Source organism: Pyrus communis, chromosome 8 (assembly GCF_963583255.1).
Source record: "Pyrus communis chromosome 8, drPyrComm1.1, whole genome shotgun sequence".
Taxonomy (NCBI): domain Eukaryota; kingdom Viridiplantae; phylum Streptophyta; class Magnoliopsida; order Rosales; family Rosaceae; genus Pyrus; species Pyrus communis.
The window spans coordinates 4,136,881-4,208,969 of NC_084810.1; the positions used below are offsets into that span (position 1 = coordinate 4,136,881).

Here is a 72,089-nt window from a genome sequence, read left to right on the forward strand (position 1 = left end):
ATGGAATGAATCAGTGACATTTTTCACGGTTTTGTTTCATCAATGGGCAAATAGCGTACGTTCTGCAAATATAAGTATATTTACATAATTTTTTTTTTTACTCAAAAGAAGAAATGTTTGTCTAATATATGTCTGTATATAAATGGTGGATTGTCTTGGTACATATGGTCGTCCTCTTCATCGGTCATTGGACACAGGTAACAACGTCGTTTTCATTTGCTGATTTGGTTTGAATGTTTTCGTGGATTAATTCTTAGTTCAATTTCTATCTAACATTTGGTTACAACTGTATGAAATTTGATTTGGGCTTTGTCTTAGTTTAGTGTGCTTGTGTATTGAAGGTGTGTTATAAGGAATTATTTTCTCATGTCATTTCTCAGCTTCAATTAGTCTTAACTTTTTCTTTTGGTATTACTTTTATTTTAATAGATATTTATTCTATCAAGCAGAGGAAATAGTTAATGTATTTCAAAAGAATAACTAGCCGGACGATAACCTCAAGGAATGCAATTGCATGTGATTATGGAAGAGCTCAAAAAATGACGACCAAGTGAAGAACTTTTGTAGAAGATTATGAACACTTGCCAACAAGTCATTTTAGTGATTGCTTTTTTTTTCCTTCATGTTTTACATTATTGCAAGTGTTGGGAAAAAATGTAAATGGTATGTTTGTTTCTAATTAAATTTTGAATGCTTTTCCCTTTTAGATGGAAAAAAAATACTGGTCATTTGGGAGCATGAGTGGGTTCAGTTTCCTCAGTTAAAGGCTATAGCGAGAAATATTTATCTCGGCAAATGTCTCTTATGCCAAGGAAATTGTAAATTCCTCGCAGACGTTGTGAGTTTTTTTAGTTTTTGCTATAATCTATAGCAACAAAAGAACTATTTGCGCAACAAAATATGGACCCATCAAGGATTGTTCCTTGCAATAGGGCTCAACAGCGGGAAATATTTTTCTTCGCGTAGTCTTTCCCCCAAGGAGCCTACTACGAGGACCTAGCAAGGATAAAATTATTTCCTCACTAAAACTCTATTACGATGAAATTATGACTTTTAGCACATAAATAATTTCTCAGCAAACAACTATTTTATTGTAGTGTCAAACTCATTCTCAATTTTTTAAGGATGCGTTATTTTCATACACCCCATTTTACCTTTCATGCACCTTTTAATTTTAATTTTTTAATATTTTTTAGAGTGTGTGTGATGTAAATTGTCGTGCCAACCATGACATACTGATTTTGTGCCAATCGGTAATGGTACGGTATTGAACCATACTGAAATTTCATGGTACGGTATTGGTAATGGATACCATTATCACGATATTACCGTACCGTACCGAAAATATAATATAATATATAATTATATTAACACATATTTATAATATTCCATTGCTTGCTTGATTTGTATAATGAGTATGAGAGATTAAAAAAAATGCTTGCTTGATTTGTATAATGAGTATTGGAGGGGTAGTTCTTCTACTACCATTGGGGCTCTATTGGAAGATGTGGAACTAAATGAGGAGTTCATAATTCATGCTTGTGGGGGCGATGTGAACAAAATTGAAATGATGATGGAGCTTATACAAAAAAGAAGGAAGCAACGCCTTTTGGAGATATCCAATGAAGTTGATAAGTACTTCGCCGCTCCTTATATTAGCATTGTTATTGGTGGCTTTGATCTCTTGAGTTTGTGGAAATTAAACACAAAAGAGTTCCCAATTCTTTCACAAATAGCCAAGGATATCTTTGCAATCCTCACTGTAGTGAAAATGCATTTAGCCTAGGGAGGAGGGTTGTGGACCCTTTTAGGGTATCTTTGACTCCTGAAATGGTAGAGGCACTAGTGTGTACTAGTGATTAGTTTAGGGCGTATGAAGTAAACTTCTACAAGGAACTAATGGAAGATATGCTTCAATTTTACAAGGAAATGGAAGAAGTGGAAACAAGTAAGATATGCTTAATTTTTTTAGTAAATATGTTGTTAAATGGTTTTCAACTTTAATTCTTCTAGCTACTAATGTATTTTCTTTGTTTGTAATGTAGGCTTGACACAAGCTCAATCTTCTACAAGTTCAATGCCTCCACCAAAAGCTTTGACATCTCAAACTTGAAGAATTGATCAATGAATTTACTTTTTGAAGTTTAGTTCCAATTTTCATTTGGTTTGAAACTTTAACTTCTATTTAGATTGTTAACTACTATTTGTTTTGGTTCATAATTTCTATTTGGATTGTAAGCTTAATTTTCATCAAGATCTTGATGCATCATTTGAATTATTGTGTGTGTGAATTGTGAATGGTGAATAATAGATGAATTTAGACTATAATGTATGAGATAAAGGTACAAAAAAAAGTTTTGCCCTTGCATTGGGTAAAAAAAACAAAAATAGATTTTGTCCCAAAACAAAGTGGCAATTACCATTGCCATACCATGTCAACCAAACTTCGGTATACCGAAAGTTTGGTACAGTAATGGTAATAGTTTTTGCCAAACCGAAAGTTTGGTACAGTAATTGGTACGAGAGTTTTGATACGGTAACTGTACCGAACCTACCCCTACATTAAATACTGAGTAATGTGTTTATTTAGTCGCCAAAGTTATTACACGATTGAATATTAGGTCCCTAAATTGTTTTTTTTTCTCAGTAATATAAGTCCTTAAACTCATTAAAAATTGTCAATTTCATCCCCTACTTATATAGATCTTAAACTATTTTATTCTTTTCATCGATTCAAGTCACGTGACTTTCATATGATACACATTGGAGAATATATTGGCAGTTTTCATTGAGTTTAAGTACTTATCTTAGTGTATGAAGTTAACTTTAGGGATAAATTGGTTAGATTTGCAATGCTAAGGGCTTATGGTGAGGAAATGACGATATTATCCTCTAAATAGTGTCATGTGCAAGTCAGATGACTTAAATCAACAAAATATTGAATGTAATAGCTTCAAATATAAAAGTAGGGATGAAATTGATAATTTTTATCCATTTAAGGACTTATTTTACCATAAAAATAATCTAGAGAACTAATTTTTCACTTTTGTTTTTGTACTGGTTGCCTCATAGCTTTATATATAGAGTAAACTGTAACAATGGTTCCTTAACTTTAACTCAACTGGAGAATGGTCCCTCAACTAAAAATTCATTGTCATTGGTCCCTCAACTTTAATCCAACTGGAGAAACAGTCTCTCAACTTTAACCCAATTTGAGCAATAGTCTCTCAACTTTAACCCAATTGTAGCAATGGTCATTCCAACATAACTCATTTTGACAAAATTCTAACGAAGTTGATGAAAAGGACCATAACTACACGTTTTGATGAGTTGACGAATACCAATTGTAGCAATGATCCTACCAACATAACTTATTTTGACAAAATTCTAGCGAAGTTGATAAAAAGGATCATCGCTACACATTTTGATGAGTTGAGGGACCAATGGTACTTGATTTTTAGTTGAGGGACCATTACTCCAATTTAATTAAAGTTGAAGGATTATTGCTACAATTTACGCTTATATCTATATTGAGGTGAGACGAAAGTGGTATTTAGATGTTAAGAAAATGTACAAACCTTCAAATAGGGTTCTCTGGACTAAATCAATAGGGTTTTCAAGCCAAAAAGAGTGGTGTCATGGAGGCTCCACTGTCCTTTTCTATGGCATATATGGATGGTGGGTGGCTGGTTTTTCTTGAAAGGCACCATTTTTGTTTTGTTATAAAAAACTTGGGATAGTTTGTTGTGTCCAAAGTAGGGTCCCTCAAGAAAGTAAGAGATTAGCTTTGCTCAGTGGTATGTCACAAGGCAAGATCGGAGGATTCAAATTATAGTGACCTCTCATCTTGTGTTATCTATTTTCTATTTCATATTATTAAATTTATAATTAGATTATGACTACCTTAATTAATTGACTCAAATCCTGAATTGGCTGAGAATATGAGATTGCTGTCAAATTCTTATTGGATGGGATTTAAATTTAAGTAGCTAACCTATGAGCTTATGGCTCATAAACCAAATGAAAATGAAATAAAATAGGATCTAGTGTGTCCAATTTTGATAGATTTTTATTTTTCATGATACATGTTAGATATCGCTTAAAACCTAAATCCAACTTCTGATCACCAATAAGTTTGAGAAATCTCATATTCTAATCCTTTTAATTATTCACTTAATTTATAAAGCTGAACCATGCGGAGCTGTATGTCTTGGTTCATAAACATTTGGTGATCTAAGTGATCCGACTAGATTAACTAAAAATGAAAACTAATGAAAATGGTTTGAAAACTTTGAGTTTTAATGACAAGGACGAAATAAAGGGTAAAGTGAATAGTACTAGGATTGACTTTTTAATATAAAAATATGATTTTTCGTTAAAGTGAACAATACTGCGCGTTTTTCGTTAAAATTCACTAACTAAAATCAACTGCGTGATAGTCACTTGAAAGCAAACATCATTTGTACCAAAAGCAAGCACTTTATACTTTTCAGTGTAGATTTTTATATTATTTGTAAATGTGTACATAAATATATATATATATATATATATATATGTGTATATATATATATATATATATATATATTTTTTTTTTTTTACTATTTTTTTTATGAGAGGTACCTTACCGAAGAGCCTAATATATAGCACGAAAGCTTTTGATCAAAGTATGTTCAATCGAAGGGAAAAACATATAAAAAATTGATTCATGTTGTATCTCTTCAACTATGTTCTTGCTATCAGAGCCGGCCCTAAGGGTGTAAAATGTACCACTGCACAGGGCCCTCGATTTAGAAGGGCTCCCAAAATTTCATTACATGTATGCAGATACATATAAAATAAATTAGATGCAAAAGACGATCATATATGTGGTTCTAAGTGTAGCGGTTTAGCTTTTTTACCTTATAGCCCATGTGCTGGGTTCAAATTCATGTGCTATTGCTTTGCTATTTTTCAATCTTTTGCAAATTTGTAAACTTAAAAAGCAGATAACAAAAATGCATCCAGCATGTATCGAACTCAAGACCCTTGAAGGTAAGGAAAAAAACCTGGACGATCAAACAACTTATTTTTGTTGTAGTAATCTATAATATTTTAGTTTTATAGATGAAAAGATTGAAAGAAAAAAAAACAATATAACATCAAAAAAATGAAAGGCCTCCATCTAAGTTTTGCATAAGGCCCCTAAATACTCAAGGCCGGTCCTGCTTGCTATATTTCGTAGGTAGATATGAAGCGCAGAACATCTTTTCTTATAAAGCATAACTTTGAAAAAAGTTAACTTTATAAGTAAACTTCCTAATCAATTTCAATATGTCACATCCCGGCCCGGGGCAGATCAATTCCCGGGCCCGCTCCACCACCGTAGCACGATATTGTCCGCTTTGGGCTTACCATTCCCTCACGGTTTTTGTTTTTGGGAACTCACGAGCAACTTCCCAGTGGGTCACCCATCATGGGATTGCTCTAGCCCCCCTCTCGCTTAACTTCGGAGTTCCTACGGAACCCGAAGCCAGTGAGCTCCCAAAAGGCCTCGTGCTAGGTAGGGATGAGAATATATATTTAAGGATCACTCCCCTGGGCGATGTGGGATGTTACAATCCACCCCCCTTAAGGGCCCGACGTCCTTGTCGGCACACTCGCGGTCAGGGTTAGGCTCTGATACCAATTGTCACATCCCAGCCCAAAGCGGACAATATCGTGCTACGGTAGTGGAGTCGGGCCCGGGAAGTAATCCGCCCCGGGCGGGGATGTGACACAATAAATATCATTTATAATTGTTACCACTAACTTTTCATAAATAGGAAATAGAAACTAACAAGTTGAAATTAAAGTGCAAAAAGGAAATTAAAATGGGAAACTTGAAACAAGTCCAATTTTGTGAACAATTACTGGGTATAGTCCAATTTTATTTAATTATTGGATTAGGTCCGATGACTCATTGTCCGCATTAGTTTATTGTTATATTTTTGCCAAAATTACCCCTTAATGATAAGTAAAATAATTAATATTATTCCTTAATTTTAGGGGGTGTATTCAATTGGAAATTTGAGAGATTTTAATAGATTTATAAATCCATGATTTTTATGGAGTTGAACTAATTTGTAGAGATTTCATGTAAAATTTTGATTCAATTCACTCGAAATCTCATGGGAAGATGTGAGATTAGTGGATGCTTAAAATATACTACAAAATCTCTCCAATTCCCTATAATTCCTTAATTTTTCCAAATTCTTTAAATTCTAATTCTAATTGAATACACTTTGTCACATCCCGGCCCAGGGTTCACCGCATCTTGGAACCGCTCCATCACTGTAGCACGATATTGTCCACTTTGGGCCCCGACCATGCCCTCACGGTTTTGTTTCTGGGAACTCACACGAGAACTTCCCAATAGGTCACCCATCTTGGGATTGCTCTTGCACACTACTCGCTTAACTTCAGAGTTCCCATGGAACCCGAAGCCAGTGAGCTCCTAAAAGGCCTCGTGCTAGGTAGGGATGAGAATATACATATAAGGATCACTCTGCTGGGCAATGTGAGATCTTACAATCCACCCCCCTTAGAGGCCCGACGTCCTCGTCGGCACACCACGACTAAGGTTAGGCTCTAATACCAAATTGTCACATCCCAGCCCGGGGTCCACCACATCCCAAGCCCGCTCCACCACTATAGCATGATATTGTCCGCTTTGGGCCCCGACCAAGCCCTCACGGTTTTGTTTCTGGGAACTCACACGAGCACTTCCCAGTGGGTCACCCATCATGGGATTGCTCTAGCGCTACTCGCTTAACTTCGGAGTTCCGATGGAACTCGAAGCCAGTGAGCTCCTAAAAGACCTCTTGCTAGGTAGGGATGAGAATATACATATAAGGATCACTCCCCTGAGCGATGTGGGATCTTACACACTTGGAATGTTATAAACTATTTTAAAATTATAATTGAATACACCTGCATTTCTAAGAATTTTAATAACCTGATTGAATACACATTGAATTTCAGAGAATAACTTAAAATCCTGATTGAATAGCCCTGGATTCATTAATAAAATTAAAATTTCTCAAAATCCCAATTGAATACACCTCCCTTAGACTTACTCATACTGTGAAATTAATTATAATCGATTATTTATTTTTAAAATAAAGGAAAACTAATAAAAATGGCTTCAAATCTTTGCATTTTAAAGAAAAACCATACACTGACTTTATTTAATGATAAGGACAAAAAAAAATAAATATAAAAACATAAAAAGTAAAAATCGCGATCAATGACGTCTGTAAAGAAGCAGTTGTCATTCGTTGCTTCCTCGGCTAGACCAAGGAGGCACTTCAGTCCTCTTAGGTATGATTCTAGCTCCATTAAAGGCACTCCAGTGGCAGCAGGTAGCTAGTAATCAATCTAGTGAGAGAGTGTGAGTGTGCATGTAAAATAGAAGCGAGCATGTAACTAAGGTAGATTTTGTTGAGTTGAAGAAGATTGAATAAAAGATTGGTCAGGCTTTGTTAGAGGGTGGAGGAGGAAGCAAAGAGACAAGAAAGATCGATCGGTTTGTGATTTTTGTGTCTGTTTCAATTGTTGACATAACTAAAATCAACTTCTGTTTTCTTCTTCTTCTCAATATCCTTTGTGTAGCGTCCCCTATCCACCCACCCAAAACTCCATCAGACCTAGATTTCAAACCCAAATTTGATCCAAGATGCTAGAAGACAATACTAGCAACAGATTACAACAAAACCAAGCTAATTTTACCTCATATTTTCAAAGGTTGTAGCTTGATTCCATTAGAGCAACTCTCACCGAGAACCCCTGCTTGGATTATCCTACTTCCCATTATAGAATTTAACATGCAATGGTACCATAGGGATCCCCAACTTGCGAAGGTCTTGTATTTGGTTGTTTGAGGTCACAATTAAATTGGAATTTGTGATGATGGTGTTTGGAGTTCTTTTTGGCTATGGTGGTTTAGAGAGAAGGTAGAGAGTTCGAGAAGAGAGAGAGAGTTCTGGAGTGTTCAAAAGGAAAAGAAGAAAGAAAAAGGGAAGAAAAGAGAGTGGGCCGAATTACAAACACAGCACAGTAGTGTAGTACCGTTAAGTTTCATAAACAACGTAGTAAATTTCGTAAACAATGTCGTAAGTTTTCATAAACAGTGCAGTAAGTTTCATAAACAATGTCGTAAGTTTCATAAACAGTGTTGAAGTTTCATAAACAGTGTGAGGACACATAAGTCCGTGCATCAATTTTTTTTTTAATTTTTTTAATATTAAAATTATGTCATTTTCATTAAAATTTAAGTTCATTTGTCTTTTTTTATTAAAATTTAAGGGTTTTTCATTAAAATTTAAGTCTTTTTAATTAAATAAAGTTATAGCATGGTTTTTTATTAAAATAAACTTAGTCTAAGTCCTTTTCATGAAAGTTCCCTTAAAATAATCCCCTACTTGTAGAATTAGTTTTGTGCCGTGTTCTCCTCCCCTTTCTTCTTTTGAATCTTTTTCTTTCTTCTTTCAAGCTCTTATGATTTATTCCTCTTTTTTGAAATACAAGATCAGTAGATCACAATTTCTACTTTCTTTTCAGTGGTATGGAGCTTTGAAGTATTGCCATGAAAATATGAGTTTCATGCATGCACTATTAATTTCTACCTAAGTTTTAGTTTGAACTTTGATTATACATATTTTTCTTTTTTTTTTAGTGAAAACTTTATAGGAAATTAATTCACTTTTTGTTTGCTTTGTTTATCTACCTGTATTATATATTTTTTTATGAATCTATCTCTATATATTTATTTTATTCTACTTATATTATAGATTAATTGTATGTTATCTACCTATATATCACAAATTTTTCCATCTCAAATTAATTGTGTTATCTACCTATACGATATGTTCTTGTTCATAGTTTATCTGTATCACAAATTATTTTGTATTATCTATCTATACGATAGGTTTTTTGTTCATAGTCTACCTCTATCATAGATTAATTAATATTATCTACCTACACCACAAAATTTTTATTGTATTTTTTTATCTACCTCTGACAATGTTTCTTTTAATTTTTGATAAACTTATAAGATTTGTAATAATGTGTTTTTAAAATGTTTTTAATTAGAAAATGGATAGACAAACGTATTTGAAGATTCAAAATTTAAAAATTCAAATTTAAAGAATTAAAAAAAAATGTTTTCAAGGGGAAAAATAGGTCTAATAGAAAATCAAATAAAATTGGACCCAATTCAAAAATAGCTAAATTTTTTGGACCTGGATCAAACTACCCCAATTAAAATTAGGGTGACAATGGAGATGGGGTCGAATTTGTCATTTGGTCCTCACAATTGTTTTAACTATTTTTTTACCTTGAAAGATGAACAATGTCACATTAAATATAGAATATACCACGTATGATATAGAAACGATCATAACCTCAAAGACTTATAACAACATGTCATTCAAATCACCAATATATTCATTGGCGTTTTGAAATGACAATAATAGGGAACGAGCTTTGCTTTAACAACATGTCATTCAAATCATCAATATATATTCATTTAAAATTTAAACTTACATCAATAACGTGTACAAGATACAAATTTTAACAAAATTGTATATGAAACAAATTGACAAAGGTAAAACTAAGGGACACTTAAACAACTGAAAAACTCACGTCACAAAAACAATTTCAAGTTTTGAACATCATTGCAGAAAACAACAAGCATTTATCTTAATTCGTATAAGAAGAGTTTGCATATGGTATTCGTTTATTTTTCTAGCTTTCCTATCAAAGAAACGAGTATGTAATACTCAAATATAGTGCCAACCAACGTGTGAAAGGAATTTTGCCATACGAACACGAAATCGATTTTTAAATTAAAATGCAGTCCAAATAAGAATGTGAAAACTCCCATATACACCACATTATACTTTTCAAATCCCAAGAACATGCTAGTAAAAATATATGTTACCACATCTGGTAAATTTAATGGTGGTGAAATCCATGCAAGTGTCGGTGTTAGGATGAGAAATTTACAGTGTATCGGGAACACCATTGGATATATCAATTGTCATAATATAATTGAGTGAATTTTTTATTTAAGTTTCTAACCAATTCTATTACAACACGATGTACCAATCATGTTCCCGATACACTAAAAAATCTCTTGATAATTTAAAAGGGCCTCTGTACGTGGGAGTTGAGGTGGTAGGCCCTACGCTAAAGCTACAAAACCAAGCCATGCATGGTTGCCCAAAAATGAAACAAACAAGCAAAGCAATTGTGACACTGTAGCTTCGCAGCTCAATTTGGTAACTCGTAAACAAACGCAATTGGAATTTGGAGAGCAAAAATCTGGCTTTTTGGCTTTCGGCTTTAGGCTTTCGACTTTCGGCTTTTGACTTTTGGCTTTTGGCTCTCACTTCTCTTCTCAGGGAGAGAAAGTAGTGAGTGAGTGAGAGAAAACAGAGCTCATAAGAGTCGGTCTAGGAAGCAAATGAGGAGTGGAGCGAGAATGTGGGCGACAAATTTGAGAAAAATATTATTCATAGTGCTCTAGATTTGCACGGTTTGAATTTCAAAAAAAACCCTACAAAAGATACAGATTTTTTGGTCATAAATTTGCAAATATAAACTCACTCTCTCTCCGGTGTCATCTGATCTGTCTCAGACAAGCAACTGCATGTGAGTAAAATCTGAACCTCTCAGATAATCTCTCTTCCTCTTCACTCACTCTCTCTCTCTCTCTCTCTCTCTCTTTCTCTCCCCCTCTCCCTCTCTCTCCTTTGCCTTTTTAATTTTTGTACTTTTTTTTTGCTAAAAACTCGGCTAGGCTTTTGGGTTTTTTCCTCGCCAAACGAGATTTTGGGCAATCTTAAATTCCTCTCGAGTTTGTTTTCATATCATGGTTTCTTGAAAATCAAAGGTTTGGATCTCTCTCTCTCTCTTCAATCTTTGTTTCTTTGTTTCTTTAAACTTCAAAAAAAGAAAAGAACCAGAGCAAGCACTACAAAAGCCACAAGAACATGTTCCTCCTCCAACTAAAATCATCATCAAGATCGAGCTTTTCTCCCATAAATTCCCTTTTCAATTTCTGGGTTTGATCCAAAAGTCCCATAATTGTTTTGTCAACTGTTGTAAAAGTAGATGGAATTATTAACATAGCAAAAGAAATGGCTCATGAGGAAGAACAAACCCAAAACACTAGCAATGGAATTATTGGATTGGGAAGCAATAACATCATCAGTAGCAGATCTTCATCCAAAAAAACAAAGCAGAAAAAAATGCCACAGAGAGGACTTGGTGTTGCACAGCTTGAGAAAATCAGGCTTGAAGAACAGCAGAAAAAAGCAGCCGCTGCTGCAATTTTGTCCACCACCCCACCATCTTCTCTCTCATCACCAACTAAATCTACTTCATCTTCATGTCCTAGTTCGGTTCCGATCAGGCATTTTTATCAGCCTCCCTCTTCAATCCCATTCCCATCACTGGATCTGCCTTCTCCAAACTCAATTTTCCAGCCGCCGTTGATTCCACCGGCCCACAGCGGCGTTGATGGTAGAAAGTTAATGATCAGCAGTGGCACTGTTCCATTTGGAAAGAGAAATAGTTACAAAAATAATAATACTAATGGTTGTGGGAATGGGAATCATGTTCCCAACTTGTGGAATCCGTGTGAGTTCAATGTTCTTGATCATCAAGAGAGTTCTAATCCTGGGTTGGATCCTGGATTGGCATTCAGGTCTAATTTGAATGTGCCTTTTGAGTCCAACAACAACAACCCCATTTGGGCTATCTCCAATTTTCCAACAAGAACACAGCAATTTCATCAACAGCACCCTCCTCCACCGCTACCACCACCACCATCACCTCCCCCTCCTTCAATGGTAACACATTTTTCTACTCTATTTTGTTCATTATTTGTTTCATAAATTTTGTAATTATGTGAAGAAATGATACATGCGAGTTAGGCATATTAAATCAGGGTAGTGTGCCCTCCTCTCTATAGATTAAAATAGTTTAAAATATCGTCATATCAAAAATTAAAATTTAGTTACATGAAGAAATCACTTTTGATGATGCACTTTTCTAATTCTATTTGCTAATGAATTGTTGGGATGTGGAAAATCTTGCAGGTGAATATGTCAACAGCAACTTCAACATCATCTGTACTAAATTTTCAGATAGAGCCCCCTTCAAACCAAAGCTATTACAGCAACTATGCTCCTATGTGGCCGGATGAAGAAAAGGTTCGTTCTGTTCACCTCTATAATCAGCCTAGATGATTGCTTCTTTTTCCTGAAATATATATATATATCTAATTTTCGCATCTCAAAAATTAAATTTCTCAGTACTTTATTCGCAAATCCTTCTTCCTAGTGGGAAATAGTCCAACAATTGGGATCTCATTAGAGTTGGAAATCCTATTTCTTATATTGGAATTCAGAAAGAATTTGTATATTTTATTTCAGTTTGTTTTATTTTGTTGGAATTGAATTTGAATTTGAGTACAGTCGGTTCGGTAATTTTATGAGGCACCTAAGAGATTGGTGTTTCTGCAAACTTAGGCGTAGCAAGCCAAGTTGCCAATAGCAGTGTCATCTTCCATCTAAGCCTAAACTCTAAATTTCCTCCTCGTAGTTTAGATAAGAAAGAATATCGCTATAATACTTCCATTAATTCTTGCTATCTTTAATATGTAGTAGATGGTTGGCATGAAGAGGCCCTATCCATTTTCTCTAGAGAATCCATCTGTCCCCTCCATCAACTTCAAGTTCCCTACCTTTGTTGCTCCACCTATAAGAACAGATGAAGGAACTTCATGTGGGAACAGCTCCCCCTTCAATTTTGATCCAGCAATCAACCCAAATTTCAGGTCACTTTATCTCTAATTATCTTCCACTTATTTATAACAAGCACATTATTTTGCTGACTTGGTTTTCCTTTCTTTTGCCCCATATTCAGAGAAGGCCCTTCATGCTCAAATTCAATTTCAGAGTCGAATTCGAGAAGCAGCATCAAAGAAAATGGGAGTGTCAATGGAGATTTTCTCACCCTAGCCCCTCCTTCAACTAGTTGGACATGTCCTAGCCCAAAACTCAAACTCCCCCCATCTTATCTTGCTTTTCATAACCGCGAAGTTCCAGATTTCGAATCATTCCCCTATCAAGTGAGATAAATGAACACTTCCCACTTCTCATTTCACTAACTTTGTATTGCATTTTCATTTCATTTTCTAATTTTTTTCATTCATCCGAATCGTTATAGGGGAATAACGCAGATGACACATATTACCAGCCTGGACCAAGTATTCCAAATCCACAACAAGCTTTCTACAGCTTCTTCCCACCAGCAAAGTCACAAAATGGTAGGGCAGCAACCACTCTAAACAACAATTGTAATGGTGAAGTAGGAGAAAGTGTTGATCTCAATTTGAGGTTATAAAATCCGTTTCTATTTATTGATTAGGCCCTTTCTTGTAGTACTTGTTTTCTCTGGAAACCATATTAGAAAGTTCCTTTTTTTTCATGATTCAAATTTAGACTTAGATGGGTCTAAATTTGCATATGTAAGCTTGAGCCTTGTGAAGGGTGAAAGGTTTGAAAAAAAAAGGGAGATGCAGATTTGTCAGTATGAGTGGTTACAATTGTATTTTTATGAAGCCGACGTGCTTGTGTGCCTTGGGGTTTTGGGGACTTGTGAGTTATGTTTTGAGTTTGTTTTTGGTTGGGGGATGATAGATGACCGAGGCACTGCAGTTGCTAACAAACTTTTGCATTTGGATTGTGGAGGATCTGAACTGATTGTGCTTTGTCCTATCGTCTTTTATGTGGGGTAGGCACATACACTTTCACTATAAATTGTAAGGCTTATTTTTAGCTCCATTCCTAGGACTCGATTTTAATTTCATTTTGCTCTCTGTTATTCAAAAGTCGTTACTTTTCTCTTCAAAACTCAAAGTTCGTTTTACTTTACCTCCTGAAACCCAAAAGTCGTTCCTATAAAACTAAATTTTCGCTCCACGTTGCTTTAGATCTGTTAATTTCTTATGTGGGTTTGATTTGAGTGTGTCAAGCTAATCAATTTTTTTCTTTTTCATCTATTCAACTTCTTTTAAACTTAATATTCTTTAATTGTTAAATGTTAACGTATAATGGAGAATTATAATCAAATTTATTGCACATGTGACATAGTCTTATTGAGTGTTAGGTCCCACGTATGTTTCCAAAAGCGACCTGAAAGTCCACAAGTCAAAGTGAGATTAATTTTGAGTTTTAAAGAGTAAACTGATGACTTTTGAGTTATTATGAAGGATAAAATAAGATCAAAATAAAACTCCATAAAACGTAACTAAAAATAAGCCTAAAATATATTACTAACGTGTGATGTGAGACTCTGGGCCCATATAGTCTTATATATAAGAAAGGGATGTGATATCCACACATCCCATTTTACTTCTCACACACTTTTTTAAATTTTTGCCGTCGGATCAGATGAATTGAAGAAGATCAACGGACAAAAATTATCAAGAGGTGTGTGAAAAGTAAAATGGGATGTATGGATAGCACACCCCTGTTAGCATCAGTCTCACGCAACTAATTTTGACCGTTGATATTTGTATGTTCCATTCATGCATATACAATTGTAATGGCATTTTTAGAAAACTAATACGATCAAATTACTCAGCCATCACAAAGACTCTCTTGCACTCTTCATACACTTAGCGACGAGGGTTTCGAACGCGTAATGATTGATTCTCTTGTCTGAACCGCGTCATTATTCTCTGTCTAAGTAATTTCCTTCTACCTACTTTTATTCGTTTCAAATCTCAACCATCTTGTTGGATTCACACCTCCCACTTTATATACGCGACTAAAATTGGCGTATTTGGTGGGATGGTGACTAAGCTACATATAGACGATGGTAAGATGAGGTTTGTGAATCTAGAGAGTTGCAAGTTTTTTTTAGTACAACGATATATTTTACATTAAAGGGAGGGTAGAGTTCGGCTAAGCCACACAATGGACAACCTAATTTGGTATCGAATTCGCTATTCACGAGATTCGAACCTAAAACCTTTTACTTGAAAATAAAAGGGAATACCACTAGACCGTAGTATTGAGTGGCAGGGTGTTGTAAGTTTTAAGAATTACAGTTTAGTGCTTTTTTTATTAATAAATTGCGGGAAACTTTAGTTTGAGTTTGTTGTTAGTTTTGTAGTATCTCTGTAGGAGAGTTGATTAGTCACTAAAGAAGGTTTTGATTCCATTCATGCTCATCATCATTGTCTCTTGCAAAATATTGTATTCCTTGAGCTTCATAACTTTTTGGACTGAAGGCAGGGCGCTCAGTCGATTATTGCAGAAAGGGGCGTCCTGATCCGGACAATCGGCTTGTTTAGAGTTCATGGCTGGATGAGACCTGCATGGTATTCTCCGTTCGAGAAATGTCGCTGTTCTTGGTCTTCAGGAGCTTAGGGTTCGTCAAACCTCAATCGGCGGGGCTTCGTTCTTAGTACCCCAGGGGTATTTTAATGGAGACTTTACGGATTGTGGGATCCTTCTCCAGCATCTAGCCCTAGGATTCGTACATCACCAGCAGGATTTCTTCTGGGGTTTACGACGTTTGCCGAGGCCTGAATGATTAGGGATGCTCTGGGGTCCCTTTTTGGAGTCATGGTACTTATGGTTCCAATTCCAAAGATAGAGATTTGGGTAGAGGGCATTGTCCCGCTTGAGCTTTCTTGGTTCTTCATCTGTCTTTCTATATCTACAAAGTTGGAATGGCTCGCAGCATAAGTAGCAGTCTGATTCTTTGTAGTTTTTCGACAGAAGTATTGATCTTGATCAGAGTTTCCCATATTTGGTCCATGGAAGGGGGAGGTCTTCTGACTAGGCCTCCTCCATCTCTAGGAGCATCCGCCATCCCTAAGGGGTCGTTGTTGGCTCCGAGTTTTGCTGCTGTAGTCGAAGGTAATGGGTTTGTTACCCTAAGGATAACTGATGCATCAAAGGGAGGGTCTTCTTCGCCATACGGGTTGACATGGTCATTAACTGAACTTTTTTTCGGCTGACATGTTCACTGGTGGAGTGGTCTAATCGAGAGGAATAGAGGTTTTTTTTCAATGAAAGCACCAATTGTTGGAAACAAATCTGCGCACCTCCGTAAGCAACGGTTGAGCACAAATTCATGTACTCCTGAGCAACCTGCAAAACAATAAACAACTCGTAAGCAAACCTTAGGCCGAGGGAGGGGTGTGCCAGCCAAAGGCTCTCCGACAGTCAAGTTAGCGAATGGATTTTTAGACTCAAGTAGTGGACAAAAGAATTCAAGTGTATAGGTTGCTTTACCGTAGATCTATTCAAGATAGAATCCTCATTCTAAGTTGAAAGAATCCTAGAGGATATCTAGTAAGCAGATGTTGCATCATCTTAGGAGTGTGATTACTTGTAATGCACACCTATCCCTAGATTGTAAGGAATCCAAGACTTATAGGATTGATTGTGTCCATATCTGGATCAAATCGTGTGTCTTGCGGAATAAGTGGTTATTTAGCGGAGTCAATTGAACTCCACCTATTGCCTTGGATTTGCGTCAAATATTCGGATTATCATTGTCCAAGGACTATCATCTATTGGATGGATGAAAGAATTACTGCAAAGATATTATTACTTAAATAATATCTTGGGATTATCTCATAATATCCTTGATTTGATATGATTGTATTTCCTTGCTTGATTGTGTTAGTCTTCAATAATGAAGATGTTAAAGATAAGATTTAGTTATTAACCCTATCTTTAATACCTTTGACTTTTCTCCTTGCCATGAGCATGAGAGTTTGAAGAGATTATAGTCAGCAGCTTAGGTCTTCAAGAGGATTGAACTGGGCATGGAATAAATGTGAGTCTTACCAATTTAATAATGGCATTCTTGTCATCTCCAGAATTTGCTGAATTATTTTTAGCTCCACATTTATCGATCAAACTTTGAACATAACAGAGAAAGATAGAGAGGAAGAATAGGGGGTGGCTTGGGAAAACTTAAAAAAATTGAATTGTTTAACGAGAAGAAATTGAAAAAAAATGAATAAAAAAAACCAAAACAAGCTGAAATCTATTGGTTTAGTTCAGTTTTGGTGGTTAAGAAACCGAACCGAAATAAGTGAACCGACGTCGTTTTACACATGATGAGTCGATATTATACTATATATTTTACCCTATTCTTAATTATAATTTATTGATTATTTTGTGAGAATTTTGATACTTTAAACTATATTTCCAATGTAGGACATTCGACTTTCTCCTGGGAAAAAAATGAACAAACAGAATAATTTTGGAGTGATTCTATTGGAGGATCTTCGTGTGTCTCTCAACTTGTTCATGTCAAAGTTTTAGATTTTTCTATCCATCAGTTTATTTATAGCGATTAAATAAAGGAACAACGCTAGTGTTGTCAAAGTGACGTTTTGAGCTTAATTGGGCTTTTTGGCGTCCAAGATGATGCCTTTTGGGTTTGAGACCTTCTGCATTTGTGTTGGAGACATCTCAAGCTTTAATTTAAGTCGTTTTGGGCTTGTTTGAAGCCCCGAAGATCCATAAATGTGGGATTCTTTATGACTGGGCATATTTCTCAAAGTTAGAATAGTAATGTATGCTTTAGTTATTTTATTTTGTTGTGTTTCCTACTTTTTAGAACACCTTTTTAGCAAGGATTTTATTTTGTAGTAGTATAAATAAGGCGTTTTAGCCATTAGGGTTTTTTTTGGAGAAAAGAACGCATTACTTTAGAGAATTCGACTTAGAGAGCTTTTGGTTATTTACAAGGTATTTTTTATCCTTGTTTTTAATAATATTTTGTTTTATGATTGTTCGTAACTAATTCTTTTTGTTAGGGTAAGGCCACGAGCCTTAGCAAGAATATGTAGTTTTTTTCAATTTTCTTATGATATTATGCATGCAGGTTTGAATTATTAATTACCGTGTTTAAGCTATATATTTATCTTGATACTTGATCACCATTAGGATATTTACAAAAGTAATTTGATGCAATTTTGGTCGGAGGTTGGTCCCTGAACTTGACGATAGCTTCTTGTGGTTAATATGTGCAAGTTCACTTAGGATGAATATCACGTCTTAAGAGTTGCATGATTTTTAAGTCATGAATGTTTAGATTTGATCTGAATACCGCACAAGTTGCATGTTTGACATACACTCTATGTTGGGGGTCCAAGTAGGCATACTTTAGGAAAACCTAACCTTCAAAATATGCATGTGTAAGTCATAAGTAGATGGAAAAACTACGAAGGATTGTTAAGGTGACGGCGGAACCCTAATGGAGAACGACATTGCTAGAGTTATTTAATTATTTCTATTAGATTACGTTTATAATATTTTAGGTCATAAAATCACCTTTTTCTCAATCTTTGTTTTAAATAATTAATTAAGATTTAGTTTGACATAAATTATTCAACCAATACCTATGGAAAACGACCTTGCTAGAGTTGTTATACTACGATTATCTTGTACTCTTACAAGTATTTTAAGTGTTTTTATCCCTACTTTTATAGGTGGTAAAAATCCTATCAACACACTTAAGGCTATTCCCCCTAAGTATAAGCAAACTCTCATTTGAGCTTCAAATGGTTAGAAGTTGAACTTTTGGAACCTGAAACTCGATTTGTAATAGATTCCTGCTTTAAAGACTTGTTTGTTTGTTTAGTGGAATACTTATTTTATGATTGTAATGTTAAATTGTGGTTTATCTTTTGGAAGTTTTAACAAAACATTCCTGGTATTGTTCACTTTTAACGAAAAATCACATTTTTACTTTTTCCTAGTATTATTCACTACACCTTTATTTGTCATTTTTCATTAAAACTAAAGTTTTTTTTTTTTTTTTTTTTACTTTTCGTTAGTTTCACTTTATTTTTTTCATAGTTCATTGAACATGTAAACTCCTAATATGTAAAGTGATTGATTGCTATTCGTCAAACTTGAAATCGGATTATCTTTCCCAAATATCTAGATTTTTTTTTTCATTTCTCTCCAACTTTCAAGTGAAAAAAAAAAAAAAAAAAAATCAAAACCAAACAGAAATAGGCCAAACCGAATTACTTCTGTTTACTCTTTAAGAAATTAAAAAAACTGAACCAAATAATAACTTCGGTTTTGGCAAAAACTAAACCGTATTAAACGGAGCCCACCTGTAAAGAAAGAAAGAAAATGAAGAAATAAGAGAAAGGGGCCAAAGGCCCAAAGACGTTTCCCTACGCGTAGAAAATAAATGAAAAAAGTTATAAATTATTACGGCCGGCACGACTTGTTCTCAACACCTGATATTTTCCGCACAGGACAAGTTGGAGACTAAATTGTCAGTCTGTCATTAATCTTGAGTTTTCTTTGAAAGTTCATCTGAGCATAAACAGGTCATGTTTATAGACATATTACTTATTAAAGGGCTCTGCTCTACCCTTCGAAATTTGGACTCACTTGGATGGTTGAACAAAAGGGGCAAAGGCAATGCACTCTTGCATTTATATCTGAGGGGTGCTGTCTGCTGTGTTGCTTGTATTGTCGTGCAAGCTTCATATCTTCATTACAACTTGTGTGATTAATTGTGTTTCTGGCTCTTGATCCTGATTGTTATTGTTTTTTAAGATGGGGGGAATTATGGTGCTTTTGCTATTAGTCATCATCCTACTTGTGAACCTTGGCCACGGGGATGCGAACATGACGATGCGTTGCAGAGAGAACGAAGGGGAAGCGCTCCTTGCTTTCAAAAAAGGCCTCATCATGGACGAGGACAACCAAGTAATATTCTCTTCGTGGGGAACAGAAGCCGCAAAACAAGACTGTTGCAGATGGAAAGGAGTCCCATGTGACAACCAAACTGGCCATGTTGTTCAGCTTGATCTCGGAGACGATTTTTTGCAAGGTACGATGATCAGTCCTAAACTGATTGAGTTGAAGCATTTGAGGTATTTAGACCTTAAGGGAATTTTCTTCAACGGGAGCACAGTTCCAGATTTCATTGGTTCTCTAACCAACTTAACACACCTGGATCTTTCTTGGTGTTATTTTGGTGGAAAATTTCCAATTCAGGTTGGAAACCTTACCAACTTGCAATATCTTGATCTCAGTGCTAATCGCTTCTATAAGGTAGAAAATCTCAATTGGCTGACTCGTCTTTCTTCGTTGACATATTTGGACTTGAGTTTTGCCAATCTCAGGAATGCTTTTGATTGGCCGGAAGCAGTTAATAAACTCCCCACACTAACAAACTTGACATTACTGGACTGTAGTCTTCCTTCTCCTCCAGTTCGTTCCACTCTTTCAAGCATAAATTCCTCTAAATCTCTTTCTAGCATCGCTCTTCCCATGAACCATCTCTCAACTTCTTCAATATTTCTATGGATGTCCAACTACAATACCAGCCTTGTTGATCTTGATCTCTCTTTCGGCAACTTGACCGGTTCGATTCCTGATGTGTTCGGAAACATGAGCTCTCTTGCACATGTTGATCTCTCTTTCAACTATCTTGAAGGAGCAGAGCCTCATTCTTTCACTAGGCTATGTAGTTTGCAATCATTGATGCTTGACGGCAACAATTTGAGTGGACAGTTTTCCAAATTTGTTCAAATATTGCCTACATGTGCTCAAAACTCCTTGGAGCGTTTGAGGCTCTCAGAAAATCAACTTGCAGGATCATTACCTAATCTTACCAACTTTTTATCATTGAAAGAGTTGTATATTCGTTACAATCAATTAAGTGGAAGAATACCTGAAAGTATCGGGCAAATGTCAAAGCTCGAGTTTATTGACCTTGGTATGAATGCTTTGGAAGGGGAGATTGTAGATTCCCATTTCTCTCTCCTCTCCAAATTAAGGCGTTTAGATTTATCATCTAACTCACTAGTTTTAAACTTCCATTCTAATTGGTCTCCTCCTTTTCAACTGGACTATATAAGTTTGGGGTCATGCAAGATGGGTCCGTATTTTCCGAAGTGGCTTCAATCTCAGAATGGGTACTCATACCTCAATATTTCTAATGCTGGAATTGTGGATATCCTTCCAAGTTGGTTTTGGGGTACGACTCATAACGTGACATTTATCAGTCTTTCCCATAATCAAATTGGAGAAATGTTAAAAACTTTGACAGTGGATTTTGCAAATTACCCTGAAGTGCATTTGAGTTCAAATGGAATTGAAGGTCCAATTCCCGCAACTCTGTCACAGGCGTCATATTTGGATCTCTCTAATAATAACTTTTCAGGGTCAATTTCTTTCTTGTGTGCAAGTGCAGCTATGGGCTTAACTTTTCTTAACATCTCAAACAACAATCTCTCTGGAGAACTTCCAGAATGCTTGACACATTTGGACAATCTAGTCATGCTTGATTTGAGTTACAATGCTCTTTCTGGAAAAATTCATATGACAATAGGCTCCTTATTTGGGATCGAAACATTGAAATTAAGAAGCAATGAGTTTGTGGGAGAGCTGCCTTTATCCTTGAAGAATTGCACAAGTTTAATGGTTCTTGATCTTGCAGATAACCAATTATCGGGATCAATACCCAAATGGTTGGGGGCTAGCCTTCAGAAATTGGTTATCCTAATGCTTTCCTCTAACCACTTCAATGGAAGTTTGCCCTCGCAACTATGTGATCTAATACATATTCAAATTCTGGACATCTCTGTGAACAGCATCTCTGGAGGCATACCGAATTGCCTAAAAAATTTTACTGCACTGGCTCAGAAAGGAAATGAAAATCTAACCGTCGAACATTCTTATATGAGAAATACTGATCAACATTCATCCGAGGGGACTGATTATGATGATGATGCAATCTTCATATGGAAAGGAAGCATGCGAGTTTTCAGGAATACTTTGGGGCTTGTGAGAAGCATTGATTTCTCAAGCAATAGATTGACTGGGGAGATTCCGAGCGAAATCAGTCATCTCGTTGGTTTGGTTTCTTTAAACCTTTCTAGAAACCAATTAACAGGTCAAATTACTCCAGACATTGGAAAATTGGAGTCGCTGGATTCACTTGATTTGTCAAGAAATCATATAGATGGAAGAATTCCAACAAGCCTTTCTCGGATATATCGTCTTGGTGTCTTGGACCTGTCACACAACAACTTGATTGGAAAGATTCCAACTGGCACCCAGCTCCAAAGTTTTGATCCCTCTGTTTATGCTGGAAATCAGCTCTGTGGACCTCCACTTCAAAATCTGTGTGATGGTGTAGAAATAGTTCCAGATCAAGTCAGCAACGAAGAAGATAAGGATGATCAGCTTATACGCTACGGATTTTACATCAGCATGGGGCTCGGATTTTTTGTTGGGTTCTGGGGAGTTTGTGGAAGTCTGATATTCATCAGGGAATGGAGGTACACATACTTCAAGTTCTTGAATTATGTGACGGTAATGTTGATCAAACGGAAATTAACGGATGCTTGATAGATAAGCTGTAATGTGTGGTATGTACTTTCTCTCTCTGTCTCTCTCTCTCATCGATTCATCACAATTAATTTGGTTTTTATGATCAATTGTCTTCTTCTAACTTACCGGTGCTTGTTTATTTTCATCTGTAGCTCCAGTCATCTTCTTCAGTCCAATTGCGTGGTTTCGGCATTTGCATAAGCTTTCAAGTATTGGATGCTGCTTAGATGAATTTGTTTTTTAACTTTATGTTCTCTCTAGTAAGTATGGCTGATGTCAGGTTCTCCTGCCGTATCACTTGCTCTGTTTTTTCCTTAACGAGGTTTGGTTTATGTCCCCCTCGACTGTCTTTCGCTTTTTATTTTAATAAGATTAAGAGGATGAACAGTGAGCTCTCTCACCTCATCATTTTGAATTATTTTTTAAAAATCTGCAGTAAATCGTAATTCATATTTTGATTTGTTGTGTTTTCTAAACTAGTTAAGAATTCAAATATTAACTTAACAAGTAATTCAAGCCAATACCTTGCCTTTTGCAGCACATAAATTTTTTAATCTCATTAGAAGATGGTTCCCAACTAGACCTAACAATTTCTTATATGATCCGTTAACACGACACGTAAACGAAACGAAAATAATGGATTTCAGATCAACACGATAACTAATCGAGTTGTTTTCGAATCACACGATAAGAGCCCATTAATAATAGATCTTTAGCAAGTTTACATGAAAGTGATATGCAGGTAATCCGTTAAGAAAAATATTATTTTGATGATTTTAATTTTTTAAACTACTAAAAAACTTACTATAAAATAAAATAGTCATAGTGTATATGTATATATTGTATATTAAATATGTATTATTGTATTACTATTCTATATAAATTTAAAATTTTAAGTTTTTTATTTATTTATTTATTTATTTTTTTGTAGTATACTATAGGTCAAGAGTGAGATTAAAAAATTATAACACACATTAAACATAAAAATATAAAGTAATTTAAAAAGACCAAACACATTAAAAAAATTATAATAATTAATTTACAAGTACGAAAAATGTGAAAAAAAAAAATGTAAACGCTCATGATCGCATCATTAACACTTTGAGTATGGATGCATCATTGTTTGAATTTTCAAAACCATACAAACCATCATGAATAGTTTTTTTAAGGGAGTTCAAAATAAATAAAATTCATAATCATTAATGTACAAGTCTGAAAAATATGAAAGCATATAAAAACATGCAAAGTTCCTCAACCTTCAAACACAACTCTTTTCATTTTGCATATCTTTAAACATTTGGTATTTTGTAGTAATGTACTACTGTATTTTCATTAGGCTCTTATTTTGGATTATGTAATACTTGAAAGACAAATGTTTTTTTTTATGTTTTGAAGTAATATTTATGTTTTTTTTTTTTATGTTTTGAAGTAATATTTATGTTTCGACAAAAAAAAAGGTAATATTTATGTGACAATGATGTATGCATATACTAATTTTTTTTCATTTTATTTTATTTTTTTGTCAAAGTATGCATATACTAATTTAGTATTGTGTTTTTCATTTTTTTTTTTTTGGTTAAATTATGTTTTTCATTTTCATTATTTATTGATTTAAAATATATTTACATAACGGGTAACGTGTCGAATCATATTACCTGATAATATTAATAGGTTGATTTCGGATCAGATTATATTATCCGTTTACTTTAAGAGGTGTTACACGACACGACCCGTTAAGGTATTGGGAAAGTTACGAAAATGAGACAAATACGGAAAACCCGACACGAATGCCAGATCTATTCCGAACTTAATTTCGAGGAATAGGAAATCATCCACATCCCCTTTCCCATTTTGTATTTGTGTTTACTAATATGTAGCTCTGATTTGTAACTTGTAAACCTACTTCTCTTTTGTACCGTATTTGAGACGAAAGGACTACGTACCCAAAAGAAATTCGTCATCCTATAAAATAGACATGATTGTGACGCTAATGGTACAAATACAAGTCCTCCGAAATTCGTCATCCTATAAAATAGACATGATTGTGACGCTAATGGTACAAATACAAGTCCTCCTTATGCCGGTACTGACTGAAAACGGGATTGATATACATTTTTGCAGATATTTTTGCTCCTCATCTTTTTCTCTCCAAAATTTGCAACGGCATTTTCTTGTCTATATAAAGTTGATGCAAGTTTGTATTTTGAGATGTAGACAACTTCCATGTGCATGCTTTGGTTGTGCTATAGCTTCGACATTGAGTACTCTATGGAACTAGTGTCACAAAATTTGGATGACCAAAACAAAATATATTCTCCTGATTACTTGGTGACCAAAAAAATGTATGGTCACCCATCGTTAAACTTGATATAAATTGTGGAAAAAAAAAATGAATGTGCTTTTAGGTTTTATCACAAATCACAAATCACCCACGGTAACAAAAACAAATTTTAGGTTTTTGTTGGTTACTAAAGACATGTCCCCATGTCCTGTCGTTGATTATTTTTTTCTCATATCAGCCTTTGGATCACCATCAACGGTGGGATTTAACTTCCTATTTCTCAGACGTCTAGGTCTAGCAAAAGATCTGGACGCTATATCGTCGTCCTTTTTCTTGTTTTGCATTGTAGGAGTATCGAATATGTGGCTCTGACTTGGTCACCTGTATATGTGGGCATCTCAAACACGTTACTAGGGGAGAAACATTTAGTAGGATGGAAGTTGTGGCACCTGGTCTTAAATTTAATATTATTTTATTCTTTAGCATTAGGAAATTATGAAAATGTCCTGACGAGTGGAAATCCTATGTAGACATTCAAGTCCTTATCACTTCTTATCACTTTGGACATCCTTCTAGGTTGTACGTGTCTTTACAAACATGTGAGAGCGATGAGGCATAAATCAAACAATTTATTCGCATTTCCTAATGAGGGGCAGAATCACGTTTCCTAATGAGGGGCAGCATGGTAATTTTGCATTCTCGGGAATCCATTTCTTGTTTATCGAGACAACAGTAAGTTGTTAGTATTGCAGGCTGCAGACTGTAATACCGATGGCTTATTCGTTGGGCTCATTAAGCAAGTGGGCAAGTAGGACCGTTTACGTTAGTATCTTATTAATTAGGTTTTGTACCTAATTAATTATTATTTGGGCTTCACCCAAAGACACACACATATTATCGTAGTACTCAACGATGCGAATTCGTAGGTGTAAACGGAATCGATTTTAGAGTTATAATGAAGATTTTACAAAGCACATAACACTGAGGGAAATTTAGTAATTTCACATCGCAGTAGATATTTTCCATTTTTTTTTAATCTTTTATGGCTTTGGGCTATGTGCCAAGTATGGCCCACATGCCACTCCATCTCTCCGTTTTGTCTCTCCCGTGTCTCTCAATTTCTCAAGCTCCCTCTCCCTTGCTGCCACCTTACTCATTTCTCCCTCATTTCACTTTTTCACCCATCTCTCTTAAACTCTACCTCTCAAACTACTTCCTACCTCTGCACACGCAGAGAGGTCGAATGGCCACACAACAATCCATCATCACTTGCCCATGCCGGCGAGCCATACCACTAGACGACGAACTCAACGAGCGTTACTACCCTTGTAACTCAGAAACCAGAAACATGAACGGGAAACCCTCAAACCTTTGAGCTCTGTCAAGGAGGAAGAACTCTGGCGAGGCTTCCACTTCTCCGACCAAGGGCAGGCCTCGGGAACTCAGCTTTCTTACCTTTTCATTGTATGTGAAGGATCTTAAGGTTTTAAACTTGTTTTGTAAGGTTTGGAGACATAAATGACATAGAGGAAGAAATTCCCCAGTTTTCTGGCAACAAAAACCGTGGCCGTCAAGCCATTTCCCAGCCAACGCCAATCATCTCTCGGCCTGAATATGGTACTAATTTGAACAAGGAGGATGGAGTTTACAGACTCAAGAAGACATTATATGGTCTTAAGCAAGCTCCAAGAGCTTGGTATGAAGAAATAAACTCTTATTTCACTAAGGCTGGTTTTCAAAGAAGTCTTAGTGAAGCAACATTATATGTGAAGATTGCTAAAAGTGGAATACTCATTGTTTCACTATATATGGATGATATCATCTACACTGAGAGTTCACAAGAATTGATGATGGAGTTCAAAACTAAGATGATGAGACGGTATGAAATGACTGATCTTGGGTTGTTACATCATTTATTGGGTTTAGGTGTGATACAAACTGACACTTGCATTTTCTTGCACCAGAAGAAATCTACAAAGACATTACTGGATAAATTCGACCTCAAGGATTGCAAATCAGTTGCTACTCCTCTTGCAGTAAATGAAAAGCTATCTAAGACAGATGGAAGTGAACAAGTTGATGAAAGCTTATATAGGCAGATAGTTGGAAGTTTGCTATATTTGACTGCTACAAAGCCGAACATCATGTTTGCAGCAAGTTTGTTAGCTAGATTTATGCATGGTCCTACCATAAAACATATGGGAACTACCAAGAGAGTACTTAGGTACATTCAAGACACACTTGATTATGGTATAGCATATGAGAAAGGGAAAGAAGCAATGCTCATTGGCTATTGTGATAGTGATTGGTCAGGGAGTGATGATGACATGAAAAGCATGTCTGGATATGCATTTAACCTTGGATCAGGTGTATTTTCTTGGGCATCAGTCAAGCAAAGCAGTGTTGCACTATCCACTGCAGAGGCTAAATATGTAAGTGTAGCAAAAGCCACTGCACAAGCAATCTGGCTAAGATTTGTTCTCTTAGATTTTGGTGAAGAACAAGTTAATGCTACACCAATTCTATGCGATAATACCTCAGCTACAGCCATAACCAAGAATCATGTGCACCATTATAAGACAAGGCATATAAACAAGAGATTTCATTTCATCCAAGATGCTTTGTAAGATGGAGAGATCAATTTATTATACTGCAAAACTGAAGAGCAAACTGTAGATATTTTTACCAAGGCATTGGCCAGGGACCGGTTTGAATACCTAAGAAGAAAGCTTGGAGTAATATCAGCTAAACACTTAGAAGGGAGTGTTGAAATATAAGTGTTTTAGCTTAATAAACTTGTATTTAGTTTCAGTTTACAGGTTTAAATGTGAGCCATTGGATTACATTCCAATTGGACAGCTAAGATGTAATCTTAGAGTTAGTGACTTGTGTTGACACATGTAACTATCTTATAGGGTAGATTGCACGAATGGTTGGATTTGAGTTTTGTATCATAGAGAGAGAATCTCTCTCTCTAACGGTAATATACCTCTCGCGCTTTTTGTGTGAGGTGTGAATGAATGAAAGCAACTTTCTGTGAGAACCTTCTCTCTACAACTCTCTAAGATTTATTTTCAGAAATCTTCATCACCATTTTTCAATTCATTCCTTACCACAAAGATCATAGTCTATGAGATTCTAACAACCTGCAATTACAAAACAACTCCAAATTTATCATTATACTGAAGTGAGAAACACAATTATTTTTCTTAGGAATGTCAGTAATACAAGATAGAGAATGCACAAAGTAAAGTAGAAAATGGACACCAAGAATTTATGTGGTTCGAAATTTATGCCTACGTCCACGGAACAACGATCAATCTTCACTATATGAAAATAATGAGTACAACAAGAGTAGTCTTACCAAGCCAAAGACAAGACTTGATGGGTACAAGAAAGTATAACACACACTTTCTATCACTCTGAACTTCACTCACACAATGTGTAGTGGAACACTCTCACTCTCACTCTTGGAGTGAAACTCTAGCTTTGGACTTGATCCTTTTCTACTCACTTCTTTCTTGATTGGTTACGTCACTACAACATCACACCCATATTTATAGGTGAGGGTTTGGCATTCTACTAGTTTCTAATTCTTTCCATAAACTAGAACTAGTTTCTAGTTTCTAGTATATTCTACAAACTAGAACTAGTTTCTAGTTTCTATTATATTTTACAAACCTCTAGCTTAGATAAATCTAGATTAGCCATCCTACTTTGCATGCTAGAATTTTCTAGCATCCATCCTTTATAATGGGTTGGACCTTTAATGTCCTTCATCGTGAGCTGGACCGATGGTATACCAACAAGTTTCCCATTCCCAGTTCACAAAAGCTATTAAGAATTGTGATCTATTAAACTCATGCACAAATAAACTACTAAGTAGAAAGTTCAAGGGTTGAAACAAAGATGGTAAAAACGGGAGTTTTATTTAATTTAACTCACGAACAATTGGAGATCATGGTTATTCCAGTTTGTTTGTTTGAATCATAATTTGTTCTCTCTTGTTAGTTTTTCAAAACTTATAGGGTCTCTGAACAGCGAACAACCATTTGGTCAAGTAACTCCATTCTGCTAGAGGAGGTCCGAGTGAAAACCAAGTGAAAATCTTATTAACGACAGTGTTGAATAAAAAATAATAAAAAATGAGCTCCGAGGAGAAAAATACATGAAACTTTTCAAACATTGAGCATCCTTTCCTCTTCATGTCTTTTGATGTACAAATATCAAAATAAACTGTTGATCGTACGATAGACACCAAATGGATTAACATCCTCTCGTTACTATATGTTATCTATTTCTGAATCCTCAGTAGTAAATGTGGAAACTTTACTGTAAGAACTTCGTGTCATGTTTGACAAATGTAGACAGCATAGGACGAAAAATACGTAAACTGTATACAGTTTACGGTGGACATATATACCAGTTAAGCTAAAGCCCTTTGTCTTTGTTATCAGTGACAACCGACTTCCGAATATCGCACTTGCCAAGGACAACGCAGGAACTCCAGATCAATGTGAGGATTAAGCTAAAGCCTTCTGTTTACAGTGGACATATTTACTAATTGTGTGTATCTTGTAAACGTTTTTTATATTTTGCCATGTTCTTCGTTAATTTGGATATCTTTTGTTAATTATTTTTATATTCGTTTATTGAAAATGAGAGTGTGATTGATTATTATTTTTATTTATTTTGAGCGTGAGATTGATTATAAACATACATACCATTTTGTTTTGTCTAATATATATATATATATATATATTGATATGCTACAAAATGTATAATAATTGTACATAAAATATTTACCAAATATTATTGAATTGCATATACATAAGCACAAGGATTGATGTACAAATATTCGAAACTTAGAAATTTCAAATTATGATGATGATCTGAAAATTTCAAAAAAAAAAAAAAAAAAAAAAAAAAGCGCAACCGAAAATCCAAAATTTTCAACCTGAAAGATAAGTTTAGTTTCAAAATGTTTTAAATAATTAAAAAAAAAAATCTTATTTCTTACGGTATCTGTTTGGAAATCACCCCACTGTTGCCATACAACAACAAAATAAAATCTTATCTTACTAAAATAAATCAATTATATAAATAATAAAACGCCACTCAATTTTGTGCCAATATTTTCGTTAGTGGATGAGGATCCCATCCGGATCCAAATGGTGAGGATCATAGAGATTTTTACATCCTAGCCGTTCATAGTATTTTATATAGTTAGTTTTCGTCAGATGCTATTTGGGTTTAATTTTAAATAATCAAAATTCAAATAATTTCTGATCGCACGATATACAATAAATGATTAAGATATAAAGATCTATAGAATCCCACTATTTGAATCCGGATGGGATCCTCATCCTTCGTTAGCTACCCTGCCGTTGCCACAATTTAATAAAAAAGATAGAAAAGATAAAGACAGACATAGAGACAGAAGGATCTGTTTCCCTAATTAAATCATGGGCCACATGGTTTGTTCAGAAAAGTAACAAGTACCAATTTTCATGCTTCTTCACCGTTAAATGTTATCCTCGGCTTTTCTCTCACTTTTTTTTACCAGACTTTCCCGCCCAAAACCAAACAGAGAATGCATGAGAGAGAAATCAGAGATATTCACCGAGAATGAGAATGGGGTCGGGAAGCGAGCCAAGGAGGGGAAGAAACGACCCTCCGACGATACCGGAGCCGAGAATCACGAGCAAGAGCTCGCTTCCATTCGGCAGGTACGTTGCTGCCAAGTACATCAAGCACCCGTACACCAAAATCAGGAACAGGTTCCCTAGCACGCTGTGGGTGCACGGTAAGAACCCGTAAGTCTCCTCACACGATGACTCCGCCTCTGCCGCCGCCAAGATGGGCCGGCTGAGGGTGAGGTAGGCGGACCGGTGGTGTACCCCATTGTGCGGTAAGGTTTAAGGACCGGAGATGTTGCGGGCCACGGGCTGCTCCTCCGCAGAGGATTAGAAAGAGGATGAGACAGTGAAGTAGTGTTAGACATGGTTTTTTCAAGTGGGCGTTTACATCTTTTGGCTCTTCAGATGTCAACAAAATTTGTGCCCGCTTTATCCAAAGAAATTGTCGGCGTATGACATTCCAAACTTGTAATTGATCCTCAAATAAGAGAGATTTTTCAGTGTGACCGTCACACGAGGTGGTACATCACATGTTCCTATATAAATAGTGCGTTATGTGTGTTAAAAGGTTAATAACTTACAAATTAAAAGTTTCCATCACTTACATAAAAACACGTGGTGTATCATCCGTGTTCTCATCACAATTAAAAATTTCTCCTCAAATAGCCTGCACTTCTAGTTTAGCTTCCGACACTTCAGCTTGAGTATTTTAGTGTCGGAAGATAAACTGGGAGCTATAAAACCGCTAACCGTAATCTAAGAAAAATGTTTAGGTCAATCACAATAACAAATTTCAGAAGATATAAATCTAGATGCTAAAACTGCAATAATATATTAGGGTTTTGCTTACACACAGAAAATTGGCTCAAAATACAAGTGCCTGAACAAATCCCAAGTTTCTAATGAAAAAGTAACAGGCGTACTCACTAGAACATTATCAGAAATCATACAAACCATAAGAAAATTGAAAAGCGAAAACATTTCAATTCATACACGAGTAAGAGTACTCAAATGAATTCGTATGACCTCATGCGTCTATGACCAGCCAACAACATAGTCAAGGACGTAAACCAGTGCCAGGGAGAATGGGTAGAGTAGGAAAGCAATTGAAGACGTCCAAAGTGGGAAGACAGTGCGGAAACTACCTAGAAGACCCATTACAATGCAAACGATGAGAATCACCAGGACTTCGGCTGAGAAGTCCCACGTTAATCCTCTAATGTAAACCAGAGCCAAAAATACTGCTAGGCAGAGCAGGTTATTCATGGTTACTGCACCGTACAACTGCAACAAGAAACGGATGAAGAGGTCATATTTCAACAATCGACATAGTTAAACCAACAGAAGAAGATTATTGGCTAACTATAAGTCGCAATTACGCTAATTATTGTTGAGATACTGGTTACTCGTATATCAATAGGATTTCAGATGGACACTGAAGAAAAGATTTTGGCATGTGAGTGCAATATGTCAACGGGAAAGCCTAAAACTTAAAAGTTTATGACATATTTTAAAAGCTCCCGCTGATAAATTATACAACTGTTGAAGGTGTAAAGTATTATCAGGCTTGCAGATTGACAAAACATGAACGGGAAATATGAAATACAAACCTCAGAAAATGTTAACGAGGCAGTCCTCATCTTTTTGCGGCTGGCAAAGATAATAGCAGATACAGCCTCACTAGAATTAGTAGCCAGAGGTAGTGCAATGAATGAGATGAAGAAAGTTGGAATGCTTGTGGCATCGGAGAAATCATCAACAGCATCTACCAAGGGATCTGCAAATGCAGCTGCAATCAGAGTTCCTACCAACAACATTAATCCTGCTTTGATGGAGGTCCACTTAACACTCTCAACACCCTCAACAACCTCATCACTTTGGCCATTCGCCCCCAAAAGAGCGTGCTCTTCTTTTGTTTGCTGTACTTGACAAAGCATTAAAAGATTAGCATAGAAAAGTCGTATCAAATAAGCAAACCTTAAATCTATCTAAATAAACAAACATTACCTTGTGAAAGTCTGTTAAAAACTTCATTGTATGATTACCAGAGTCAGTACTGGTATCTCCGTGACGCTTTGCCTCATTGAGCCATTTTGAGATACCAGCATAGAACTCAGTAAAACTGATTTGGGAATCATGAGAAGTGTCAAAATCACTCATCAGTTTAGCTACAGCATCATTGTTATCAAACTGTATTTCATCAAACCGGATTCCTACAATTAGTGCTTTTAATTCGGAAGCTGAAAGAAACTCATTCTTATCCGCATCAATTGTATCAAACAACCTGACACACGTACAATCAGAAAACTCGTTAGAATAATCTCTAAGAATAAATTACAAGAGTCGCAAAGAACAGACATGACTAACTATTCCATCAATAATACTAAAATAAAATACTAACCTTTTGATAGTTTCTTCATCAGGTTCACCCTCATCATTAAGAAGCTTTCCCAATGCATGCTTCTTCAGATGTTGTAAGACTCCTGATATAACATGCTTGTGCTTTGCATAAGCAATTTTCCTCCTCTGGATCCAAGGCTGAAACACCTGCACCCACAATTAAATATAAGTCGATAGCAGTGAAAATAAGTGTGAAGATCCAAATCGTAATACCAGGAAAAAGAAAATTTAAACAGATTATGGTTAGCTACAGAACTAGCATGACAGAATCGCAAAGGGTATCCAAACTTTTGGTATGAAAGAACATACAGAATATTAATGCCCTTAAAAGTACTCGGACCTTTTAATAATGAAACAACCAAAACACCCTTCTTTCCCAAAATAAGTAACCAATTGTTATGTCATCTTCAACTGTTTTTCCTATTTCTTCTTAAAAGTTGACAATGTTGGATTACTAAAGCATAAATCTTTGCATGGAAATGCAAATTACACATGAAAGAAAATGGACAGATTTGTTAGACGTAAATTACAAATAAGACTAAGTTTAGCAAACAGAAAAACAAAGAAAAGATTTGTTACACTACACAGATTATGTAATTGCAGACTTGCTGCATGACAACTACAATTACCTGATAAAGGCAATAGGAAAGCAAAAGCGCGACAGAGACAATGAGTGAAATCAGAACTGCAAGGCGTCTAGCGGAAGTGGAATCAAGGAGCTGCGGTAATTGCACAATAAGAAATGGGATGACGGATACAATCATAATCATTGCAGCATAGGTTGTCCAGATATCAGTACTGACACCAGAACCTGCAATTTCCAACAGTTCTGGTTTAGTTCACATCTACTTAATAAATCAGACATTTCGAAATTCTTGATTCCTGGAGTGAGAAACACAATCATTTAAAGATTTAGTCAACAATGCACATTCTCGGTATAGTGACACCCATATACACCTGGGTTTTGTGAGATGAACAAGAAGATCAAGTAGTCCAGTTTTATTGTTTGAATCATTCACAACTTGTTCTCTCTTGTTCAGAACTTCAGATATTGAATGGAAGACTAGGAAACAAATACACAACTCGTTCAATAAAGCATTCTTCCCATTACACGTCTTCTGACATACAAATTTTCTCAAGATTTCATTTTTCAGTCTTAGTTTAGAATTTGATCGCTTACTAAATGTAACTGGTAAACCGATAGCTACATGCATTAACATCACGAGGATCTTAACCCATTCTTCATCAATCGTCATTATGTATTTCCCATTTACCATAGGTGCTAATATTTTCTGACCGCAAATAAACAGAAAATATTTGAAAGGTGCAAACAATGCATGGAAAATTAGCAATTTACATTTCTTAATAAAACATGCAAAGAGAATATAGACATACCAGTTATGCTAAACCCTTTTGTATCTCTGTTATCTATGGCAACCGATTCCTCAATGTCACACTTGCCGACGAAAACACAGGAACCCCATATTACTGAAATAAGCATTACAGTAGAACCAGCTAGCAAGCCCATTCCAACAGAGACCTGACTTTGAGCAGTTTCCGTAGTTCCGGAAAGTCCGGATACTGAAAATAATACGTTACGTATCAGAAGCAATTAAAAGTTAATTATTAAGTAGATCATCCAAATAGGAGGAGTAAACATAGAGCATCCTTTATGTAGAACACTGCACAGATCCCCGAACATATGTAGCAATGACTGATGTGCAGAATTAAGTACTTAAGAAATTGAGCTATCAAATTATCATATAACATTAAGGTTTCAACTTCACATGTACAAAGGGTTAATTTAGAACAATTTATATTGCAGGAACAGTCTCTTTTCTTTTCTTGATTTAACTTTGAAGTATTAGATATTTGTTTTTCCATCTTAAATTTGCTTCTGAACAACGATTACTAAACCGTAAACGGGGTCCGATTATTCAAAATTAACTTAAAATTAGACTACTTCTAAAAAAACATTAAAAATGAGTTTTTTGAGTTTTTAAACTCCAACTTTCTCTCTTCTCTCCTCTCACTCTTGATATTTTTTTTTTTTCTGCTAGTTCACTTCCTCCATCCTCATTACTTTCTCTCTCTCCTCCCCTACCCCTACGAATCTCTCTCTGCTCTTTCTCTTTCATCTCCCTCTCCTCCAATCCCCTATTTTGATCTCTCTATCTGAGCAATTGAATTTAGTAATAATTTCCATATTAACAATGAGTTGTTGTAGGGTGTTTTTTCTTGTCTTTTTAATAATTAAAATTTAAAAAAACATTTAAACCTCATACTAAACAAGTTTTTGAACCTTAATGAAAATTATTTCAGAAAATGTTTTAAAAATTTATGAATACTTTTGAATACGATACAGTGGTGATAAGAACAAGGCACAAAGGTAAACAATTAGGGTCAATTCAAATTCAAGCACAGCAACCAAAGACAATGGGGTCAATTCTACATGGGTTCGTTCGGATGTTCTTTCAAAATGATTGAAAGTATTTTTAAATAAAATGTTTTTAGATTCTAAAACAACTTAAAAGTGTTTTATAGAAGAATGTTGGTAAACCCTAAAAAAAACATTTAAAATATTTTCTAGAAGAAGCACATAACTGGTGTTTCTTGTAAAAAGTACTTAAAGTATTTTTTCAAACTTTACTAACATTTTTATTAAAGATTATTTTCAAAAATATTTTCATCAAAATCGCATTCAATCATTTTAAAATATATACATTTAAACGAATCAAAAGCTCCAACCAATCTACGTCAGAACTCAAAATATATACCTTCTACTGGATCCAAATGAAAAGATGCATTCGAAAAAAGTTAAAATTCTAATGAATTAGTAAAAAGTTAAAATTCTAATTAATCTAATTCACATTTAGAAAAGGTGTAATCTTCCAATTTTTTTCCGGAAAAAAGTTGATTATTCAAAAGCAAACACGAACAAAAAGGGCACTCACAAAAAGTCAAAAATTAAAAAGCATAAAACTTCATCCGAAATAAAAAAAGAAATGTTATCTATTTGAAAATTTTTATGATGTCTCAAAATATTTTTTGAAAATAATTTTCTTTAAGATTTAAAAACATGATTGATTTTTTATTCAAAATTTTTAAATCATATATAAAATGAGGGGTTCACAAGAGAGGAAGAATGAGAAGAGAGGAAGAAAGAATGTAAGAAACGAGTGAAGGAAAAGAAAAGAGGAAAGATAGATTTGGAGTGTGAGTGAGTTTAAGTTTAAAACACACTCTAATTTTCTCTCACTTTCTCGGGAACCAAACAAGGAGTAATAAAGAGACTGACCGAGAATGAGCATGGCGTCAGGAAGGGCGCCGAGGATGGGGAGGAACAAGCCTCCGATGATACCGGGGCCGAGAATCTCGAGCAGGAGCTCGCTGCCATGGGAGAGGTAGGTGGCGGCCAAGTACATCAGGTAGCCGTATACCAGAATCAGGAACAGGTTCCCGATCACGGTGGTGGTGCAGGGCAAGAACCCGTAGGTCTGGTCGCAGGTGGAGTCCGCCGCCGAGAAGGAGTTGTTGAGAGCGAGGTAGGGCGCGAAGGAGTGAGACCGGTGGTGGACTCCATCGGAGATAAGATCGGGCGACCTGGATTGGATGAAGTCGGAGAGGAGCACACGGCCTCCGTGGGCCTGGCCGCAGAGGACCAGGAGGAGGAGGAAGAATGACACGTCAGCGGGTTTAGACATGGCGGGAGGCGCGTGGTTTCAGCAGCTGCACATCAATCAGTAGGGGATTGGATCTGAGGTGGCGATTGGGAAGCGATTAAGAAGGAGAGGGAATGCGCGGACGGTTATGTGTCTGAAACGTGTGTCAGTTCGGGGTGGGGCCCTGGGATATCAGATATGGAGTGGGGTAGAGTCGGGAGAGACGATTCAAATTCCTTTCTTGCATTTAAGTCACATTATGATTTAAGAGAAATTGCAAGTATTTATTATCCAAATTTTCTATTTTATTGGGATTTTTTTTTTTTAGAGTTTTAATGAAACATATTGTTTATTTTTAATATTTTAACTATAAAAAATCACACCTTATACTATTTACTTACAACATATTTTTGTCATTTTGATTAAAACTCAGAAATTTCAAGCTATTTTCATTAATATTTTTTTTTCCCATTTTAAGATGTGCTCAAATTGTTATCAAAATGCTGTTATGATCTCATCTCCCTCAGTTATTATATTTATTTGGTAGAATTTTCTCTTAAATTTATTACTATTTAAGACTTGTTTTTTGATCAAGTAAACAAAGTTGAATTTATCAAAAAACAGTAAACAAAGTTTAAAGGGCGTCTTCAAATCAAAATTTTCCTAACCCATAGAGCACGTTTGGTTAGGCTTGGACTTCTAAGGATAGAATTGAATTGGAAAGGACTGTAGGCTTTTGTAAGAGAGGACGTGTAATTTGTGTATGAGGATAGGTTAGATAACCCATTATTATGAATTTATAACCTATTATGTTTAGTTATATCCATCTCATATTTTGACACAACAAACAATGGATTAAACTCAAGTTCATTTTAATTTATCAACCTATTCAAGTAGCCCACCAAACAAGCTCATAAAGTTTAGGGGCTTGGAAATGTTTTTTTATTTCTGGAATGCCAATAAAAATTGGATGGTGCTATCCATACATGCTTTATCTACACTACGGAAGGGGGTGAGCTTAGCCTCATAATGGATCAGCAATAATATAGTTCAAATTTGTCTTTGGCGAGAATCAAACCTAAGACCTCTCACTTACAAATGAAGAAGAATATCACTAGATCGTAGTAGTTTCACACATTTTTTTTTACTTCTCACACACCTCTTTGAGTTTCTGATAGTCGAATCGAATGAATTGAAGACGATCAAATGACACAAATTAATTAGTGTGTGAGAAGCAAAAATTGGTATGTAAATAGTCCCACTATAAAATTTTCTAAAAAATACACGTGTGTTGTAGACCTATTTGACTGAACTATTATAAGGGAATAGAGAGAGGGAGGCCAGCGGCAAGAGAGAAGAGAGATTTAATTGTGATGTGTGTATTGTATCACCCTATTATGTCTTTAATTATAGTAGTAGGATAGATAGAATCCTTACCCTTTTAGGATTACAACTCTTAATAGATAATTAACAACTAATAGGAATATAAGAGATATTCCTAGATCCACTATGATTTATACAATCACACTTCTATTCTAAATATGACTGCAACACTCCCCCTTGAGTGTGTAAATACTCAAACAATCATCGCATTAGATCTTCAGCAAATAAAGTAGAACAGTTGATGAAGTCGATGACACAATAGGAGAGTGCGAGTCTCTAATATAATAAAGTACACATTGGTAGTAAAACTCACAAAACATTGCTATGGTAAAACCCAAGGTGAGAGAAAACCCCATAGACTAAGGAGAAAAGTGAGAAGTATGCATAATGTCTAAAAACAAACGTCAAACAAGACGAAAACAGTGAACTCAACGGAGTATGATCATCCCAAGATGGGTGCCTCATCATGTAAGATCCCACATCGCTCAGGGGAGTGATCCTTATATGTATATTCTCATCCCTACCTAGCACGAGGCCTTTTGGGAGCTCACTGGCTTCGGTTCTATCAGAACTCCGAAGTTAAGTGAGTAGTACGCGAGAGCAATCCTATGATGGGTGACCCACTGAGAAGTTCTCGTGTGAGTTCCCATAAACAAAACCGTGATGGTGTGGTTGGGGCCCAAAACAGACAATATCATGCTACAGTGGTGGAGCGGGCCCGAAATGTGGTGGACCCCGGGCGGGGATGTGACACATCAAAACCTCGTTAAGTAGCAAAAACCCAATGGGAAAAATACTTCTAATCGTAGTAAAAAGAGTACATTAAGATCAAGTGAGTATGCTTCAGGATACTCCCCCTGAGTTAGACATAAATTCCAAATAAGAGAACTACAACCTATTCAATTCAGATAATTTACGCATACTAATTCCTTGGGTGAGGTTTTAAAAAGTAAACTTGGGCAATGACGTGAAGAGATGGGCCAAGTTGTCTTAAGAACAAATTTGCTTGACTTCAATGTTCTGATGTTGTTGTTGCTGGTGAGAGTAAAAGAATTTATGCCCTATGTGCTTGTTGTCATCTCTTGTGATGTATCCTTTCTTTAACTGCTCGATACACGCTGCATTGTCTTCAAAGATCATCGTAGGAAGGTCAACAACAGAAGTAAGACCACTAGTGCTTCGAATATGTTCCACTACTCTCAACCAAAATCACTCACGCGATGCTTCACGCAAGGCGAGAATCTCAGCATGGTTCGAAGAAGTCTCAACTAGTGTTTGTTTGGTAGACCTCCACGATATAGCAGTGTCTCCAATGGTAAAGACATAGCCTGTTTGAGAAGGTGCCCTATGTGGGTCAAACAGATATCCAGCATCTGCGTAATCAACAGGGCGAGAATCAACCCAAGAATCGAGGGGGGCGGCGGGTCCTCTCGAGGATTCGTGGGTGTAGAACAAGCCCAAATCTGTAGTACCCTTGAAGTAGCATAAAATGTCTTTAACAACATTCTAGTGTCTGCATGTAGGCATGTTGTTGTATCTAGCCAAAAGATTAACAGCAAAGGAGATGTCGGGTCTAATGCATTGAGCCAAGTACAATAAAGCCCCAATTGCACTTAGGTATGGAACTTTAGGCTCCAAAATCTCTTCCTCATCCTCCTTGGGATGGAAGAGATCTCGTTTACCATTTAGAGTCCGAACGACCATAGGAATACTCGAAGGCTTCGCTTTATCCTCATTAAAACGATGCAACACCTTCTGCGTGTAATTCGATGATGTACTAGGATTCCATCCGAACAATGCTCGATCTCCAGATCGAGGCAATATCGGACTTTTTTTTTCCATTTTAAGATGTTCTCAAATTGTTATCAAAATGTTGTAATGGTCTCATCTCCCTCATTTATTATATTTTATTTGGTAGAATTTTCTCTTAAATTTATTACTATTTAAGACTTGTTTTTTGATCAAGTAAACAAAGTTGAATTTATCCGAAAAAAAGTAAACAAAGTTGAAAGAGTATCTTCAAATCAAATTTTTCCTAACCCATAAAGGACTTTTGGCTAAGCTTGGACTTTAAAGGATAGAATTGAATTGGAAATGATTGTAGGCTTTTGTAAGAGATGATGTGTAATTCGTGTATGAGGTATCATATTTTGACACAATAAACAATGGACTGGATTTAAGTCCATTTTAATTTATCAACCTATTCAACCGGCCCACCAAACAGGCTCATAAAGTTTAGGGGCTTGGATTTTTTTTTTCTTTTTTTGGAGTGCCAATAAAAATTGGGTGATGCTATCCACACACGCATTATCTACACTATGGGAGGGGGTGAGCTTAGCCTCACAATGAGTCAGCAATAATATAGTTCAAATTCGTCTTTGCGCAAGAATCGAACTTAAGACCTCTCACTGACAAATGAAGAAGAATATCATTAGATCGCAATCCACACACCTTTTTTTTTTTACTTCTCACACCTCTCTGAGTTTCTGATCGTCGAATCGAATGAATTGAAGACAATCAAACGACACAAATTAATTAGTATGTGAGAAGTAAAAATTGGTATGTAAATAGTTCCACTATAAAATTTTCTAAAAAATGCACGTGAAGTATTTTTCCATAGTCCACTTGCATGTGAAGTGTTTGTTCTTCTAATAGAAGCTCTTCCACTTGAGCAAATTCTTTTAAGAGGCATTTCCAAACATTACCTTAGAGTTCTCATATAATAAGATTGCAAAGACTTGGGCTAGCATGCCCCTATTGATCACACATATATTTTGTCAACAAATTCTTATCTGGGAATTTTGTATTCATCAACAGGTTCCATCATGTGAGATCATACGTACAACAAAGTTCGTTCAATCATTTGAGTGCAAAAAGCAAACCAATCTGATAATAATAGCAAACTTGATAGTTTGGGCAAAGTAGGGTAAAAACGTAGTTCGTGCTTAATCAATCAACTCTCTATGATATGTTGTCAAATTTCAAACAATCAGGTCGGCCTACTAATAACTGCACCAATATTTTCCTCAATTCGTTTCAAACCACTTGCATATTTTTATAATTCTATCACAAAAATTTCAAATATCATTTCCAACAAAATTTATCTTTGAGAAATGACAAGTAGACTATTTCAAAGTGAGATTCTCTATAAACTCTCTGATCCCTCACAATTACGTTAATTTTTGTGCTAACATTATAAAATATTTTTTCAAAAAAAATAAAATAACCAAGAATTGATAAAAAATCTCAATTTTGAAAAATTCTTATTTACATTTCTCCTTTTATCTTTTGGACATTTGAAATTGAAACCCTTTTCAGGTTATTTTGGAAACGCCGGGTTGTCCGGCCCGCTCGTAGGGAAAACGACATGTGGTCGGCAAATGATATTTTAGCACGTACAAAGCAAAGGCTGGATTCCCGCGTCTGCAGTATTAATTAAGTCGGCCAAGCCGCCAAGCCGCCAAGCCTTTGACTTTGAAAGTGAATCTTGTTTATATCGAATATACTTAGCAAAATTCTAATTAAAAATAACAGTGGGACCTGCAATTACTATCAATTTTTGAGATTGTAAAGTAATTTTCGATTCTATTAAAAATCACTTAGTACTATAATCTAGTAGTATTTTTCTTTACTTAATTTATAAAAAAAAGTTTTAGATTTAATTTTCATCAAAGCCGAATTTAAATTACATTTTTGTTAACCCATTGTGAGATTTAACTCATGTTCCCACCATTTTATTATATATAATATTGTATGTTCAAAAAATTAAAAAAAAAATAACAACAGTTGTATTTATCATAAATTTTTTAAACAGTTGTACAAATTCAATCTACTAGCATTACCCGTCGAGGAAGAGTCGTTAGAGACTTGCTTTTGGGGCGAGTCCCCTTAATATTTTCCATATTTCATATTTGAGTTTTTATTTTACTTAAAAAATAGAAACAAATTTTCTTCTATAATTTAATTGGTACAAATCTTTGGCCAAAAACTAAAGGAGAACGTTGTGTTTTCAATACCGAATAATCAGTAAACACCAATGGCCTACCTTTTACGAGTGAGATGAGAGACTGGCCATACCAAAAACTCACCAATCCCAAACCAAAACCTAAAATCCAAATAAGATATTGTAACCGACTCTCACTCCAATTGAAGCCATCCTATCCACCAAAAAAGTCACCACCTAACTATCAAACAACTTCAACCAAGAGTCACCAAAAACAGGAGACAAGAGTGCGGATCGTTAAAAGAGATGATATTGTTGCCCAAACAACTGGAAGAAAAGGAAAAAAACTCTCTAAAAGTATGAATTTTCAGAGACTTTTTATCATTTCATAGTTTGAAATCAATTTTCATGCTAAAATTATAAAATATTGTACAAAAAAACATGAGGGGCAAAAGGTTTAGAAAAAGTCCCACTTTAAAAAGTTCAGCTGCATTTCTCAAGATTTTATTTTTTACAATAGTTTTAATCAAAATCTTCAATTTCTATAATTTCTGTAATTTTCTTTCATAATACGTACAATAAATTGCTTATCAATGATTGAAGAATATGAACTTTCTACTTGCCATCGTCACTAGTTGAATTATAATTAAATTGCTTTGGATCGTTTACCAAACCGCAACAGAGAATGCTGTTCGAACAACAATAGATTAAGATATGCAACGAGCCAAAGTTAAGATAAAAGTTTTGTGTCTCGAAATAAATACGATATTAAACAAGTTTAATCATTAATAAAGCCAAACCCAACGAGGACACAACTGTTAAAAAACTAAAACCCCGAAATGGAGGACGGAGTTATCTTTGAAGAATATAACTTTAGAAGAAGAGGAACAACGAATATCAATGGCTATACCATGCGAGAGCATTTATTGTTGATTAAAATAAAGTTGAGAGATCCTTCGCATGCTGCTTAGATTGGATCGGATTGGATCACTTGCCGACAGTTGTAACGCTTTTTTCGTAGGGACGTAGGGATATGAGGTAGTAATGCCTTCACGTCGCCTGCAAGCGGAAGTAGATTGGCTTGTTGCTGACAAAGTAATGGCTACCAGATTTAGCAACTCGATCTGATTTGTGGGACTTGGATTGTCTTCCCTCCTCATTCTATGTTCTTTCCATGCTTTTCTATATGTGATCACGGTTAAATCACGTCAATATTTTATATCTTTATTTATTTTATCTTATTATTTCTATAAAAAATCGATATAAAATATTAATGTGATTTAATTGTGACCACATGAAGATATGGGAAGGGTATAGAATGGAAGGGCAGACAATCCAAGTGCCTGATTTGTGTTACGTATGTCTTAGATTTCCATAAATTCATGCTTGCTTAAATGGAAGAAGTAGAATTCTTTCCCTTTTTTTTTTTCTCTTCTTTCCATCCCTTCTTATTTGATTGATCACGGTTAAACCATGTCAACATTTTATATTAATTTTTTTTATAAAAAAATAAAATAAAATAAAAAATGTGAGAAGAAATGATAAAAAAAATAAAAAATAGGGAAGAATCGTAGTCCTAAAAGGAATCTAACATACATCTGCCTAACGTACTTGAAAAACTATTTTAGAGTACAAACCTCATGATTAGTATCATTAAAACCTTTCGTTATCATATAAGCTTATTTTTATTTTTTTCAAATAAACGATCATGTTTACATTAAAAAAAGAAGGTTGGTTTAACCACACAATGAGTGAGTAAATAATGTAGTTTAAATTCTTATTTAGAAAGAATCGAACCAAAAATCTCACTTATAAACGAACATCAATATCACTAGATCGCAGTACTAAGTGACAGATTATTTTAGTTAAACTAGCTAATTGTCACATTGTTTCTCATTTAATAATAATAGTAATTTAGAAAAAATTAAAAAACCTCCCCTTGTAATACATTGTTTGTCATTTAAAGCGGATCTGAAGAAGAGAGTTTCAAACACTCACTCTGGCATCTCCTAAGGCAGATGTCGTTCCAATTCGGTACTTGATGTTGATTTACGCAGACAGTGCGGGCACACGCATCAGCACACGCATCGAGCTCAGATACACCGCAGACGGTAACACAAGTATCAGGAATAGGGTCCTTTGAGAATGCACCAACCTTTTTTAGCATTCTCTTCGACGTGCATACCCTTTCGCAGACAAAAATCTCATCAGAACTCTTCTCCCTCCCTCTAGCGCTCTTTAATCTCTGCTCTTCGCCACGCCTTTTCTTCACTCGAAACGCTTGTCCTGCAACTACTGCCGGGATAGCGGCTAAGAGGGACCACCACACTTCCACCATCACAAATGCAGGGATCAACCTCTTCTTCAGCAGGCTATTACAAAAATAAAAATATAACAAGCTTAGGTAATGATTTAATCATCATCGGTATTGCAGTCATGCAATACTTTGTAAACTTCTCCAGGTCATTTTGGCGTTACCTTCTCTCACTCCAATCGAAGCCATCCTATCTACCAAAGAAGTCACTAACTATCAAACAACTCCAACCAAGAGTCACCTAAAACAGGAGACAAGAGTGCGGATCGTTAAACGAGATGATATTGCCCAAACAGCTGGAAGAAAAAGTACAAAACTCTCTCAAAAGTATGATTTTTCATACTTTTTATCTTTCCCAGTTTTAAAGTCAATTTTCATACTAAAATTATAAAATATTATGCAAAAAAATTATGAAGAAAAAAAGGTCTAAAAAAGGTCTCACTTTAAAAAGTTCGGCGGCATTTCTCGAGATTTTATTTTTTACAATAGTTTTAATCAAAATCTTCGATTTCTATAATTTTTGTAATTTTCTTTCATGATACGTACAACAAATTGCTTACCAATGATTGGAGAATATGAACTTTTTACTTGTCATCGTCACTAGTTGAATTATAATTAAATTGCATTGGATTGTTTACCAAACCGCGACAGAGAATGCAATTCAAATATTAATGGATCAAGGTATGCAACGAGTCAAAGTTAAGATATAAGTTTCGTGTCTCGGAGCAAATGCGATATTAAACATGTTTAATCATTAATAAAGCCAAAATCATCGAGGACACAACGGTTAAAAAACTAAAACCCCGAAATCGAGGACGAGAGCAGTTATTGTTGATTAAAATAAAGTTGAGAGATCCTTTGCATGTTGCTTAGATTGGATCGGATTGGATCACTTGCCGACAGTTGCAACGCTTTTTTCGTAGGGATATGAGGGAGTAATGCCTCCACGTCGCCTGCATGCAGAAGTAGATTGGCTTGTTGCTGACAAAGTAATTGACTACCAGATTTAGCAACTCGATCTGATTTGTGTTACGTGGGTCTTAGATTTCCATAAATTCATGGAAGGAGTAAGATTCTTTTTTTTTTTTTTTTTTTTTCTTCTCTTCTCTTCTTTCTTATTTCAATACTTACTTACGGTTAAATCACATCAAAATCTTATATTAATTTTTTATACATCTTATATTAATTTTTTATAAAAAAAAAAAGAAAAAACAAAATAAAGAATGTGAGAGAAAAGAATGGAAGGAAAAAGAATCCTAATCCAAAATGGAAACGAATTAGGATTCTCTCTCTCTTTTCTCACATTCTTTTATTTTATCTATCTTTTGTTATAAAAAAATTAATATACGATGTTGACGTAGCTTAACTGTGATCATTTAAATAGAAGGAGAGAGAAGAAGAGAGAAAACGAAGAGAATTCTACTCCAATGGAAACCTAACACACGTCTGCCTAACGTACTTGAAAAACTATTTTAGAGTACAAACCTCATGATTAATATCATTAAAACCTTTCGTTATCATATAAGCTTATCTTTATTTTTTCAGATAAATGATACTATCTACACTAAGAAAAGAGAGCTGGTTTAATCTCACATTGAGTTCGTAAATAATGTAGTTCAAATTTTCATTTGACGAGAATCGAACAAAAAATCTCACTTATAAGCAAACATCAAAATCACTAGATCGTAATACTAAGAGACATGTTATCTTCAGTTAAACTAGCTAATTGACACATTGTTTCTCATTTAATAATAATAATAATTTAGAAAAAATAAAAAAACCTCCCCTTGTAAATACATTGTTTCTCATTTAAAGAGGATTTGAAGAAGAGAGTTTCAGACACTCACTCTGGCATCTCCTAAGGCAGATGTCGTTCCAATTCGGTACTTGATGTTGGTTTACGCAGACAGTGCGGGCACACGCATCAGCACACGCATCGAGCTCAGATACACCGCAGACGGTAACACAAGTATCAGGAATAGGGTCCTTTGAGAATGCACCAACCTTTTTCAGCATTCTCTTCGACGTGCATACCCTTTCGCAGACAAAAATCTCATCAGAACTCTTCTCCCTCCCTCTAGCGCTCTTTAATCTCTGCTCTTCGCCACGCCTTTTCTTCACTCGAAACGCTTGTCCTGCAACTACAGCAGGGATAGCGGCTAATAGGGACCACCACACTTCCACCATCACAAATGCAGGGATCAACCTCTTCTTCAGCAGGCTAATACAAAAATAAAAATATAACGAGCTTAGGTAATGATTTAAATCATCATCGGTATGTCAGTCATGCAATACTTTGTAAACTTCTCCACGTTATTTTGGCATAACGAATGGGGTTACGTTATATAACATATAACATAATAACAAAAGTTGAGAAAGTTCAGTTCATCATGAGACAATCCTCGAATCACATGTAGCAGATACAATATCAACAAATGCATCTACCAAAGTTCTAGAGCGAAATATATTAATCCCACGCATAAACAAGGCCACAGAGAAACATGCAAGCATTAGTCCAACATTTACTGTAATCCGGTTCCTAACACGAGATCATACCCAAGCGGACTTATATCATCTGATAGACAAACAATAGAAGGAAAGCAGGAAAGAGCTAAAAGAATGTCGGAGTGTCCATCAGGCATTTTCGTTTTCTTAATACGTTCAACAATATTGCCGTCACCTAAGATGACATTTGAGCATGCTGTTTTCCATACTAGTGAAAACTTCCAACTATAAATATTACTCTAACAGTTGGTTTTAGAATAAAATGAAAATCCAAGGGATATATGAATCAAAACAACAGTTGGTTTTAGAATGCAATGCAGAGTGCAAGGAAAACCGCTTCAGCTCCAGGGTTACAGGTTCGGCTGCAATTGAAAAATCAACTGCACAAGCGGGGCATCGAGCTGAAAAGCACAATGTAACTCGCACATTTTAGACATTACAAGCATGTCTCTCAGGTTCCATTGCTATACCTAAATATGTCTAGTAGACATTTCTTTGGCCAACTCTTAGTACAACAACGTCACCAAGGACATTACCAGATGAAGTAATTTGAAGGAAAAAAAAAAAAACCCCCGTTGAAGTAATTTGTAAAACAACCAATTCAAGCACAATTACGCAATTTTTTGTTTTTTGTTACCGAAAACAAGTATGTTCAAGTCCTCAATATCTCTTTTGTATTGCCCCTGAATTGGATTTTTTTCTCCCTCTCATTCGCTTTACTATTGCAAAATTGATCAGTTACCAGCACCTAGTAAATAAAGAAAAAAATCCACACAGCTCGTTTTTCATCCTAAACCCTAAACCCTAAATATCATCACAATGCATAGTATAATACATGAAACCCTAGGTTTAGTAAAAGTAAACAGAAAAATTAGAGTCTCAAACACTCAAAAAAGGCATTTCTTCAAGAATTACAGTAAACCGCAAACTCTCCAACACCATCCTAGTAAGAATCAAGGCTTTCCGCATCAGAATTTTGCATTAAAAAAAAAAAAAAAAAATACAGAGAAATATCTACAATTACAAAATTAAAACCAATTTCAGCCGAAAGGACGTAAATTGATTCAAATTTCTTGAGAATTTCGAGACATGAAAGAGTAACTCACTGAAAGGTTTGAAGATTTGGAATGGGAGTAAATTTGCAGGCGTTTGTGGAGTTGCAGAGCTTCTGGAGTTGATTGCGAATGCCGTGAAGGTGAAGATCGTCTGAGGAAGTGCCTGAGCAGTGAAAAGTCTTTAACTTTCAACAGTACTAATTGGGCTTGGGCTCCTCAGGCTTAGAGAAACGAAACTAATAAGAGGGCTCAAGGTCCATTTACCACATACAGAAGAGTCCAAGCCCAACTTCTACCACCATTCCTTTACTTTCAGTTTACACAAACTTAACATATGACATGCAAAAAGTAATGAATAAAGACCTAAATCATAATCTATATGTTTTTGGGGGCTTTGTATTTTTTTTTTGCTATTTTTTATGCTCCGTGATAGTGTTTTTAAATAGCTTTATTTATTTATTTATTTAAAGATGTAACTTTAATTCTTGATTTTCACGTTTGATTTGTACTATCTTATGATGTTATAATTATTATTTTTTTTTTATACAAAAAAAATCCAAATTTCAATCCAATCATGTGTACTAAGTGTTTGATGAAATGTCTGAGTTGTGCACACCAAGTTCTCAATGAAATGCCCCAGTTGACATGCTTTGGCATTCTTTGACATTACTCGTTAGTTTTCTATATCTACCCTCGACAAACCTCCACATATCATAGTAGTGGTCGACAGACGTTGCCATAAGCTTTTGATGAATGTCGTTAGGAATCGGTAGTTGCCCACCAAGTTCTTGATGAAATGGTCCAATGAAGTTATTTTGGGTACATTATTTGAAAATCCTAGCTACTTTTGTTCTAAAAATTCATTTATATCAAAAATTATTAATGCATCATTAAATCTAATCTAACAAAAAATTGGGAAAACATTGGCCTTTATAAAGAACAAAGAATGTAACAATTAATTCCAAAGACATGTTCTTGCTAATTTACAAAAATATTACATCCTTGGTGGGTTTAATTCAAGTGTAATTGAGAACTTCATTGAGAATATAGACTAAAAGCAATGAAATTGGGTATAGAGGGTAAGCCAAGAATGATGTCCAAAGGGAAAAGGTGGAGACGAAGCTTGCAATCAGACCCATCACAGTGCAGACAATTAAAACTACCAAAACTTCAGCAGAAAAATCCCAAGTCATTTCACGAGCATAAATTATGGCTAGCAGCACAGAAAATCCCAAAACATTGTTCATAAACACCCCACCATAAATCTGCATCCAAATAAAATATGTTCCACGTAAAATAATGAAAATAACACAATTAATTAGGTATTTTCTAATTGAGAAAGAAAATATAAAAAAATTGGGCACAATGACAAACCTCAGAAAATGTCAAGGATGTGGTTCTTAGTGTTTTTCTTGAAGCTGCCTTAATTGCTGAAGCGGCTTGTCTGGCATTGGTTGCCAAGGGAACTAGCACAAATGATACAAAGAAAGAAGGGATGCTTGCAGCTGTGGAGAAATCCTGAACACTATCTATAAGAGGTTCTGCTAAAACAGCCAATACAACAAACCCTAGAACCAAATATGTTATAGCTTTCATCCAAGCCCGTTTTGACTTGTCGACAGCTCCACCACTGCTGTACTCTTCATCCCAAGTCCTCTGCATAATAATTTTGAAGAATTAATCTTAACAGTTGTATTCATGTAAACTATTACAATTTGATACGTGTGCAGAAAACTGTGTTAGACGATAATTTGCAGACAAGGATACAAGTGGTGTTCAATTCAATTCCTTTCCCTTATAGTTCTCAGAGTTGCTTACTTGGTAGATATCGTCCTTGGATTCAAGTGACGGAGGAGCTTGATCTTTGGATTTGTTTATCCATTTTGTTAATCCAGTAACAAATTCTTCCTCACTGATCAACTGGTCTCCACTTGTGTCAAGTTCTTCTATCAATTTTACAACTGATTCATCCACGTCTCCCGGAATCTTACCAAACTTGATATCTCCGATCAGTTTTCTCAATTCTGATTGCGATATACAATTATTTCCATCGAGATCAATCTTTTCAAACAACCTGTTTTTCCATGTTGAAGAGAGTGGTCAGTAGACTCAATACCACAGCAAAAAGCATATATAGAGTAATACTACTCGCATCTACATATTATATGCTGATTATTTATAGTTATATTAGACTACCAAACAAAGCTCCGATACTGTACTAAGTTTAAACTCTGTTACGTTATGAAATATAAACCAACAATGTATGTCAAACTAACAAACTACATCTACTAACATATACGTTATACTATTAACACCGTATTTCTCTTTCCCCAATGCTCAAAGAAGTGCCAAGTTTCCTCTTCCCTCCGTTGATAAAATAAATCTGAAAAACTTCGTTCCATATATGTATAGGGTAATGCTATCCACACACCCCTTTTTACCTCCAACACACTTGTTAATTTTTTTCTTATTGATCTTTTTCAATTCATTAAAGATCCCACGGCCAAAAATTGAGATGGATGTGTGAGAGATAAAAATAGATCACTATGTACATATAGCAACCAAAGGGTTAGTCTACATGACCCCTTTGGGTTAGTCTACAGTACCCTTTCAAAAAGGGCACCGTTACTCTTCAATTAGACGAGTTGTAGTCCTAACCTTCTAATATTTGGTATATCAGGCGTGCCATCATTTGTGACAATGCTTCCAAGTGAATTGCTTTGGACATGTCTTAGTACTTCTGACATTAAATTCTTCTTCATTTCACGTTCTCGTCTTCTATTTTCAATCCAAGGCTGAAAGACCTGCTCAGCAATAGAAGCAGATGTAAATTATTGAGGAGAATGAACGTAAATTGATATGAAAAAGGCAAATGATCTTTTTCACTCGATGCATTACGTTAATATTCTTACTAGCTATAATCCGGGCATGCATGATATATATAGGCCTCATTTGGGATGGAGGATCAGATTGTAACGAATAAGCAACTACTTTCAAGAATTGAAAGAAGAAATGAAAATTTTGGGGCCAACTTGGAGGTAGATGATGGGTTACCTCATATATGTTCTCCAATGATCTTTCGGTATTTTGTTCACTGACCTGATCTCCTCAATCCATTTTGTGAAGCCGTTGATGAATTCATCTTTATTAATCTTCCCATCATGATCCAGATCAAACTGTTTCATCACGTCTTCTGTTGATATGAATTTGACTTCACGAAGAAGTTCTTTTACTTCAGTAAGCGATATATAATTGTCACCATCTTCGTCTACTTCCTCAAATAGCCTGCAATATTTAATTAGTAACCAATCAAACAATATATGGGGACCTTCATAGAATTCAAAAGAACAGTTCTAAAATTATTGAAGGGGAGTTGTTACCATGTGCTCCTCTTAGTATATTTTCACTCTTATAGTTCCACTCGTTTAGAGTTTCGAGTGCTAATTCTCTTATCACATTTGATCACTAAATAAAGTATGTCAGTTATTCAACTTCGGCTCAGTCTGAAACTCAATTATTGCTATCAAATAAGATGCTTATGACAAAGGCATTATTTGGTGAGCAAAAGATGGATTGTTTGGTGAACAAAGTTGGAGACTTTACCACTATCACCATGGGGCAATATTCGGTGAGACCTTACCTTCTTATAGCAGGTATATTTGGTGCCCCTTTTACAGTGAGGACTCTCGCCAGTGCATGTTTTTGGACGTGTTGTAAAATGCTTGAAATCAAATGCCCATGTTTCACAAATTCTAATCTTCTTTTTTGAACCCAGGGATGGAAGATCTGTAAGGTTTTAACAGTAAATATTTTACATGAATACTTCAAAGACATTAATATATATAACAGCAATAATATTATCAGTTCATGTATAGAGATATTCATGAATGCGTACCTGATAAATGAAGTACAATAATAAGAATACAAAAGAAACACTGAGAGCAGTCAAGATTGCGATGCGTTCCCCGGAAGAGGATGGAAAGATTTTTGCCATTTGCATGATAAGAAATGGTACTGCTGAACAAATCATTATCTTCGCAAGGCTGCTGGTCTCTAAATCCGTTGTAATACCACAATCTATGAATTCAAAGGAGAAGAAAAAAATGAGGAGAGGATGAAAACTTGGGACCTCTTCCCACATTACTCGATGAAGACCTAGGCGATCGGTGTGAAATTATCAATCTTGTAATGCAAGAGCACATTTTATTATAACTCTTGTTGTTCAATGGGGAGTTCACGAACCACTGGTGCAACTCCCACACTTCTGAAGAAGGAAATTTATCCCAGAGGTTTGAAGGTAGCAATTTATTTAGCATTTCAAAGAAGTGCGAATAACGCTTTGTTTTTTGTATTTCCTACAAACTTTTATTTCTGAAAACTATTCTACAACGCACCAGTTATATATGGGATGTATCACTTCAGTGAATGACTGCGTATTTCGATTCAACTATTCCATTCTAAGCTTTTAGCCGTTCATATATAAAATCATAGCATCACATACACCCGTGTACAGTAGAAAAGACTCCAAGTTTTCAGGTATGTGGCAAGGGAATCCAATACATAGTGGATATAGGGGGCGTTTGTTGCGCCGGACTATTTCGGACTGGATTAGCTTCAAGGACTAAGCTGGACTGGCTTAGACTAGACTAAACTGGACTAACTTAGTGAAGCGTTTGGTGCAGTATTGGACTAAGAAGCTAGATAATAACAAATTCTAATATTATTTTATTTAATATATAAATTATTAATATTTTATTATGATCTTATCTTTTTCTTCATCTTTTCCTACCATTTCCGTCCCACTCTTTTCCTCTTCTCTCATCATCCCACCCTTTCCCTCTTTTTTTCCTCTCAGACCTCTCAATTCATGTCTCTTTCTCATTCCTGGTCAAACTCCTTATTGATTTCAGTCTCTATTTCTCTGTCCTCCCTCCCTCTCTAGTTATGCGTTGTTCGAACGGAACCTCACGGCTCCAATTTTCCCGACGAGTTGCAGGTTTCCTGATGTGTTTTTTGGCCAACCCTCATTAAATTGGATGAAGTTAGCACCGCCAAAAAATTCATCACCATCCCTGGACCGAGATCTTAGCTTTGCATGCTCGAATTTGTCATGGATTTGAAGAAGCCCAAACAGGCCGAGACTTCCAGGCCATTTTCCGGCCACATTCGACCACATTTTGGCCTCGATTCAAGTAAAATCGTAATCTTGTCACTCCCAGCTTCAATTTGGTATATTTTATATGAAAGTTGGTTGTGAAATGGATCTGAAAGAGAGTCGGGAAGTTAATGATTGATCTAGGTGACCAGCCATGATGAGGAGTCTGTCGGGAGTGGTCGTTGAGCATGACAAGGACGAGAAATAGAGGATAGTCTTAGCTAGTCCCATGGTTATTGGAGGGTCTCACTAAGACCTCTTAGTGAAGGGTTTTGTCCATGCTAGTCCCCTTTAGTCTCATTAATGTTAGTCCCAGCATGGAACAAACACAGTATTGGACTAATAGCTAGTCCAGTCCAGTCCGAGTTAGTGAGGGCAAACAAACGCCCCCTAGGTTTAAAAATCTTGGATTTGGATCCCATCCGGATCCTCTTTGTGAAGATCCTACGATCCTAGGGATCCTCACGTTGTTAGCCAGAAATCATTTATAATTTTTTTTTATTTAAAATTAAACACAAATAGTATCTTATGAAAGTTGACCCCATCATGTAAGATGAAATGATAGATAAGAGGATCCTCATCCAAAAATCCAGATGTACGAGGTAAAAAATAGTGACAAGGCTGACCTGTCAATGATGCAGGCAGTCTTTTCCATGACAAAAGTGATGAATCTGACTCATTGGAAGCCTTAGAGCTTTGATGATCTGAAAATTCTTGGCTGCTGACAATTACACAAGTCCCCGAAAGTATTGTTAAGCTCAAAATTGATGATCCAGCCAACAGCCCAACTCCTATATAGACATATTCCTGAGCGACTTCCTTGGAGTTAAAAAATCCAGAAGCTGTGTGCAGAATTATCAAATTACAGTTACAATTTGCATATGTGTACAATTTTAATATAAGTAGTGAAAGAAAATCAATGAGTTTAATTAACTGAAACTTCCAAATGCATTACTTCAGTAAGTGTGATATGATTAGTTATATATATAATTGTTGGTTGTTTGATTCTTTTAATCCTTTTTATGTTTTTATATACTTGAGTGGTCTTGTGTGCGTATGGTCTTTATGTGCTTTTTCTTCCCTCTGCTATCTTACTGGTTAATTAACATTTAGTAATCACTTCCTTAAACTACATCGCATACAATTATCGTCAGAACTTGTGATTATATTTATTAACCACTTAATATTTTCTTGTTTTTGCCAGGTTGTAGATACATTAATAAGTACAAGATCAACTTCGACGACCTTACAAATTAAAATCAGAATGTCTTCCATATTGGCAGTTGGAATCCCTCGCGTCCAGCTATATACTCTAATTATATTCCTAAACAACAAATTCAAAGAATTTTTATAGCTACCAACTAATACCACAGTCTAACTGTATTCTTCTTCATTTGTTAGTGATATGGACATTGATGATGTATTATATGTGTTGAGTTTGATACCTAGTTAGTAACCGACTATTTGTTTGGCCTAACCCAATTTTCGATCTTTTAGATTAGAAAATCTCCTTCCCAAAAGTAAAACATCGTTAGTATCAAAAATAAAATAAAAAATTTAACAGTCACTATACATTCAGTATTTAATTAACATTTTGATAATATAATATATATAAGATAGTTTGAGTTTTAATACAAGTAGCTGGCGTGACATGTTAAATAATATTTAATTAAATAATGTGTGTAGTACATTAATGAAAAATCAAATCCAATTCATTTGCTACATCCTGTGATGAGTAGCACATGATCATGAATGTGGAACACCTCTTTTATGCAATGAGTGCAGGAAAGTTTTCACAATATCAAGGAAAGGAAAAAAAACACAGAAGAACATTTAGAAGATCTCATCATCTATGATTTGTGACAACAAAAACAAAGAAAAAAACTTGTAAATTGTGTATAGAAATTAAGAAGAATATAAGAAGATACAAACATACCAAGAAGTAATAGAGACTCAGGAAGGGCACCGATGACATGAAAAGCACTAGCACCAAACACACCAGGACCCAATATCTTGAAAATCTGTTCACCTCCAGCCGCCAAATACGACTCACCATGAAACAACAAGTACTCATAGACCACCATTAGAAACACATGCCCAAAAACACTGTCGGAGCATGGCAAGAACCCGTAAAGCTGCTCGCACGGCGACTCTGTGGACTCGATATTCTCAACTCCTTTGAGAAGTAAGAGGGAGCCGCTGCTTTGATTTTGATATTCATGATCCGTACCATCTGAAACCAATTGGGAAGACGAAGTACTCCGAGTACTGAGTCCAAAAGAACGACCTCTGACTTCCACTGTTATTACAAGAAGAACCAAAACAACCCAATTTGCAGTTTTCGTGATGTTGCTCATTGATGATCTTCTCTTCTTCGTCTGCTTGAAATGAAGGGGAGCTACAGCTAGAGGATGATATGGAAACGGTTTTTCTTTTTCTTATTTTTTATATGTGGAAGTTGATGAGTTTATATTTTTTATGTCAATTGTCAAGGTTATGAATTTAGAAAAGTATTAGGAAGATCAATGTGCATTAATAAGGTCAATGATTTTATTGTTGATTTTTTAGTGGATTAGGTGATATTTTTGGGGACTTTATTCCAAATCAGAAACACCCAAGCAGCCAATTGTCATAAAAATAAGCATAAAAAATAATAAATTCAACTACAGGTCGCCATGTTTCCTATAGTCTGGTTATTGTGATAGCATATGGCCCTTGCTGGCTGTCACGTTTGATGCACATCGAAATTATTATACTAATTTAGAGGATAAAGAGTTTCGAACGCATAACGCATAAATAGAAACTCAACACCCTATCCATTAAGATATTAGACCACATGTGATATTTTCCTCAATGTTATTATACATACTTTTATTTGTACTATTCTATTTTCCTCTTGCAGTGGAGTGGTTTTTTCTCAACTTAGGTTTGATTGTCATGGACATGAATTCGAAATTTATTATTATGGCTGGTCAATTATGTGACTCAACCTAAATACAACACTCTTAATGTAAATATATCATTGTATTAAAAATAAAAAAAAAGTTTTGGGTATCCTTATAATTTTATAGTATATACAAGTTACATATATAATGGAAATGCATTCTAATACATATTGTGTGAGAACCCATATTTTATGCTAGTACAATATATAATTATAAATGTTTGATGATATAACTAAATGTCCCACGTTGAAAGCTAAGAAATTTTGCAAGGGGTTATAAAATGTTGAGTCACTGTCTCTATTATTAATTGGTTTTGAGATGGAATCTCAGTTTCCTTCACGATATCAAAGCTCATTAGTTCACGTGTCAATTCAACATATACAATGCCACCCAACTTAAATAATTCATGTGCTAGTTTTGAAATTTCACCACATGATTCTTATGAAGTCGCACTGGGAGCTAGTGCTTTGCTATCGAAGAATTGCTCGGTGAATCTCCCTAGAAAAATTCATTAAAATCCAACCTAAGCATGAAGGGCTCTTTATCATGTGCAAAATTTAGTATTTAACTACAATATTTACATGTATTTAATAAAATTATCTTCTCGATCAAAAAATAATTGTATTGAATATAAACAAATATTGTAGTCAATCCTAAAAGTTTGATTCTAATATTGTAATTTTCACACATAATTTGTACTGAGACTACAAAAGCAAAATACATCAAAGAAAATGCAGACACTTGTCTTGGGTCCCAACGTTAGTGTTATTTTCGTTATATGACACCCAAGAGGCTAGGAGGATCCGGAGGCTTGGAGGATCCTCGCCGTACCCTCCAATCACATTCGTTCATCGTACACCGTGTGGTTAGAAGTCGTTGGAATTCTTTTTATTTAAAATTGAATATAAATAGTACATGATAACAACTGACTACACGATATATGATGAACGGATATAATTGAAAGATCTTCAAGATCCTCACAAAGAGGATCCAGCGAGGATCCTCTTTTATATGACACATGGGCCTCTCAGAGACTTAGCCTATTGCTCTGTGGCACTTCTTTGAAGCCAAGAGCCGCTAGTGTCATTCAATTTGATATATTCAAGTTCTTTGAAGCAGGTTTTTATTATTTTTGTTTATGATTTTTTTATGAATTTTCTGTTATTTCATGTTTTGATATAATAGTTTATAATATTGTCACACAAATTAATGTTAACTTGTGAGGTTATAGAGAGTAAAAGTTCTACTCTAAAAAAGTTTATTTAGCATTTCTCAAATACCAATTCAATTCAAATAATTATTTTCAGTTGTGGGGAGGGGGGGGGGGGGGGGAATTCAGTTTCAAACTTTCAATACATCAGTCGCTATTTTTCTCAAAAAAAAAAAAAAAAAAAAAAAAAACATCAGTCGCTATTGGTGGATGATAGTGACATGAGAATAATCAAATCAACAATTCTTAAGCATTGATCTCAAGTAATTAATATGATGAAAGTAGCATTTGGTTTTGAATATTAGTTTTAATTCTTAGATGCATGTCCAAAAAGTCAACTATATGATGAAATATTTTAAGAATACTGATTATGTTAAATTAGACGGGCAAAGTTTATTTGGCATTCACTTTTATTTCTATTATGTGACAAAATAATAATGTAATCTAAAGAATGTTATCAAACTAAGAGATAAGTAATGTAAGGAAGTTAGATCAATATGGCTTTTCTCTTATGTTCATTTCTTATACATTCGCATTAACTAGGAGACAACTCAAAAAATTCATCTCCGGGAGATGCTATAAAAGAGTTTCTATTATATCAAAATGAATAGTCACTCGTTAAATTTAAAGAGCAAATATTCACTTGCTAAATATTTTAAAAATAAAACTCAAGGGTGGAACCTTGATCAAGGGGAAAAGGAAGAGGGAAGGTTGTTTTAGAAAATGAGTGGATTGGTTTTGAATTGTTAATAATAAAATATATAACATTTGTAAAATTGAGAGTGTTGTTGAAAATAAAAAATTAAATTAGGCAGCCAAAATAATTTTTTAACACTATCACTTACTAGTTTAACAAAATCTAGAGTTTTTCTTGGAGATGCTCGGTATGACAACTCTTGGCTTGCTAGGCATCCTAATATGAACCAAAATAATAAATGGGGCGTTTTGATATGGACCCCTCATTTTTAGGCTTCTTAGATTAAACATCTATTCATTTTAACAATTTGATTAAACATTCTCCTACAATGTTGGGGCCATGTGTATTTTAATTAACCCATTGTAATGTACCTAAATTACGTAATTTGCCATAGCCTTTAACATTCGTGTTCCCGTATCCAGTTTCTTCACGCCAAACTGCACGCAAGGCTCCTAGATTCTTGCTAACTAATGCCTCAGAGTTTTAATCCAAGTAGAATACTAATTGTTGAATATAAGAAGGATATTAATAATGTTATTTATCTCTAGTGAATTCAATTTTCCAGCAGCACTTTCTTTCTTCCTATGAACGTACCATAAGTTTCAGAAGCCTTCTTTCCGCACTGAGGTTGACGTTGGTATTCAGGTTCCAGTTATTGATTTTTATTCAAATTATCAGTTGGATGCGTTGATTTTGATTATCTTTTGAAGTCGAAGGCTTTTGATCTTTTGTGTGTTGGCTATGATTTGGTACGTTGCACTTAGGTTGGGCATTGCACTTAAGAAACTAGCCTCGTATCCCTGCTGTATCGCATAATTCCTTCAGTACCTTTCAAAAATTGCCGCCCACGCCACAGATAGGATCGAAACCGCCAGGTCTATCCCCACTCTCTGAAGCTGAGAAGCACCGTGGGGATGGCCAGTGATGCGCCTGGACAGCGGGACTAATATAGAGTAGTAGAGGGACTGTATGAGAAAGATACTGAGGCGAAGAAACACTAGGAAACACTATGTTTCAGAAGCCTTTCTTTCCTAATCCAAGAATTGAATGAATCGGCACATTTCACCGTACTTGCCAAAAAAAAAAAAAAAGTCAATCAAAACACTGCATAATCCTAACATTATGTTGTTCCGTAACCAAGATTTCATACCAACTGCATAATCCTGACATTATGTTGATCGCAATTTTTAATTGGTAGCTTTTGGTACGTTTGCTGCCTAGGATTTATGAATCGTGTAGTGTGCTATATATATGATTCGTGTGGACATCTTGCAGCTTAGAATTTTTATATATATAATGGTACAAATTATTTGACTAAAAATGTTTCAGGTACATCATGGCTCATATTGATAGTTTGATTCATGAAATAATATTAAATTAGATCATTCTAGGCGTTTGGTACGTAAAGTTTTTTACTTTTGAAAAGTATCTGTCTGGAAAAACGTTATACAATGTGTATTTGTAATGTACAAGGTGTTTGATATGTTACTTAATGTTACACTGACTGATATTGATAGTTTGATTCATGAAATAATATTAAATTAGATCATTCCAGGCGTTTGGTACGTATAGTTTTTTTTATTTTTGAAACGTATCGGTCTGGAAAAACGTTATACAATGTGTGTTTGTAATGTACCAGGAGTTTGGTACGTTACTTAATGTTACACTGACTCATATTGATCGTTTGGTTCATGAACTAATATTAAATTAGATCATTTCAGGCATTTGATACGTAAAGTTTTTTATTTTTGAAACATAAGAAGCTACTGAAGTATTGGTGTGTTAATCCAAACGTACCAATTATTTGGTAAGATTAAACGTCATCACCATGAATCATTGTCATCGCCATCTCTTTTCCGTACCATGCATTGTAATAGGAAACATCCAAACCATAATTCTTTTTGAAATCATCAACTATCTGAATTGGTTTAATGTGTGGATTGGACCGAATTTGCTCAACCAGTATGGAACACACAATCTTTGAGGTCATCATCCCACTTTTACGTTCTCGAATGCGACCGGTGCATGTGTGTTGATTATTTAATGTCCGGATAACAAAATGGTCATTAGCACTGCATATAGATGCATGAACACGCCACGGACAACCTTCAATATCTTTCTTAATGCAAGAAGCTGTTATCCTTTTATGCTTATTTGCGACATACTCAAATTCAAAACCCTTCTCAACAGCATACTTGCATAGTTTAAGCCTGAACTCATCCGCTCCACCCTCATAATCCTGACCAACATGACTAATATAGCTTTTCCAAGGATGCGATAAATACATCTTAGCATTAGGTGTTTTAAATTTCCCCAAAAACTCATTCCCATCGGTGTGCATTACACCTTCAGCCAAAAATGGTTCTGTAATACGAATATCTTGACTAGCATTGCCAATTTCATTTGCTTCTTTTAAGCTCACCAATATATCAACAAAATATGCATTCTCCTTCGTTACAGACATGTGCAATACACGCACATCCATGTCACATTCCAAAAGACAACATGCGCATCCATTCATAGCATATGTAAGGTTAAATGAACCAACTACCAAAACCACTGAACCTTGAGCTAATCTGGTTGCACAACTCAGAAAATGAAGTGTGCTCAAAAATGGGAATAGAAGCAGTAATATCATCATGGGTACATCTCTCAACAATAGCTCCTTCCATGAAGTCATACATACAAACATAAATTGGAAAACTAAGCTATACACACTAGATTACTGATGCAAAATGTAAAATTATATATCAATCAATGTTGAAAAACTAAATGGACCAGGGAATTCCTATTTAGCCAAGTAGTAGAGAAGAAAAGCAAAAAACAACCTATTCTACAACTTCTTATTTACACCAAAGAAGATATATTACTGTCCTCTCCATTGTTATTAATTGCTTAATTTTTCTCTCGTTTATTTTGTTAAAAATTGGTGTAAAACAGGCCTTTCATAAGCCTTACCCGCCCAAGCAAAATACATGCAGCACCAATGTTTATTGGGGCATTTCATCGAACATGTGTTGGGCAACTTTCAAATCTTCAAAAACTCAACACAACTCCTCAGTGTGCATCTTATAACTTATCAATATAAATGAACTACTAGTATTTAAGCATAAACCAGAAGAAATACAAGCAAACAGAGCATTAAGCAGCAAACGCACAACAAAATAATCAATCCCAATCCCTTTTCGAACCCAGACTAAAATCGATGAAACTACAACTTTATGATAATTATCTGAAAACCTTATAAACGTACCACAGACAGCAAGGTCGACGTTGTAGAGAATCTCGATAAAACCTTCTAAACGTAACAGCCTTAAGCATCCGAAAATAGAGAATACGTCTAATTATTTCACATGATATCAATAAAATAACGAAAATAACCACTAATTGAAATGGATAAGTCCATTCAAAATTCAAAAATGAGGATCACAAAATTCAAACGTGGAAGAAGAATTCTGGAAACAAAAACCAGCGGCACATCCTACAAAAAAGACCACGTACATAAATAGGGTTTAGGAATATATCAGGCCAAAAGGATATAAATGGAATTTAATAATTAACATATTAAATTAAAAAAAAACATGTAATTTAAATAAATATAAAAATGCTGACATGGCTATAGTTTAAGCATCATAATTAAATTTCAAAATAGAACCAATGTTTGATCCAAAGAGTACTAGAAAAGTGAAGGAGATTCTAATTTTCCCATAATAAAATACCAAATATCCTCAAAAACTTAGAAAGTTGCTCTGACACAATGGAATTTGGGCTAGTACACAATATAATTTGGTGGCCACAAATACCCATATACTAGGGTAAAGCACCGAGTCTTGCTCGTGAAACCGTTCTTCGAAATAGTGGGTCATGGGCATATATATTGAACATTAGAAATCAAATATGTAATTCTTGTACTTGGATGCCGGATTTGCATATAACAACTGATTTCTTGATCACCATCCTGCCATTTGAGATTACTTCACTCAAGACACCTCGTGTAATACTCAAGTCCATGAGAGGTGCTTTAAACAGTCCTCGAACTCCCCTCAAGGCCCGTAGAATAGTGCTCGAACCCCTTCAAATAGTTTAAATTTCAAAAGTCTACAAAATCATCAACAAAAAAAGGGATAAAGTCTGTAGCAAGTTCAAATTTGGTCTACTTTTCAAAAATTCTTATGAGTACTTATCATACATTCATGATATTAATGAAGTCTTGATGATCCAAGGGGGAAGGAAACCAAGAAAAGCAGTGTGAAAGGATAAGTGCTATCTTACCAGAGCTACATGCCCCTGACAATCTTTGAGAAATCGGTGGGCAATGGTGTGGCATTGATATCGATCGTATTCTAGTTTCATACCTGTGGATTATCTAGTTTGGTTCCCTTTATTAAAAAGAACAAGAAAAAAATATATATATAAAGAACTTATGGAGCTGACTACAAGCGGATCCGAATCTAACGACTATATTCCCATCAGCTATAAATAGAGGCTTTAGATCACTGTATTGGCATACATCCCATTGTAGAATGATTATATTCAATGGAAGAGATGTAAAACATGAAAGAAGGAGCCTTGTTTGGTATGTAAGGAAAATAGAATGTATAATTGTTTTGAATGAATTTCTTCAATTGAATAATTTTTTATGTACAAATTATTATATACAAATATTACGATTAAGCACACAGCCACTATTACGGCATGTAAGCCGTGATCCACAATTTGTGGCATTTGACTTGTACTAGAAAAGGTAAATTATAATGATTATAATATTGTAATAACTATAACATTTTCTTAATGTTTGACTTAATCAAGAAGATATTATCATAATCACAATAATACTATAATAACTACAATAATTATTTCCTAATACTCCCCCTCAAGTTGGAGAGTGAAGATCGTGAACTCCCAACTTGTTGCGTAGTGTCACAAATTGGTCCTTTCCTAAGGCCTTTGTAAATACATCTGCCAACTGAAAACGAATGGGAACATGTGAAGGATTAATCATTCCACCTTATAGTTTATCGCGAACTATGTGACAGTTGATTTCTATGTGCTTCGTACGTTTGTGGAAAACAGGATTTGCTGCAATGTACAAAGTGGCTTGATTATCACAATACAATGGTGTGGGAGCTACTTGCAGGACCTTTAAATCTTGTAATATATAACGTAGCCAAGTTAGCTCCAAACACGTATTAGCCATAGCTCGATATTCGGCTTCTATTGATGATCTAGACACATTGGTTTGTTTCTTGGACTTCCATGAGACAAGAGAATTTCCAAGGAAAATGCAATACCCTGTAACTGATCTCCTTGTGGCATGACAACCTCCCCAATTTGAATCACAGAAGGCTTTCAAGGAAAGATTGTTAGAGGCAGGAAATAGTAGGCCTTGACCTGGTGTCCATTTGATGTATCTGAGGATTCGTAAAGTAGCATCCCAACGTGGCTTTCGAGGCTGATGCAAGAATTAACTAAGTGTTTGAACGAAGTAGACTATATCTGACCTTGTGACAGTGAAATAAATTAACCTCCCAACCAGTCTTCGATATTGAGTTGGGTCATTGAGAAGTGATCCATATGTGGGGGTGAATTTGAGATTCTGTTCCATTGGAAACTTGTCCAGTCGTGCACCTGTAAGTCATGAGTCTTGCAGAATGTCTAATGCATATTTTCTTTGAGACATGAAAATACCTTTCTTGGAACGTGAAAATTCAATGCCCAAGAAATACTTCAAATCTCCAAGATCTTTGATGTGAAAACGCTTGAGAAAAAAATGTTTTAAGGAGTTTCATCTCTTGAAGATCATTACCTGTGAGAAGTATGTCATCAACATAGATAAACATAGTTGTGAATGAAGTACCTTGTGTCTTTGTGAAGAGGGAATAATCAGCTTTTGGCTGATGGTATCCTGCTCTTTGAATGGTAGTTGAAAAGGTAGAAAACCAATTTCTGGATGCTTGTTTGAGTCCATAAAGAGACTTATTGAGCAGACATACAATGTTCTCCCCCTATCGATGAAGACTAGAAGGAGGCGTCATGTAAACTACTTCATGCAAATCATCATGGAGGAAGGCATTCTGGACATTTAATTGGTAAATATACCAATGACGAGCTGATGCAACAGTAAGGAGACACTGCAGGGTTGTGAATATGGCAGTAGGAGAAAAATTCTCCTCATAGTCAACACCCTCAATTTAAATGTAGCCCTTGGCAACGAGACGAGCTTTGTAACACTCAATGGTGCCATCAGTTTTTTATTTGATTTTGTAGACTTACTTGCAACCGATGGGTTTATGACCAGGAGGCAAAAGAACCATACTCCAATTGTTACTTTGTTGCAGAGCTTCTAATTTAACATGCATGTCATGTTGCCAATAAGGATCTTGGATAGCTTGAGTATAGGAAGTGAGCTCGGTAGGACTTGAAGGACGAGGTGCCATGTTAGATGGATTGATGTGGTTGGACATGTGGTAGTCTTTATGCCATGCCAGAGGGTGTGTAGGACGGGTGGAATGTCATGAAGGTGCCATGGTGGGCTCAGAAGGGAGGGATGTTGTCGGGCTAATATTAGTAGTGGTTGTATGAGGAGTAGGTGGGCTTGTATAATCAGAATGGGCTGGTAAGAGATTGTGTGTTATCATGAGAAGGTAGGTTGGTAGTAGATGATGGGCCAACGGAAGTGGGTAATAGCTGAAGTGGCGTGGTGTTGGAAGGCACGAGAGGTTAAGGGGTGATAGTCGGTTATCATGTATCAGGCATTTGGCAAGTGGCGTGTGGATGACACGAGAGGTTAGGGAATGACTGGGGTGGGATCGAGGCTAGCAGATGAGGCAGGATGGGGTGAGGGGGGGGGGAGGTCAGGATTGGGGTAAAGATTGATTAGGCTTACTGGGTCGTCATTGGGGGCAAATGACAGTGGGCCGGGTAGGTTGGCAAGGTGTGAGAATGGTAATTGCATGTGTTGCCGTGTGTCAAGCACATGACGTGTTGGTGTGCGTGACACGGCTGGCATAGGTTGGCGTGAAAGTGAAGTGGGCACAGGTGATGAGACAGGCATAGGGATCTGCAGTGATGAATCGGCTGGGGTGGCAGTGGATGAGATGGGTAATGTGGGCTTTCGGTCATGAGGTTGTAAGTGAGTAGCAGATGATGCTGGGAAAGGAAATATGTTTTCGTGAAATCTTACATCTAGACTGACAAGTAATGTGTGAGTGTCCAAATCATAGAGTGTAAAACCTTTTTGACCAAGAAGATAGCCAATAAATATGCAACGTTTGGCATAGGTGTCAAACTTTTAAGTTGGATGGACAACAGTGGCATAACAAAGACAGCCCAAAACCCGCAAATAAGTAAGAGATGGTGGTCGATTGTACAAAAGCTCAAAAGGAGATTTGTTGGATAGTAATGGTGATGATATGCAGTTAATGAGATATACAGCTGTTAAGACACAATCACCCCAGAAGGAGAGGGGTAAGTTGGATTGGAATCGAAGGGCACAAGCAACGGTGAAAATGTGCTGGTGTTTGCATTCGACAACCCCATTTTGTTGTAGAGTATACACGCATGTGCGTTGATACTCAATGCCATTATTTTGGAAGAAAAAAAAAAGCTTTCATGGATAAGAATTCTAACCTATTATCAACCCTAATTGCTTTAGCATTGGTGTTAAACTGTGTGTGGACAAAGGAAATGAAAGTTTTCAAAAGGTATTGTGTCTTAAATTTAAAGTGCATAAGAAATATCCATGTGCATCTAGTAAAATCATCCACAGTGGTAAGGAAAATCTAGCTCCCGAATGCGTGGGAATTTTATGTGGGCCCCAAATATCACAATGTAACAAATCAAATGCTGTATAAGTGGAAATTGAACTTAAAGGAAAAGGAAGTCTTGTTTGTTTGGCCATGGGACAAACACCACAATTATTATCAAAAGAAATATTATGCGAAGACAATAAATGAGAGATTAATTTAAGGTGAGAAGGAGAAGGGTGACCAAGAATGTGCCATAAGTTGGAGGGATGTCATACTTGGCAAGAAACTGGTGTCCGCTACACTGGAGACATGTAATAAAGACCACCACGCTGTTTACCTAAGCCAATTATTTTCCCTGTAGCCAAGTCCTGCAAGACACAAAAGGTGGTAAACAATATGACATAACAACTTAGAGAATCAGTGACTTCGCTAGCAGACATAAGGTTTAAACGGAAGGATGTGACACTTAAAACATTATCTAAAGTTATGTCAGAATTAAATGGTATAGTGCCAATAGAAGTCATTGGGGTGGTAGAACCAGTGGGTATATTGACTATGGGTGTAGGCGATGAATTAGTTTTAGTGAAAAGTGTGGAATCAGAAGTGATGTGGTCTGTAGCTTCGCTATCCAAAATCTAAGGCTTGGTGAATATAGAATTTACTGAAGGAGCAGAGCTAGAAAACAAACCTGGAGCATTTTCATAAACATTATGATTACTGGAAGCACGATTGAAATTTATCATGGACACAATATGAGCAAGTTGTTGTAGTTGTTCACTGGAAAGGTCGTGCAATGAATTGGATGAAATGGATGGGCCCCAACTGGAAGTAGAGGACTGTAGTTATGTCAGCATTGATATGAGCATCCCGATCGGTGTTCTAATGCCATGTAAAGAAAATATAATGTATAATTGTTTTGAATGAATTTCTTTAATTGAATAATTCTTTATGTACAAGGTATTATATTCAAATATTACAATGAAGAACACAACCACTATTACGGCATGTAAGCTGTAATCCATAATTTGTGGCATTTGACTTATGCTACAAAAGGTAAATTATAATGATTATAATATTATAATAACTATGATAATATTTTCCTAATGTTTGACTTAATCAGGAAAATGTTATCATAATCACAATAATATTGTAATAACAATTATTTCCTAATATGGTAGCCAAGGATGACTTGCCTACTGCCTCGATTCTAAAGAGTAAAGAGGTTTACCATCCGATAAAAATCTGAAAAACCTTAGTTGGATTCTCAAGCATTCACGCCTTGCTAACTTGACAAGCTAGCTATTTTCTCTCATGCTAGACTGCTCTCTTCCTCAGATTTCGTATGCACTTGCATTGTACGGCTACATATGCCATTGAATGTTTGGCAAGCTAAAAGGAGAGACTGCACTCATATCTGCTTCTATGTAGATGACGAAATCAAGGTACCGTATGCGTTAACTTAATATAATTGCTGATCTATTTCATGGTTCTCGACATTGTCTAGGTTCGCTGCGACGGACCCCAGAATAAGCATTTGGTGCCTAGAAGATAAAGGTAAATATATTGCTTGAGTGTCTAGACTCTAGTTTGATTAATAGTTAGATAGTGTGGTTACCAACTGTTTTGTCTAGACTCTAGTCTAATTAATAGTTAGATGTGTGGTTATCAATTGTTGGAGACATTTTTGATCGAGTTGGATTTGGACCTCAGTGAAAGTACTCAGTTCTCTTGATTCTTTTCCGGCATCAAGTCCTCAAATACTTCAAAAGAATTAGCACATCGTCAGAAGCATTCTAAATGAACCAATGACTAAGTAATTACATATAAAGTGTAACTTGCCTAAATAAAGCGTGGTGTGGAAGCAAGAAATCGGCCATTAGTAAATTGGCATGAGAGAAGGAGTCTGTGCTTACTTGCATGGCTAATCTAGGATTTCTAATGCTTTGGTAGTTTTTGGAGATACTAGGGAAGCTTATGGGAAGGCTCAGAATGAAGGACAAGCTTAAAGCTCAAGAACTAGGGTTTCTAGCACTTAGAAGTAGCTTGATCTTGGTGCGTTCTTGTCATATTTCATCCTCATCCTTGTCGTTGTTGTTGCTTTCCAACGTACTGGCCTTTTTAATTTGTAGGTGCATGGATTCCTCCAATTTCTAGCTGGAGAATCCTTGATTTCTTATCTTCTTCTTGTTTTGCTGAGTCTTTTCTTCTCCTTTCCATTGTTGTAGTTATAGGGCTCTTCTTTGGAATAATGTTGCATAGGGCTGGTAGCCTCGTGAAGCATAGGTTGAACACACTGCCTAATGCCTCTTCTTCCTGCACCAAGTCCCACAGCATAGGTTCTATCTTTGGCAACGCTCCCTTCTGTTTTCTCTTTTGTTTTCCTATGTGAGCTTGGACGGAATGGTTCTTCTCTTTGCTTATTAAAGAAGCGTGCGATTGACACGCCCCGACCCCGATATTCCCCGAATACCAGGATAGGCACATGCTGGCCGACACCCGAAGGTGACGAAAGCCATTTATTGAGTGCAAATGCTGAAAATAAGGGATAAATAAGGCTTATAAATATAAAAGAATAATGAATATGCAAATAAGGACCGTGTTCAGAGCACACCTCTTATCTAGAACACTAAAGAAAATAATATAAAATTGAATGAACCAAGGAGTGGGTCCTACACCGAGAGGACTCGAAGATACCGATGCGGAAGTGCCTGGACGTCGGGATTGTATGCCTCGATTCTAAGTCCTGAATGGGGCGCAAAACAAACATGAGTGGACCAAGTTGATATATATATATAATAAAACAGTTATCAACATACTAACCCCCAGGTTTTATGAAAACATAAATATAATTATAAACATAGGTTTTCCGAAACCTAGCATGTCGTGCAATGTCTCAAATCATAATTCGCATAAATAATAAACACTAGTGAATGTCCGATATAACTCTTCAGGCCCCATGCCGGCTCCCCGTCTCTGAGCAGACAGTCAGAGGAAAATACACTTCAGGCCCCTTGCCGGCTCCCCGTCTCTGAGCAGACAGTCAGAGGAAAACACACTCCAGGCCCTATGTCAACACCAAACCGTCGCCCGGGACGGACCGGATCTATCCCTACGTCTCGTAGCGGAAAGGACCACTAGGTAAGTACAAAACCAGTGAACATACATATATTGAAAATCAACTTCATAGTATAAAGTCATGCATCATCTATACTATAAAGAGGTGTTCTAAACATGTTCTAAATATCATATCGTCATCCATCAGATATTCTATAAGAACATGGGTTATAGGAAAAATAGCAATAATTCAAATTAGCCTCAGTAAGCATGTTATCTCGTAAAACGTTCATAAAACATAATCATCAAATCATGCTTTTCATGTATGCATTTATACTATCAAAACATGCATTTTTAGAAGGGGTCCACTCACAGTACTTTGCCATCGAAAAGCCATGCCATCTAGCGAAGAAGTAAACGCCACAGATAATCGTCCCTAAGCACATAAATGGTACATTTAGTCAAACTCTACTCAAACGATTGAATTTGGGAAAACGGACATTGGAAACGGGTTCAGGACGTCGAAATTAGCCTAGGAGGGGTCTCCGCACGAAATCCAAAAAGTCTGACCGTTGACCCAGTCAACGGATCAAGTCAACGGGTCACGGGTCACGGATCAGGGCTTTAGGGTTTTGGGTTAGGGTAATTGGGTTAGGTGTTAGGTGGGTTGGGTTTTAGGTTAGAAACCATACGGCCCAAAGGCCTAAATAAAAGGGTAATGGGTTTGGGCTTGCAACCAGGGTTTTGGGCTTGGCAGGAAAGGCCCAAAGGCCTTGGGTTTGGGTGGTTCGCCGGATTCCAAGGAGGGAGAAGGCCGGATTTCGGCCGGAGAATTCCCAAGCTCCGTTGGAGCTCAAAACTCAACCAAAACATGTCATTCAATATACCAAATTGAAGCCCTGAAGGTAAGGAATCGAAATATACCCTTGGTTCCCGTCATCGTGGCCGGAGTTGGCCGGAAAACAGCCTGGAAGCCACGGGTGTCCGCCGGAAACTAGGTAAGATTCAAATGAGTATAACTTCTTCAATACTCAATGACATTAGGTGAAACAAAAAGGAAAATTGTAGTACTCAGCGAGACGAAGAGATTGATACCTTGCACGCCGGCCAACTCGCCATGGTTTGGCCGGAAATTGCCTCGAAAGGGGCGGTGCTCGCCGGAAAACTGGGAAATGTCTCCGAGGTGGTTTCTTCATGGTTTGACGTCCAAAACACAACCACGGGGTTAGAAAAGAGTTATAGGTGTGGGCATGGGTGTGTGTGTGTGTGTGTTCTTGTCGGAGGAAGGAGCACCGAGAGGGGGGAAAAAGAGAGAGCATGGAGGAAGAAAGAGAGAAGAGAGAAGAGAAGACTTTTCAGAAAAAATAAAAGAAAGGAAAGGGAAAGGGAAAGGGACCGGAAACAAGACAGGTGGTGGGCCCCTTGGGCTCACCAATTAAGGCTCAAAAACAATTTTAAAAAGGAAAGTATCCCCCCAAACTTAGTGAAAATACAAAAATACCCATTTTCTTCCGTAAATCCCGGGACGGGTTGTTACAGCGATTCTAGGCCAAAAAGTGATCTCGTCTTGATTTAGTCAGCTCAGCTTTGAGTTTTAGTTGTTTCCTAAGTGTCTTACTTGGTTTGTAAGGGAAAAGGGGAAGGATAAGGTTGTTCACTCTCAAGCCTTCCTATATGGAGCTTAAAATAACGGGCTTGAATTTTTGGTGCTCTTAAGCAGCACAAAATCTTCCACAATTCTAATTCCACGTAGGCTCACCGAACTTCCATAACTATCCACACCATAACCTACTTAGCAAGCCCCATTACATGGCTTGGGCCCACTTAAGGGTGCCGTGTGCTTGGTGTGACGTCACCATATTAATATTATTGTATTGCTTGGCACAATAAATATGCATGATTTGTATTGGCTTGGTGTGATATTACAAATGTTCATTTTGTAACATTATTTTGTTAGTGTAGCGTGATTATAAGGTTACATACCCCTCGTTTTGCACTTTATGCATGAATTTAAGCTTGGCTTGTGACATGTATGCAATGATTGGGTTTTGAGATATTATTTAAATTATAGGTGAAATTTTTGGGCCCTAACACCAACTAAACTGTAGTACTATTCTTCACTAATAAATGAGAAATCTCAAGCTTGACTCACATGAATGACGATGACGTATTATATTTGTATTAAGTACGATACTTAGATGGCTAGCTCATTTTGTGGTCTAGTCCATTCTCTCCCTCCCCTTAGAATAGAAAACCCCCTTTCCCTTTAGTAGAATATCGTTGTAGAGAAAAGTTCAATTGTTGTTTTCTTGATTTTTATTTTATTTCGTGTGTTATGAATTTCTTGTTTAAGTTTCAAGGGTCAAGTGTTTCTTCCAAGTCTTTACCAATTCCGTGAGGACATAAGGATGATAGGACAAACCTTAAGCTTCAATCATTTTATGATCAGCTTAATTATTTAAGTGAAAATTAAACTGTCAAAGAAAATATCGAGAAAAATGAAGGAAGTTTCTATTGTATTAGCTTGAGCAAATAATCTAGAACGAGAGAGTCATCATGACTCAACTCACGGTTCAATTCGAAGATTCTCTAGATACTGTAGAACTGACTCGGTCTCCCATCACGTATACAGCACATGATAGACTAACAATTTTCATAAACTATTTTAACTAATGGCTCGGAATATATATATATATATATATATATATATATATATATATATATATATATATATATATATAAAATATGTATTAATATGAATTTGACTAAAAGTAATTGTCCAACAAATAAGTTCTTGTAAAATAAATAAATAAATTCAGGAAACAATGCCAATCAAATTAACAGTCTAACAAATAAATTATTAAAAGGATAATGTTTGAGAGACTATCTTTTTAGATCGTATTTTGCAAATCACATGATGTAGAGGTTCAAGGTTTGATTCTTTCTCTGAATCATTAAAAAAAAAATCCAACTGTCACATCCCGGCCCTGGTGGGACCCCTTCCCGGGTCCAACTCCACCGTAGCACGATATTGTCCGCTTTGGGCCCCGACCACGCCCTCATGGTTTTGTTTTTGGGAATTCACACGGGAAAGTCAGCTAGTGAAGAATCTGACCACTCATTACTTGATGAAGGATTCCAAATGATGAAAATTCAAAGCAAAATTTATTGTCTTTTGGACAGGTGTATGAATAATGTAACCTAACAAGGGGGTTATTACCAGGAAATTCAAATGGTGACATTCACTTCACCAATTCTAATTAATAATGTTAAATAGATATTATTAGAGCATCAATTAATTTACTAGTCTGTTTCTTTTAGGTTTCTCTTGCACATGGATGTAAACTACGCAAGGAAGTATAGATTTACAAGAGTCGCTTTGATAATATTTTTTCAATTAAACAACAATGTCAAATTCACTTTAGTATTGCTATCATGGAAAAGACATTGTTGAGAATATATTGATAAAACAAAAATTAAAAGTTCAATAAGTTAGAGGGACAAGAAACCCAGCCCTAGCACAGTATCAAAAAGCAAATAGAAACAACAAAAAATGAAAATGGTAGAGCTAGAAAGAATGAACAAGGCTCAAACCGACAAGGAAACTCAAAATTAGATAATAAGAAAACCATTAAAATAACTCTTAAGAGAAGCGGAAGTTCATAAGC

At 35.8% G+C, this 72,089-nt stretch overlaps 7 protein-coding genes and 1 pseudogene across 7 annotated transcripts; 3 read left to right on the forward strand and 5 right to left on the reverse strand.

Annotated features, from left to right (window-relative positions):
• The first annotated feature begins 10,626 nt into the window (after positions 1–10,626).
• LOC137741398 (uncharacterized) lies at positions 10,627–13,731 on the forward strand. Its single transcript, XM_068481119.1, has 5 exons — positions 10,627–11,873; positions 12,123–12,236; positions 12,693–12,862; positions 12,952–13,156; positions 13,255–13,731. The coding sequence occupies exons 1-5, from the start codon at positions 11,160–11,162 to the stop codon at positions 13,429–13,431; spliced, it is 1,380 nt and encodes a 459-aa protein (XP_068337220.1). The 5' UTR covers positions 10,627–11,159; the 3' UTR covers positions 13,432–13,731.
• Positions 13,732–19,357: 5,626 nt separating this feature from the next.
• Positions 19,358–22,828, forward strand: LOC137741399 (receptor-like protein EIX2). The gene is made up of 2 exons (XM_068481120.1): positions 19,358–22,468; positions 22,583–22,828. Exon 1 carries the CDS (start codon positions 19,644–19,646, stop codon positions 22,446–22,448), a length of 2,805 nt encoding a protein of 934 aa, XP_068337221.1. The 5' UTR covers positions 19,358–19,643; the 3' UTR covers positions 22,449–22,468; positions 22,583–22,828.
• On the forward strand, positions 22,697–27,338 carry LOC137741921 (uncharacterized mitochondrial protein AtMg00810-like). Its single transcript, XM_068481619.1, has 2 exons — positions 22,697–22,710; positions 26,216–27,338. Exons 1-2 carry the CDS (start codon positions 22,697–22,699, stop codon positions 27,336–27,338), a joined length of 1,137 nt encoding a protein of 378 aa, XP_068337720.1.
• Positions 27,339–31,159: 3,821 nt separating this feature from the next.
• On the reverse strand, positions 31,160–36,632 carry LOC137741400 (sodium/calcium exchanger NCL-like). Its single transcript, XM_068481121.1, has 7 exons — positions 36,049–36,632; positions 34,146–34,331; positions 33,380–33,561; positions 32,752–32,897; positions 32,358–32,634; positions 31,961–32,269; positions 31,160–31,634 (listed from the first exon to the last, which is right to left on the reverse strand). The coding sequence occupies exons 1-7, from the start codon at positions 36,452–36,454 to the stop codon at positions 31,386–31,388; spliced, it is 1,755 nt and encodes a 584-aa protein (XP_068337222.1). The 5' UTR covers positions 36,455–36,632; the 3' UTR covers positions 31,160–31,385.
• A 2,372-nt stretch (positions 36,633–39,004) lies between these two features.
• On the reverse strand, positions 39,005–39,637 carry LOC137741922 (secreted RxLR effector protein 161-like). Its single transcript, XM_068481620.1, has 2 exons — positions 39,350–39,637; positions 39,005–39,268 (listed from the first exon to the last, which is right to left on the reverse strand). Exons 1-2 carry the CDS (start codon positions 39,635–39,637, stop codon positions 39,005–39,007), a joined length of 552 nt encoding a protein of 183 aa, XP_068337721.1.
• A 3,997-nt stretch (positions 39,638–43,634) lies between these two features.
• Positions 43,635–44,353, reverse strand: LOC137741427 (uncharacterized protein At5g64816-like). Its single transcript, XM_068481143.1, has one exon. It carries the CDS (start codon positions 44,074–44,076, stop codon positions 43,699–43,701), a length of 378 nt encoding a protein of 125 aa, XP_068337244.1. The 5' UTR covers positions 44,077–44,353; the 3' UTR covers positions 43,635–43,698.
• Positions 44,354–45,702: 1,349 nt separating this feature from the next.
• On the reverse strand, positions 45,703–47,780 carry LOC137743597 (uncharacterized protein At5g64816-like). The gene is made up of 2 exons (XM_068483523.1): positions 47,664–47,780; positions 45,703–46,273 (listed from the first exon to the last, which is right to left on the reverse strand). The coding sequence occupies exon 2, from the start codon at positions 46,237–46,239 to the stop codon at positions 45,862–45,864; it is 378 nt and encodes a 125-aa protein (XP_068339624.1). The 5' UTR covers positions 46,240–46,273; positions 47,664–47,780; the 3' UTR covers positions 45,703–45,861.
• Positions 47,781–48,628: 848 nt separating this feature from the next.
• On the reverse strand, positions 48,629–55,191 carry LOC137741542 (sodium/calcium exchanger NCL1-like; annotated as a pseudogene).
• Positions 55,192–72,089: the final 16,898 nt, after the last annotated feature.

Bases quoted from the DNA above. Each gene is read 5' to 3' on its own strand.
- LOC137741398 (XM_068481119.1), top strand. From the start codon at position 11,160: ATGGCTCATGAGGAAGAACAAACCCAAAACACTAGCAATGGAATTATT. The intron at 12,863-12,951 runs GTCACTTTATCT...CCCCATATTCAG, and splicing joins GCAATCAACCCAAATTTCAG to AGAAGGCCCTTCATGCTCAA. The intron at 13,157-13,254 runs GTGAGATAAATG...GAATCGTTATAG, and splicing joins TCGAATCATTCCCCTATCAA to GGGAATAACGCAGATGACAC.
- LOC137741922 (XM_068481620.1), bottom strand. From the start codon at position 39,637: ATGGAAAAAAAAAGTCCGATATTGCCTCGATCTGGAGATCGAGCATTG. The intron at 39,269-39,349 runs GTTAATCTTTTG...TGCTACTTCAAG, and splicing joins GACCCGACATCTCCTTTGCT to GGTACTACAGATTTGGGCTT.
- LOC137741399 (XM_068481120.1), top strand. From the start codon at position 19,644: ATGGGGGGAATTATGGTGCTTTTGCTATTAGTCATCATCCTACTTGTG.
- LOC137741427 (XM_068481143.1), bottom strand. From the start codon at position 44,076: ATGGTGGAAGTGTGGTGGTCCCTCTTAGCCGCTATCCCGGCAGTAGTT.
- LOC137743597 (XM_068483523.1), bottom strand. From the start codon at position 46,239: ATGGTGGAAGTGTGGTGGTCCCTATTAGCCGCTATCCCTGCTGTAGTT.
- LOC137741400 (XM_068481121.1), bottom strand. From the start codon at position 36,454: ATGTCTAAACCCGCTGACGTGTCATTCTTCCTCCTCCTCCTGGTCCTC. The intron at 34,332-36,048 runs GTCAGTCTCTTT...TATTATTTTCAG, and splicing joins TGACGCCATGCTCATTCTCG to TATCCGGACTTTCCGGAACT. The intron at 31,635-31,960 runs GTTTGTATTTCA...TTCTTGTTGCAG, and splicing joins CCTCGTTAACATTTTCTGAG to TTGTACGGTGCAGTAACCAT.